General features: G+C 44.6%; 7 protein-coding genes across 7 annotated transcripts in view; all 7 read left to right on the top strand.

Annotated features, from left to right (window-relative positions):
• KLHL9 (kelch like family member 9) overlaps nt 1-466 on the top strand; it is a 4389-nt gene extending 3923 nt beyond the window's left edge. The window contains exon 1 of the mRNA XM_041763905.1: nt 1-466. This exon is cut by the window's left edge and continues 3923 nt beyond it. The gene's annotated coding sequence lies outside the window, so the exon portion shown is untranslated.
• Nucleotides 467-20641: 20175 nt separating this feature from the next.
• On the top strand, nt 20642-21257 carry LOC121494194 (interferon alpha-1/2). Its single transcript, XM_041760395.1, has one exon. It carries the CDS (start codon nt 20642-20644, stop codon nt 21203-21205), a length of 564 nt encoding a protein of 187 aa, XP_041616329.1. The 3' UTR covers nt 21206-21257.
• A 5836-nt stretch (nt 21258-27093) lies between these two features.
• LOC121496252 (interferon alpha-1/2-like) lies at nt 27094-27657 on the top strand. The gene has a single exon (XM_041764637.1). The coding sequence runs from the start codon at nt 27094-27096 to the stop codon at nt 27655-27657; it is 564 nt and encodes a 187-aa protein (XP_041620571.1).
• A 23274-nt stretch (nt 27658-50931) lies between these two features.
• LOC121495211 (interferon alpha-1/2-like) lies at nt 50932-51285 on the top strand. The gene has a single exon (XM_041762469.1). The coding sequence runs from the start codon at nt 50932-50934 to the stop codon at nt 51283-51285; it is 354 nt and encodes a 117-aa protein (XP_041618403.1).
• A 2973-nt stretch (nt 51286-54258) lies between these two features.
• LOC121495364 (interferon alpha-1/2-like) lies at nt 54259-55232 on the top strand. The gene has a single exon (XM_041762731.1). The coding sequence runs from the start codon at nt 54379-54381 to the stop codon at nt 55063-55065; it is 687 nt and encodes a 228-aa protein (XP_041618665.1). The 5' UTR covers nt 54259-54378; the 3' UTR covers nt 55066-55232.
• Nucleotides 55233-57752: 2520 nt separating this feature from the next.
• On the top strand, nt 57753-58975 carry LOC121495363 (interferon alpha-1/2-like). Its single transcript, XM_041762730.1, has one exon. It carries the CDS (start codon nt 58090-58092, stop codon nt 58774-58776), a length of 687 nt encoding a protein of 228 aa, XP_041618664.1. The 5' UTR covers nt 57753-58089; the 3' UTR covers nt 58777-58975.
• A 7943-nt stretch (nt 58976-66918) lies between these two features.
• Nucleotides 66919-68704, top strand: LOC121495366 (interferon alpha-1/2-like). Its single transcript, XM_041762733.1, has one exon. It carries the CDS (start codon nt 67589-67591, stop codon nt 68150-68152), a length of 564 nt encoding a protein of 187 aa, XP_041618667.1. The 5' UTR covers nt 66919-67588; the 3' UTR covers nt 68153-68704.
• The last annotated feature ends 2337 nt before the right edge of the window (nt 68705-71041 follow it).

Below are 71041 nucleotides of genomic sequence, written 5' to 3'. Positions count from 1 at the left end.
TATATATAAATCAGGAACAATCTTCTCTTTATTGACAATCTCATAATAAAACTCAGGAACCAGGACAAAATGAATTGGCTTCCAGTGGTCTGAACTTTACTGCCCATACAAGTGTTGATTCATTTTAATGCTTTTTATGATTTCTGCCTTGGCAGAAAATTTCATACTTTCTATGTTTTTTTTTAATGACTAATTTTTTTATTACTAAAAATAGCACATTTGAGTACACTTAGAAAATAGAAAAAGTAGAAATTGATGTTAACTTTGTGCATTGAATAAGCAAGAAATGGCATCCCAATCATTTCTTTATTAATGAGGTTAAATATTTGTGTTTTTTGAGTATCTCTGTTTCCTCTTTGATTGGATGTTCATGTCCTTTACCCTTGTGATACCTATTGGACTTGCTTTGTTTTTTTCATACCAAGTTATAGGATCTCTTTATATAATAAATATAATTTAACTGGCATTTGCTTGCATTGATTTCTTTTTCTCAATCTATTACAGTTTTACAAAGGCAGTTAATTTTTGAGATAAAATTTGTCCATCTTTTTGCATCTTGACCTTTCAGGGGTAATTCTGCTATGGTTTCTTTATTTTTTACATAGTTTTGATATATAACTCTTGGTGTTAATTTTGACCTGCTGAGGTGATACTGCCCCGTTTGCCTTCTATTCTGCATAAGCTTTTCTCTTTACCTTGTTGAAAGAAGGTATTGTGGTTTTTAAAAAGATTTTTATTATTTGAGAGAGAGAGCGCACAAGTGGGGGTGCAGAGGAAGAAGCAGACTCCCTACTTAGCGGGGACCCGGACACGGGACTGGATCCCATGGGGACTGAATCTCAGGACCTGAAGATCATGACCTGAACCAAAGGCAGATGCTTAACTGAGTCACCCAAGTGCCCTGAAAAAAGGTTTTTGCCTTCTATTAGTTGACTCTTTTGCTTTGTAACTAGCTAAATATTACTTCACCAGATAAGCTGACTACTCCACCTATACCCCCTACCTCCAGCCTGACACACTCCACCTCATCCTTTTAGAATTTTCTGCAGTTGACAGCTGTCTTGGTAGTCATACAATAGCTGACTGATGGTAGGCTAATACTACTAATTACATCTGGAATTCCTTGCTTATAGATAAATTTTCAGTGGCTTTGAAATGATTGGAAAAAGATCTTATTTTCAAAAGCTGATAATTTTTTACTGGAAAATTAATTAGATAATTAAGACTGGAAAAAAAGGATAAACTGCCAGCACAGTAGACGTTAGAAACTTATAGTGTTTCTTATTTTTCTAAGTTTCAAAATTACTGTTTGTGAGTTTCTCTGATTATAGAAGTAATTTATGTGTATTATAGAAAGTACAGGAAAATAAAAGTGGAAAGTTTAAATTATCAATGATTTCCATATGCCAAGGGTAACTTTTGTTAATATTGGGTATATTATACATATACATGTGTAGAGACATTTGTCAAATATTTTTCAAATATGCTAGACCCTAACCTAAAATATGGATGATAAAAGGAAATCCAACTTTCAAAGACACACACTGCTATCACTAGAACTTTTTCTCCAGGTTTTATAAAATGTGTATATATTATAAAATAATGTACTTCTCCCTAATTATCAAATACATATGCATTAAGAAAAACATTCTATTTTTACTTAAATCCATACTTATTTTTTCCGCTTTTGCCAACAGTAGAATTCTTGTAATTTACCTGTAAAGCAAACACATTCAATCATGTTCAAATTTTTCTGGTTTGTAATTAAATTACCTGGTTTTGATTATAAAGACAAAATTAGCTCCCACAGAACATCTCATTCAAAACTACAGAAACAGGGACACCTGAGTGGCTCAGAGGTTAAGCGTCTGTCTTTGGCTCAGGGCATGATCCTGGGGTCCTGGGATCGAGTCCCACATCAGGCTCCCTGCATGGAGCCTGCTTTCCCCTCTGCCTGTGTCTCTGCCCCACCCCCCCCCCATGTGTCTCTCACGAATAAATAAATAAAATATTTAAAAAAAAAAAAACTACAGAAACATAGCATTAAGAGAAAAAAAAATGTCCTATCTCAACCAGTTATTAACTGAAAGACCTTGGGGTAAGTAAGCTTTCAAAGCTAAAGTTTACCCTTTTGTCTATGGCATTAAGATGGGAGTTAATAATTGTGGGTTCTGTATCAGAATTATAAGTAGAAAATGTTACAAAGTGATTAGCATAAGGCATGCACAGAGAAGCATTAAGTAAATGGTAATTGGTACTAATAAAGTTGGCATTTTGCGTCATAATTTTTTACTTTCGTTTTAATTATTTTTATAGGTTATTTTAGAAGTATTAAAATTTCCACTTAGGAATGTACCTTCCTTTTTTTCTATTTCCCTATGAGTGTACATTTAAATATCTACCCCAAGTTTTCACTATTATAAATTAAGATTTAGTGTTCCTACATAAAATTTTGTCCATGTCTGAATGTGATAAATTCTAAAGAAGTTAAATCTGAGTCAAACAGTGTAGGCTCTTGAAAAATATTTCCAAGGGTGTGCCACTATGCATTTCGAGCAGAATGTATTTGGTGATTATTTCAAAGGGTATCTTTACAGTTCCAGTTTTGGGTTTATATATTTTAAATCACAACACTGAAATTTTTGTTTATTGAGCATGTACATTCTTCACCTGTGAATCATTTGTTCATATCTTTAGCTTCATATGTGCTATTTGCCACAAAGACTTTTTTTTCTCAATTTATAGTATTTTTATTGAGGCAAGGCTACTCAACTTTTTAAGTTGAGATATAATTGACATGTATTAGTTGAAGTTCATAACATAATAATTTGATATATGTATATGCTGTGAAATGATCACCACAATCAGCGTAATTAGTATCACCATACATAGATATAACTTTTTTTTTGGAACGAGAACTTTTTAAGATTTACTCTCTTAGCAACTTTCAAATATACGATATTATTAACTATAGCCACATGCTGTACATTACATCCTGACTCATTTATAACTAGAAGTTTGTGCCTTTTGACTATCTTCACACATTCCATTTAATGCAGTCAAATATGTCATCTTTTTTGCATTTTGAACTTTTGGTGATAATTTTCCTGTTTGTTTACATAGTACAGATGTCACATTTCTCTCCCTTTATCCTATTGCTTTATTGCTGCTAAAGCTTGCTCTGGAAGCATTTACTGCTTATCTCTTCAAATAGCTTTTCTTCTTTATGATTTCAATCTGAAATTTACAAAAATTTACAAAAATTGCTTTTATGTTAATATTAGTCTCTATTTACAGTAAGTATTTTCCCATCTTTTTTCCTTGAGTATATATCTTAACATGCAAGGCTTTTTGGGTAATGTACTGAAATTGCTTTTTCCTTTGTCATTTTAAAATATCTTTTTGTGTATTTTTTCCCACCATGATACAGTAGGATTATCCCAGTATTTTATATTATTGTTATGAATATCACTTTTAACTAGATTTCTGACATAAAATCTGAAGTATGTTCTCAAATTATTATCCAATTGTCCCATCACCACTTTTTGAATAATTTTTACTTTCTCACTGAATTTTTATGCTTTTTAAAATCATATAATAAAATCTTATATGGGTCATTTAGAGTCTCTTTCTTCAGTTCCAATGATCTTTTCTTCACATTGTCTTTGGTATATGGATTGCTGTTTCGAATGAAATTTTGTTTTCACATCTGTCATCATATCTGTCATCATAACTAACATCAATTCTTAAGTTTTGAATGAAACATTAGTGTCATTGATTTGTAACAGGTTTTGGGGGTGGATTCTCTTGTGTTTTCACCTTAGAAATCATATTATCTTCATAGTATAAAAACCTTGTTTCATACTATTTGTATCATAACTTAAAACATTCATTAATACTTTCAGCAAAATTATAGTAGTGACACAAGTCATTGTGTCTTTTAAGTAATTTTAATAGAAGTGATTGCAGTTTTCTAATTTTTTTCTTAAAGAGAGATATTCTTTTGTTCATTAAAGGTGATTGTACATAGTGCAGAACTGGTGAAGTGTTCCTTAACCAAATGCATGAATAATACGTACATTCCTCAATTTTCTTGTTAACAAGTCTCTGAGCAACCACTTTCTAGGGCTGATATTATCCTGCCATCTACTGGTTGAAATTAAAATCCTCATTTTTAAATAGATTCCAGAAAATGTATCTCCTTATAAACAACAAAAAGACACACAAAAAAACCCCAGTAATGATAAAAACCACAAGAAATTTTTGTAGTATCAAGTCTTCACATCATACTCAATTACCTAATTAAATACATAAAATCTATGGTAATTCTTGGTGTACATAGTGGGTCAGACAATCAAAGAGAATGTATTTTTTGACATCACATAAAAATACACTTTTAAATTGCTTAGACAAAAATTATCAATTATTTTATTGATAAATTCATACAGTTGCCAAATATCAAATGTCTGCAATTTTTTTTTTAAAAAAGGATTTTAATTATGTACTTTATAGAGAGAGTGTGCTAGCAAAGGCACTGCACATGGCGGGAGGAGCAGAGGGGTAGGGGAAGGGAGCAGGAAAGAATCCAAAGGAGACTCCTGCTCTGGGCTCCCATGGCCCTGAGATCATGACCTGAGCTGAAATCAAGAGTTGGAAACTTAACCCACTGAACCATGCATGCATCCCAAAAGTCTGCAACATTTTATCTAAGCATCCATACCACTACTGCATGCCATTGGCAGGGACAGGGGGGACATTCCCCATTTCTTTTTAATTATTTTAGCAAAGAATTTCATCATGAAGACACTTATAAATCTTTTCAATAGCAGAAATAATGTAATATGCAATATATCCAGGTATAAGTAAATCTGATAAACTTGTAATATCCTAAGAGCTTTTAATATTGGCTTGCCCATATGGATCCTAGGATCACATCACTGCTCTAGCCATACACTTTCATTCAGCCTGGACAGAAATATGCATACACAAGCACACACACGTGCGATACACAATAACTTTTGAACTAGCTGATTCAAATTCTTTAGCATACCATCTATGGGCTTAAGGAAAGTCTGCTTCTTGGCTATGGGAACAGCAAGAGTGGTATAACTACCCATTTTTGAATTCTCCAAATCTGTCTCAGAGTAAAATAATCTCATACATAAAGCATTCTTTTCCTATGATGGATATGACTGAAAACAGGTAACTTCTTACTGAGGCCTCCTGAAGGCTATCAAGGGTATGCATATTTCCATATTTCTTTTCTAGATATAGCTTCAGGATCAAAGTTATATTTCATGCACTTTTAGAACAAGATGAGTATAAAACTGATGACAGCAGCCAAGGTCAGATGTATCATTGTGTACAGCCGCTTCAGTCTAAGTCCATAGAGTATTCTGGCCCTTTATTGGTCCATCTTCCAGAAAGCTGTTACTGTATAGTACAGGTTTATCATCTTTGGCCTCATTTCACCTAAGAACCAGTCAGCACCGTCAGTTTATGAGTAGGTCAACGGGCAGGTCTAATTTTTACTGACTCAAACAATTTTATCTTAGTTGGAAAGCATAGTTTATCACTTAGAAGTGAAGGAAACATTCTTCCATCCAGGAACTTCAAATTCATGGTAAATAGTTAAGCAAAAACATATGCAATATAAAATCCTAAAGTCAGTAATAAGATTTATTTCCTCATACTAGGCAAAATGTTTACTACAGCTTATTAATTTCTCCATCCTTCTCTAGATGAGAGAAAATCACGGATTTCACAAAACCTTCCATATATCATGTATTCAGATATACTTGAAGATGTCATATAAGTTCAAAGACTGGGAAAAGAGTTTTATAACCTTCAAGGAAGCTGTCCCTTTTTTTAAAAAAAAAGATTTTATTTATTTATTCATTCATGACATACATAGAGAGAGGAGGCAGAGACATAGAGGGAGAAGCAGGCTCCATGCCGGGAGCCCGATGTGGGACTCGGTCCCGGGACTCCAGGATCACACCCTGGGCCAAAGGCAGGCACTGAACCACTGAGCCACCCAGGGATCCCCCAGCTGTCCCTTTAAAAAAATTTTTTTTTATTGGAGTTCAATTTGCCAACATATAGCATAACACCCAGTAAGGCAGCTCTCCCTTAATGAGCTCACTCATGCCCTGAATTGTCTTGCTTTATCCTACAACGGGAAATAGGTTATAGATTCCACTGACACTGTCTACTTCATTCACTTCTTGGGTTTCAGTAGATTCTATATTCACCCTCACCACTTATCTGGTAGCTAGTCAGCCATGTGCAACAGGTTCATAGCTACCATTTGGGAATACCTCTATGTGTAGACCAAACTCAAGATCCCTCTCAACTTAGCTCCCAAACCCAATATCTAGAAATGGATTAGGATCCTCTGCTGGACACTTCAAGATAGTGAAATCTCCCAGTGAACATCCTGATTATGTGGAGTATCTATTGGATGCAGAAACAATAGGATTAGCCATCTTATTATAGCTATGAACCAGTCTTGAACTATAAACAAGTCACTAGCTGGATGTTTTATTTTTAAAAATAATAAAACAACTGATCATTCTGGTCCATAATTGTACTTCCCTGGGGTAGTTACTACATTTCAGTGATGTCACAGGACAAGCCATTCTAGTTGAAGACGTGTACAGTTTTTGAATACTTAATCATAGAAACGTTCAGGGTGCCATTAGGGAGATGACTAGAGATAGTGGTATCAGGCACAAGAAACATGCAGAACCTGCTACTCCTAAGCTCCGTGCCTGCATAGAGTGATTGGTTTTCCTCTAGTCTACTTTACTTTATAACCCCTCTTCTGTCTTTCAGGAGACCAGGAGCACAGAGAAAAATCTCAGCAATAGTCTAACTCCATAACAGCCTCGTCCATCCCCTAGGAATGATTTCTCCCCCTAGACTTAACCTAAACCACAGTCCCAATAATTCTATTCTTCTACCCAAATTGGGCATTTGACCTGCAATATCCTTAATATCAAGGATATAGTACTGAGAAACACTGTTCTATAACATTATAGATTAACATCTATTTGATAAATTTCTGATTATTCTCTTCTTGAAGACTCTGAGCCACATGGCCTTTTGACACAACAGAACAGCAACCCAATTTCCATCCCTAATGCAAAGCTTCATATAGTGGGTTTTTTACATTCCACATCATCCTGGCATTATAATTTCCAAGGAAACAGGATTCTCCTCAATCCTGTTGATAAAGGAATGTGGCCAACAACACACAACCCTCTCAGCTTTCGAGTGGTTGTTGCTTTCTTACCAATGACTACCCCAGCTCCATTGTGTTCCTAGAACCTCTAGGATGAACACGAGCTCAAGCACTGTAGTCCAGAGCTGATATTCTTTTCCCTGATTTCCTTAGAATCATGTGTTTTCCAAGTTTAAACACTATAAGAATCCCTTCCTACCCCTCCCTACTGAACTTTGTCATGATTCTTTATGGGGAATGGTCTAACAGCAAAGGTTAAGAAATCTGACTTAGTTTGACAATTGATCTGCTGCTGTTGGTCTACACCTGCTGGGCTTCTTTATATTCCAGGAAAGGAAGGAGTATGAGAGTAACCAGAACAGGCACAATCTTCAGTCCCATCTATGCTGTTCGTGGTTAGAAGATAATTCAGTGCTAAATTTTTTTTGGGGGGGTGAGGAAGATAGCAGATGACCCCTTTTATTTTATACATACAAATAATGTTTTAAACTGTTTTTAAAATATCTGAAAGGGGGCAGCCTGAGTGGCTCAGCGGTTTAGCGCCGCCTTCAGCCCAGGGCGTGATCCTGGAGACCCAGGATTGAATCCCATGTCAGGCTCCCTGCATGGAGCCTGCTTCTCCCTCCGCCTGTGTTTCTGCCTCTCTCTCTCTCTCTCTCTCTCTCTCTGTGTCTCATTAATAAATAAATAAAATCTTTTAAAAAAATTTTTAAAAAATATCTGAAAGGTTTTAGAAGAAGAAAATCTCTTCTTCAACTAATGTGAAAAGAAAAAGTGAGGATGGGGGTAAACCCATAACAAAAAAGGCTTATCTATTACTTTCCCATTGCTATCATGTAAGTATTTTAAATATTGAAACATCAGCAATGTGATCACATCTTATACCCTAATCCCTTGAAATAAAAAGAGAACTACTTGAAACATTGATTTTGAAGACCTCCTGGGAGATTAAAAGCAGCTTTGAAAGGCTTGGCTTATAATATGAGCAGAAACACATAGCCTTCAAGGTGAGTATAACAAAATCACTGCAGAATATGAAAAATCACAGGGAGATCTGTGACAGGCTATGGCCACAGCAGTATCTCCCATTCCACAGGTGTCTTGAGGACTTTGCCATTTCTCAAAAAGATGAATCTAATATAACTCCCCTTAAATATGGGAAGACTTGGAAATTGCTTATAAAAAATTTGTTAGAAATCATGTGTGACTTCCAAGATCATGTTAGAGTTTATCACTTTTAACACTACTGATACTCGAGGTCAGATAACTCTTTGTCGTGGGGCCCTGTCCTCTGCACTATGGGATGTTTAGCAGCATCCTTGGCTTATCACTAGATGCCAATAGCATCCCTCATCAGTTGTGACACCCAAAAATGTCTCCAGACATTGCCCAAAGTCTCCAGGGGGACAAAATCATTCTCACTGAGAACCACTGGGTTAGATAATAAAAAGTGATACAGCTCTGTCACTGGGCCACTCACTTTTGAGCCCTCAGTCCCCACATAAACAGTGCAAGTGTCCTGGGTTCAGCAGTCTGTCAGAAAAAGCAGGCCTCAAGGAGAAGTTATGGTGAGATGCTCCTGTTCTCAGTGCCAGGTGAGATGTATAAGCATCAGACATATAAGTGAGAGTGCCTACCAACTGTCAAGTCACCTCCAGCCATCTAGTGGGGTGTGTTCCAAGCTGAGGCCCCAGATGTTGTGAGGCAGAGATCAGCCATTCCTTCAAATCTCTGACTCACAGAGCCTGTGAAAATAAGACAATTGTTATTTAGGATAATACATTTTAGAGTAAATTGTTTCAAAATTGTAATAATGGGGATATTTTGTATTGGGAGTGTAGTGATGTAAATAGTAAGTAAATAACAAACCCTATTTATCAGATCATACTAAGTAGGAGACTGTAAAATCTTTTAATACTTAAAAGAGGTCTAAGGTCACACCTTATAGATTTTCAAACAAACACAAGGCCTCTAAGAATCATAAGGTAGTGCCTCATGGATTTTTGTCATTAAATAAGAGGACTCTATGAGACCAAACTGTTGTCTCACAGAAGCCTTGAGGGTAGCCCAAAGTGAAAAAGGGTGTATTTGAAGAGACTTGTGGGTGTGTCTCCTATCCAATGACAATCATTATAAATTGATATACAGCTAACCAACTAAATGTGTAGAGTAATATATCAATTTAGGTTGAAAATAAGAGATAACACAAAATAAAGAGGCTTTGGAGCCTCAAAATTTTCCAGAAAGGAAAAAGGTTGAGAAGCCTACGCAGTAGAAATAGGGCACTTGTGTGGCTCAATCGGGTAAGTGTCTGCCTTTGGATCAGGTCATGATCTCAGGGTCCTGGGATTGAGTCCCACATTGGGCTCCCTGCTCAGCAGGAAGTCAGTTTTCCCTCTCCCTCTGCCCCTCCCCCTATTTATGCTCTCTCTCTTTCTTTCTCTTCCTCTCAAATAAATGAGTAAAATATATTTTTTTAAAAGTAGCCTATGCCAGGAGCCATTTCTTGTGGAAAAGGAAGGATAACTTAAAAGGGAGAAGTGCAGAGAGGAGAAAAATCAGCCCTGGAGAGTAACTCTCAGAGAGTTAGCCTGAGCTCCTATCTGAAAACCCACACCACCTGCCCTAATGGGCATCAGGTTTACAATAGACCAGCGAGAGCTGTGTGCTCTCTGCTTTCCCCCAGTTTGAATGGGGGTGTCGGTAATGTTACCTTATTTCTGTCTTAGACGTTGTATGTTAGACAGTAAAGGGACAAATCACCTCTCTGTTTGGATTGTAGATCTTCACACTGAGGAGAATGACACTCGTGAAGCTGTGCTGCCGCAGTTGTCTTACTCATGATTATTTCAGCTGTGAGTGATAGAGGCACGATGAAAGAGAACGAACAACAACAACAAAAAAACATTATTGACCTAAGTAATTGGGGGTGGAGAAGCTGCCTTAGCGCTCACATAAGCCTACCAGCTCAGTCTCCCACTCCTGCGTTCCCCAGGTAATCTTACTACTGGCCAACTTTCTTTTTACTGGGTGCCTCCCAGGACTAAAGGAGGGTAGGGAGCCTAGGCAGGGAAGAGGAGGAGGTAGAGCTTTTGGCACATGAAGGAACTGTGAGAGCACTGAGTGCAGGGTCAGTCTTTGCTGAGAGAGGCATGGGCCTGTGGGGAGAAAATTACTCCCAAGACCAAACCACCCAGCCCAGGACCTATCAGAGCAGAATACGGAAAGGACTTGCCATTCACAACAGAAACCAGATTCAGGAGGATGCACTTGTGAGCTGGAGGGAGTCAGACAAAGGGGCTTTGGAGAGGATCTGGAGGCAGAGGGCCATCTTGGGCCTGTGGGACCCTGAGGTCCACTGGCTGCCATGGGAGGGGCCTGGGTCCTTGAGGGGTCCTCAAAATGTTATGCTAGGCATCACACTCCATCCTCTCTGCAGATATGGTCTCAACCTCCCAAATAGTTCCAAACATCGCCTCTATGAATATGACTTTCACATGAGTCTTTACCTAGTCATATCGCCAAACGTTAGACCCATATTTCTACCTGCTACCCTAGAACATCTCTAAAAATATAGTCTCTTATTATTGTTACATAATCCGCTAAAAATTACTCACTACATTTTAAAACAGACCCAGACAAAAAAGTATTTTAGTGAATATTTACAAAATTAAGGCCATTTAGAAGTAGATAAGACTCAATTTTGGAAGGCTGGGGCCAAGTCTCCTTTACAACTTCCTTGGCTTTCTTATGAGCCTATTCACACAGAAAAAGCACTTAGTGATTTCTACTTCTGAATTTCCTGTCTGGCCGTGTCCTGGGCATGGCAGCTATATACTTTATTTCTCAGATAAGACTGATATTTTGCAATTAGTTCTCCATAGGCAGGCAGGAGTCATCATTGCCCAGAGGGGTCTTTCCTTCCCCATCTCCTGCACCAAACTGGTAACCAGATCTTTCACCTTTTGATCAAGTCCAGTGAGGACTTTCAGCCATTCATGCTGAAGATGCTGCAGATCTGTTGGATCATCTCATGAAGAGAGAGGTGGCCTAAGCTGTTTGGAACTGGCTGCCATCCAACTGCTTCTAAGAAGAAGTAAAAATATTCTTGGTCCTTCAGGCAGGAGAAAAAAGAAGATCCTCCCCCATTTACTGCAGGTCTGTGAATGTCTCCTGCTTTGGCAGGCCACAGTTCTGGGCCAGGTGACATCTAAGGGTACAGAACTAGAGAGCATCAGACTCGGTGTCATCGGTGAGGAGGTTGGCAGGCCCCAGGTGAGTGGGGGGAGGGATGCAAATGTCTGGCTATGGGGGACTTTGCCTAGCTGCTCTGAGTACCTTCTTGCAAATGAGATTCTTACATAGGGTAAGACTGATACTTCCATACTTATCCCAATTTTGTTTCCACTTTTTGTCAAGTTCTCTTCTATTTATGGGCCTCAGACAACGTCATGACTTTAACACTTCTTTTTACTATGACACTGGAAATTAAACACACTCAAGGAAGATGATGGAAGTCTCAGACCAATGAGATGTGTTCATCTAAGCGAGACCCAAGGTGGAAGTAAAAATCTGAGTCTTAGGCTTTATCTCTTTCTCATTTTTTAAAACATTTTATTTATTTATTCATTCATGAGAGACACATACAGAAAGAGAGAGGCAGAGACAGGCAGGGGGGAAGCAGGCTCTCCATAGGGACCCCAATGCGGGAATCAATCCCAGGACCCCGGGGATCACACCTTGAGCCCAAGGCAGATGCTCAACCACTGAGCATCTTTTTCATTTCTAATAAGAGTTCTCAGTGGTTTGATCCTGGGTACCATTTTTACACTTCAAGTGCACTGAAATACAACTTGCCTCAACTCTTAGCATTTCCTTTTTAAAGGGATAAACATTAAATTTGACATTTTCCACATTTCTTTCTGGGAGCCATGGCTCATATATTCTGACACACACTAGAGATGATAGTGGCAGAAAACCCAACACCAAGGGTTAAATCATAGAATTCTCTTTATTCTGTTCCCCGAAACATGCTGACTGCACACATGTGGAAGACAATGTGTTTGGAAATGTGGATTCAAGGAAGGTAAGACAGGGATGATGACTACCTTCCAGGGAGCAGGAAAGCATGTAGTAGAGATGTGGTTAGGATCAAGGGAGCACCAGCATTGTCAATGTAGCAAAGGGCAAGTGCTTAGAGATGATGAAGAGGAGGGCATGGAGGGCAACAGGAAGCTCCACTTTCTAAAGAAATCTGTGGCTCCTGAACATAAATGACACCAGACTTTCATTTCTTCCTCAAAAAAATTGAGACAGTGTTAGTAATGGACACACAGAAAATTGTAAAGATTAAATGGAATAAAGTTTGCAAATTACAGACTCATAATGCAGAATCACAGTAAATGAGAGTAAACCTGACCTTAGTAAATGATAGCTGCCTGAAAGATTAATACGAGAAATAATACTCTGTAGAGTCCACATTCAGCCAAGCCAAGACAGGCTTTCAGTGCAGCACCCTTAACACTCTTAGAGATGTGTATGTCCAGCTTCCTGTCCCCAAATAAACTCCAGAAGGGGACATTGTTCCAGGACTGTGAAGGAGCAGAGCCCAATGTTCCCTCAGATATCAGTCCCTGGAACACACAGGAGACAGATCTCACAGCACACTTGAAGCTCTTTGTAGAGAACCAGCACCTTGAAAGTTATCTGACAGAAATGGCTGCTCTGTGACTAGTATAAAAGGAGTAAGAGTCCCTTCTCTCATGCTCAGGTACATTCAGACCTCTTCTGGGGATATTTTTTAAGATACCGTGTAGGAAAAAAAAATAGGAAAAAATTTAAAAATTAAAAAAAAAACAGGAAAAGAGTTTTTTAAAAATGAAGGACAGGGTGATGAGATATGGAACATTCCTAGATTTTCAACCATTGAATATCACAACACTAATTCAAAAGCTATTTCCTGTGTTAGTAATAGGTTATAGTGAGTGAGTATGCCGCTCTAGCACCAAATTTACAAAGGCACCAAATCTAAGTAATCAAGATAAATAACTTAATGCAATATTTTAAACTCTAAATTAATTCAAAACCTCCAGGATGTACAAAATATCAAAATGTTAAATAAAGAGAATTGACCTGTACTTGGAAGTTCCTGAGAGTCTTCAAAGGAAGAAACAGAGTATATATGGAATTTCAACAAATCCCATTCAGTCTATGAATATCTTACTAAAGAAAATGGAAAGATCCAATGTGCTGAATGTTCTCAACTGCTTGTAAACAACACTAACTTTTCTCCTTAACAATGTAGTCAAGTTGGAATCCGGGGAAAGATGTTTCACTAACCAGAAGGTTAAAAAAAACTACTTAAGATTGTCACAGAGACAGATACAAAAATATTGTCAAACACACAGTTCTATGAACTGAAAAGAAATAATCTTGACTATATTATTGAATTTGTTTTCATCAAAGGTAGAAAAGTGAAGTTATATTCAATTATTATTTTGCTGTGAATAAAATGTAATTTCCACTCCACTGAAAAAGTTGACTACAAAATTATGTAGGAGTTTGAGTATTTTCCATATGAGAAGTTTTGCTGTTTCGTGTGTAAAGTTTGGATTTGACATGTGACATGTGAAATCTGTGGTGTGGGCGCAGGTGACTGGGATGTGCAATGAGTGTCCAGGGTTCTAATCTGCAGGTGGCCCTCGTGTGGCCCTGCTGCCACCACGGACACCCCCCACCCGTCCCACCTGCAGATATGCCTAGAAGTGAGGAGGGTACATGTTGGGTGCTCCGCATCCTTCCAGCGACCATGAGGACTAGGCTGGCTGGTGACCAGCTCTGCCCACTGCATCCTCACTGCAGTCCAGGCGAGTCCTGACGTCCCTTTATCCCATAGCCACATGGTCCCATTTCCCTAGTGTTTCATCGTCCCGTTGCCCAGTACTCCATCATCCCATCATCCCATGTTCCCTTCATCCTCTCACTAGATCACCATGTGGTCCTGTCATCCCATCAACCTGTTGCCCCGTCTCCCCATCCCTTCATCGTCCCATCTTCTTGATGTACCATCGCTCCATTGTCCCACAGTCCAGTCGTTCTGACATCCCACAGCTCCACCTTCCTGTCGCATCATTGTCCCATCATCCCATCGTCCTGTCATCCCATCCCCACTGTCCTGTGTCACTCCATTATCCCTTCGCCCCATCATCACATCGCCTAATGCCCCATCGTCCTATCGTCCTATCATCCTGTCCCACCATTGCCCCGTAGTCCCATCATACTATCAGCCACACAAGGCCCCATTGTCCAATCGCCCCCTTGCTGTCCCATCATCTCAGTGTCCACTCAACCCATTTACCTGTCGACCAGTAGCTCTGTCAAGTGTCCCCGTCACGCTGTCGCCCCTTTGCCCCATTGTCCCGTAGCCACGTGTGCCATCGCCCCAGTGTCACATCGTCCTGTCAACCGACCTCCAAAAGCCCCATCGCTCCATCACTCCATCACCTCGTTTCTCATTGCCGCATCTTCCCATCACTGCATGGTCCAGTCATCTGTCCCTTCATCTCCCGCTTGTCCCATCACCCCATAGCCTGATCGCCCCATCGCTGCACCATCCCCTCACTTGTCATCCTGTGGCCCCCAGGGCCTAACCTTTTCATCATACTGTCATCCTGTCTTCTGAAAGCCCCATCGTCCTAACCTCCCCCCCCCGCCCTCCCGAGCCCTCGCGGCCCCGCCGGCGGGCGCACCCCGACCCTGAAGCTGCAAACCCGCCCGCCCACGCGCGACACGAGGCTCAAATCCCTTCGGGAAACCGCGTCTTGCGGCCCGTCCTCTGGCTGCACTTCCTTGGCCAAAGGGGCGCCAGGACCCAGGCCAAGCCCGCAAGCGCAGGCTGCAGGACGCCCTCGGGCCACGGGGTCCCCCCCAAGCGCCGCCCGACCGCCCGTCCGGCGCGGACGGGGCGGCAGGACGGGTTTGCGGGGACCCGGGCCGCGGCCCCGAGCCGCCCCCCCAGGCCGCCCCGCGCAGCCTGGGCCCCTCACAGCGGCCGGAGACGCCCCCCGCGCCCCCGCGGCCGCAGGGACAACCACCGCCGGCCTGCGGGGCCCCATCCCTGGGCGGCAGGAGGAGGCTGCTGCTGCCGCCCTGGGGCTCCCCCGCGGGACCCCTGCCTGGGAGCCGGAGCCCCGCCCGAGGCGCGCACACCCTCAGGCCCACCGCTCAGCCCAACGGGCCCGCACGCGCGCCTCCGGGGTGCACCTGCTTCGGAGCTTCTTGGGGACCAGAGAACACCCCGAATCCAGAGGACCCGAAGCACCCGTTGGCACCTGCAGCTGCTGCAGCACATCCTCAGCCTCTTGGGCGCAGAGCGCAGCCAGGCTGGGGGGAGCAAGGCCGCCTCCAGCACCTCCTCTCCAGCCTTGATCGCAGCCGGGAGCCCCGGGGGCCCAGGAAAGAAGATGGTCGGGCCTGTGTGTGTTCGGGACTGGTTGTGGGGAAGGGATTCCAGAGCATCCATCTCTGTCAGGAGGGCAACCAACACGGCCGCTGTGCCTGAGCATTAGATAAGAAATATCTGAACCAAAATCACAGACTTTTAAAAGAATGTATTGTTCAGGGACGCCTAGGTGGCTCAGTGGTTGAGCGTCTGCCTTCGGCTCAGGGCATGATCCTGGGGTCCAGAGATTGGGTCCCGCATGGGGCTCCCTGCATGGAGCCTGCTTCTCTCTCTGCCTGTGTCTCTGCCTCTCTCTGAGTGTCTCTCATGAATATATAAGATCTTTAAAAAAAAAAAAAAAAGAATGTATTGTTCAGAATGATTTTACAAAAATATGTTTAGAGAGAAAATGATCTGCTTTCTTATAAGGTTTTATGATGTAATTTTTTAAGGTCTAAGTTTGAGGGCGTTTTGGCCATTTCCAGAATATAAAGTCCATTTTTTTTTTAATTTTTTATTTATTTATGATAGTCACAGAGAGAGAGAGAGAGAGGCAGAGACACAGGCGGAGGGAGAAGCAGGCTCCATTCACCGGGAGCCTGATGTGGGATTCGATCCCGGGTCTCCAGGATCGCGCCCTGGGCCAAAGGCAGGCGCCAAACCGCTGCGCCACCCAGGGATCCCAAAAGTCCATTTTTTTTATGGAAAAGTACTTGAGGATAGTGATTTTGTTAAAGACGTGTCAGTTCTACATCTGTCTATGTCTCTGACTCTCTCTGTGTGTTTCTCATGAATAAATTAAAAAATAAAATATTTTTAAAAAGGGGAGGGGGACCGCTGGGTGGCTCAGTGGTTAAGTATCTGCCTTTGGCTCAGGTTGTGATCCTGGGGTCCTGGGATTGAGTCCCGCATAGGGCTTCCCACAGGGAGCCTGCTTCTTTCTCTGCCAAAGTCTCTGCTTCTCTGTGTGTGTGTCTCTCATGAATAAATTTAAAAAAAATCTTTATAAAAAGAAAGACATGTGTTTATTAAGTTAATGCCAGCTGCTGTAACTGATCTACACCAAGCTAGGAGAGTGTGATGGGGAATTTCTGCTTAGATGACTCTTCCAGTTGGCTCTTCCTCAAACAGTGATTCAGGGACACCAGGATCTTCTCTTCCATGACATTGCATATTTGACACTGGACTCCAAATGTGTCTGTGATGCTTGAGTCTATCCCAATCAGTTGCAAAGGGAAAAAGGTGGTAATTTCCGGGCCCAAGACTATACTATGAAGGAGAATAACATTTCCACTGACATTTGTGTGGTTTGAATTTATTCTCATGGACTGCCTCAGTGTAAAGACAGGTCCACTGGGAAATAGACTCTGCTCGGGTGGCTAATGCAAGAGGAGAGAAGTTCAATGAAAAAAGAGCAGTCTTTATTGTTACATTATTTATACTAATGCTTTTTGAAAAGGAAAAATAGCCAATATGTTGACAACACACACTTCATTGAAAAGTCCAATACAACAGACTCACAGCCTGATTACACAATTAAATCAGGGGGTGAGTCAACGGATGTCATTTTTTAGAGTTCATAGCATCACTGATCATTTGAAAGAAGCATTCAAGTTGATTCCCAAAGGCATAGACTGACATGGGAAACTGGCCACAAGGGTGGAGACGAGGTTTTGGAATACTTTGTAAAATTCAAAGTTATTTGCTCATGAAGTGAAGGAGGTGAGCACAGTGTGAGGTGTTTCCTTGGAGGTACTTGAAGCTCACTAAAATACGGGAGGAGAATGAGTCTTCTGATGGCCAAGCTTGTGATTCTCATCCTGGTACTCTAAATACTGGAAATACAAACTTGATGGAAATTTTCTCACACAGAAATTTTTTTCTTTTGTATTTAAATGCCCCACAGGCTATTCTATTATAAATTCCCTTGTAGAACCATGAGGAATTTATAAAGGACCTTCAGATCTGTTGTCCTCCCAAATCACATAAATCATATCTCTGAGTATCTGTTGGTACTACTCTTTCTCTAATAATGATTGTGCTTGTTTTCCTCATGAATATTGATTGTGCATTGGAAATTATGTGGACCATACTGGATGCCTAGAAAAATAAGTTGGGTAAGATGAATACCTTCCCCTTAGGTATTTTACAGATCCCCAGAGGGAGACATTCTAAGGAGAAAATAGGGCAGGTCAGGGCTCTATCCCTTTGGGCTGCTTTTTAAAAATAGCATATCCTGGATAACTTGTAAAGAGCAGAAATTCATTGGTCACAGTTCCAGGGTTTGGAAATCCAATATGAAGATGTCTCTTATAAGGGCCTCAATCTCACCATAAGGGTTACATCCTTGTAATCTCATCACCTCCAAAGGCCCCATCACTTAATACCATCACTTCAAGGTTAGGACTTCAATAGATAATATCCAACCATTCAGAACATAGTAGGTCATTAAAGGCTCCATGTCTGCCTTCTAGAAGAGTGGATACAGCCAAGCTTAGTAACAAGGAAGAGTGAGTAGGTAGGTTAGCAAGCAAGAGCAAGCAGGGCCAAGGACTGAGAATACACACCTTCATGTTTTGGCCTGAGGTAACACTGCTTATTACCTGTCACACTGTAGATATCGGAGTGCAATGGAGTCTTCTCTCCCCCAGAGATGGATTGAGATAAGAGCAGGCCATCGATGGGGGTTCATCGTTGTCTCTGAGTTGTCTCCAGAGCATCTCAGGAAGACAGTCGTTGGGTGTCACTTGAGTAAAGACCCACCACGACTTGTGGATCAATAGCCTGGTTGCCCTGAGCTGTGTGAATCAAGGAGAGTCTGAGTTTAGATGTGTGGCTCTGTGTAGGACACCAGGCTAGGTATTTTCCTGTGGTGGCCAGGCTGTGGGCAAGGTTGAGATGAGGCCATCCTGGGGGGTTTCCTCTAGTGCTGGGCAAAGGCTGACAACTGTGCTCTTGCAGCCTGAACCCCAACGCCCTGAGCACCTGAAAGCAACCAGAGTCCCAGTGGTTTCAGCAATAATCCCAGTAGGTGTGGTCGATACCAGTTAAGAGTAGAGTGGATATTTTGGCCAGTGTCTTGCACAGGCCTAACAAATATGGCTGTGATGAAGCAAACTAGTTTGGTGATTCGTGAACACCTTCTGGTAGGAGCAGGAAATCAGAAAGCCCACTGTAGTGCACATGATGTATTGAGCCAGGACGCTGGGCCTCGTGCCGAGGATGTTAGAGTGAGTAACACAGAATCCATGACTAAGAGCTAGAGTATCAAAGATGGCTACCTACTTTCCATGTGAAGAGTAAGAGTAGAGGATTTAGCCAAGGTAACTTTCTATGCAAAATGACAAGAGTTCAGGATAGGAACTGAGAGGAAGTTCTTCACAAGATAATAATCGATATTTACACATTTTTGAATTTAGGACAAGCACCTATCTTTCTTTTTTTTTTTTTTTTTCTGAAGATAACTGTTCTGGTTTCCAATCTCCGAAAGTCCTTTGGTAAATTTGAAATTATATGCAAAAATATAAAGGGAGAGTCAGAGGCACCTGGGTGGCTCAGTTGGTTGAGTGTCCCACTTTTGCTTTCAGCTCAGGTCATCATCTTAGGGTGATGGTATCAAGCTTCGCATTGGGCTCCAGGCTCAGTGGAGAGTCAGCTTGTGATTCTGTCCATATCCTTCTGCCCCTCTTCCTGCTCTCTCATTGTCTCTCTCAAATATATAAATAATTTTTTAAAAAAGAAAGATTCAAAGATTCAAAAGAAAGAATATGTTCTCCTACCTGCCTATTTTCGCTACCAATGGTGCAAAAATTAGTTATTGGAGAGTGAACACATCTTATATATTACAATGGTTTCTTGCTCTTCAAATCATCCCTGTTGATTCAACAAAGTTTAATTCCTTAATATTTATTTTCTCATTATCTTATATCTTACTGGTTTTTCTTGAGTATCTTATGGGAAGTATTGACATTGGAGTATACAAATCTAGAGCAATAAAATTTACATCATATACAAGGCTCACCAGAGGACTCTCCCCCATCATTTGCTGGATTTCAAAGCTATATTCTGAGAAATGATCATCAAATATGCAGTAGGCACCATTGGTCCATTTTGGTTGCCCGAGTATGGACCGGACTTCAGAATTAAATGCAGGTATTTTATATTTGATCATTTAATTATACTAAAGTTATTCAACACATGAATAATTATGAAAAGAAAAGAAATAAATGCTAAAAGAAATAAATGCCGAGAATATGTGGATGAATATCTATCAAGAAGTGAAATTAAAAATTACTTTCTGTTACAAAGCAAAAGTAAAGTGAAGACTTCAAAATACATGTCAGAAAAATACTCTAAATTTTCACTTACTTTGAGTACAAATAGTGTTTTTAAGTATATTATACCAGATATATTATTATTGTATATTTGCATAACTTTGAATAAGTATAATTTAAATACAATCTTATTTATATAAGTATATTAAATTTAAACCGAAAACTAGACTTAAAAGTGAAATAAAATGTTAAAAACGTTGAAATGTACATTTAGCTTAAAATTTTTGTCAGTGTTAATCTGGGATTGGAAAAAGTACAGTTTGGCACTATCTCATTATATAAAGTACAGACAAAGAGAAGACACAAATAGGTATAGAGTATACTTGTGTCATTAAATTTTTATGAGGGATTTGAAAACAAAAAATACCTAAAATCACTCTGGGGGCAGGGATAGGGAATGCAATAATGAAATAAAACAGTTCAGGAACACTCCTCTAAAGCCATTTGGAAAATGCAAATTTAAAAACAAAAACAAATTAGGAAGAAAGAGGAACTTTCAGAAAAAGGAAAGTAATGTGTTATATTTAAGAGTTGGCCCAAGTGAAGATGCTCAGAGAAGCTGCAGCCGCGGTTCCCACACTGCCCAGGGCAGCCAGGCCCACAGCCCCTGCAGGATCCCCGATGGCCCTGCCCTGCTCCCTCTCGCTGGCCCTGGTGCTGCTCAGCTGCCACTCCCTGTGCTGTCTGGCTTGCGACCTGCCCGACGCCCACGGCCTGCGCAACTGGAGGGTCCTGACGCTCCTGGGACAGATGAGGAGACTCTCCGCCGGCTCTTGTGACCACGACACCAAGGACTTTGCCTTCCCCAAGGAGCTGTTTGATGGCCAGCGGCTCCAGGAGGCGCAGGCCCTCTCTGTGGTCCACGTGATGACCCAGAAGTTCTTCCACCTCTTCTGCCCGGACACGTCCTCCGCTCCTTGGAACATGACTCTCCTGGAGGAACTGTGCTCGGGGCTCTCGGAGCAGCTGGATGACCTGGAGGCCTGTCCCCTGCAGGAGGCAGGGCTGGCCGAGACCCCCCTCATGCATGAGGACTCCACCCTGAGGTCCTACTTCCAAAGGATCTCCCTCTACCTGCAAGACAAGAACCACAGCCCGTGTGCCTGGGAGATGGTCCGAGCAGAAATCGGGAGATCCTTCTTCTCCTCGACAATCTTGCAAGAAAGAATCAGGAGGAGGAAATGAGACCCGCCCGGGTCCGCACGGAAATGACATTCCCTGACTGATCGGAGCACACTTGCACGTGTCCTGCCGCCTCAGAGAAGCTCACGCCTGCCGTCACGGTGACACGAAGACAATCGGGGTGTCCAACGTGTTCAGTATGGGGCAGCACCATCAAGTGAAGTCGACAAACACCGTTTACTTTCAGATAACCTTGCCCATCTCTCTATTTACTAATTTTCGTTTATTTATTTATTTATTTATTTATTTATCCCTATTTATACTTAACTGGGTTCTCTTTGTATACTAGTAGGTGTACCGTCACTCTGTGATTCAGGGGGACTGGGGATGCTTTCTATTTATTCAGTGTTTGATTCTTATGGTCATTAAACTGTTCTCTGCAAACATTCTTGGATTTGTGGTTTCTTTCGAGAGGGATGGAGTCGGAATAGAATCTGACGAAAAAATGGATCGTACGACTCTTCTCCTCATGATTCTGTTACTCTCATGAGAAGTCAAGCCATAGTCCTCCTCGATGCCAGTGCATATGTGCCTGTCAGGATGAGGGCGCACACAACCGATCCCATCTCCTACCCAGTTTCTCTAAGTTCTGTTGAGAAAAAACAAACCTGCACACAACCAGCAGAGTGAAGGAATGGCAGTAATAGCAAAGGGTACAAGGAGAAGAAGAAGGGACATAGGAACTCTGTAAGAAGAAAAGGAAGCAGGCATATCCGGAAACATGATCAACAGCACTAGATAATACCTTCCCTATTAGACTGGTGCATGTCCCGGTGCCAATATCCTTAAGAAAATGCCTACTGGGGTCTGCCAGTTACAAGCTGGTCCGTTCCCTTGAAGCCTAGCAATGGAAGCGGTCCCATGGGAACAGAGTCCCGAAGGAGAAGTGGTCTCCAAATGGATTCCCTTGTGGATCCTGTGTGGCCATGTGACTTCTAAGGACAAGCCACTCACTGAAGCACACAGTCTGTGGACGTTCCCTACTTTTTGAAACTCTCCTCTGAAAGGCCTTGTTGTCTTCTTTTGCTCCTGATGACGGACCATTATGGACAGGAGGGCACGTCCCCGTTACAACCAGGGGACAGTGGCTGTAGGAACAAGCAAAGACAAAGCAGGAGGATGGGACTTGGTGGGCTGTCCCATGCTCTACAGCAGAAGACTGCCCCCTACAGCCAGCAATGCACTGAGGTAGTGACCAGGCCTGGACACCTGGCTTGTGTTCTCTGCATCAGCCTGCCCCTGCTGGATGATTTATCTCCAGAGTTAAAAACAGGTTTTTCTCAGAAGGAATGGATTCAGAGAGTGTAGAAAGCCAAATTCCTCAGCTTTTCTATGTTTCTCTCTCCCTCTTTTGGAAAATACAGTGTTCCAAAGAGCAGCGAGGTAGGCAATGTGTTTCGCATCCTGTCTGCGCATAGATTCTCAACCTCTCAAATGGTTCTGACAATTTAATCAAGTTAAGTAAAAAAGTATATAAGATTGTCTCAGAGACTGAAGAAAATGTCAAATCAGATCTCTCACCTGAAAAGAAAGGAGGTCATCTTGCATGGATCTCTGCGGTGGTTTCCATCCATGGTAGAAAGGTTATGTTCTATTCATTGTTGTTTTGAGGTAAATAGTGTCGTTTCCATGTCATTGAAAAAGTTGCTTACAATATTATGTTTTGAATATTTTCCTAAGGAAGAGTTTTGCTATTCTGTGTTTAACCTTTGCTCTTAACATGTTCTTGACATTTGTGGAGTGGGCGCAGGTGACTGGGCCTTGGGCCAGCAGTCCAGGGTCCTGGTCTGCAGGTGGCCCTCCTGTGGCCCTGCCTGCAGCCCTCCCCGCCCCCGCAGATCTGCCTGGAAGTCAGGAAGGCGCCTGCTGGGCGCTCCCCATCCTCCAAGCGACCCTGGGGACCAGGCTGGCTGGTGACTGGCACTGCCCACCGCGCCCTCACTGCGCTGCAGGGGAGTCCTGTCGTCCTGTCCTCCCATCCCCCCTTCGCCACGTCGCGTGGTGGCGCATCGTCCCCTCATCTCATCTCTCATTGTCCCATCGTGCCCTTATCTGGGCGCCTCATTGCTCCGTGTTCCCGTCACCCCAACTCCCACCAGTCACCCCATCAGTCATCTCCCCAACGTCCCAAGGTTGTGATCCTGTCCTCCCAACGCCTCACTGTCCCAAAGCCCCATCACCCCTTCTTCCAGTGGGTCCCTGGGCATTATGCCCAACCGCCCCTCCAGTCGCCTCCGTCTTCAAGTCTCCCTGTGACTGTCGCCCCGCCCTCCCGTCCCAACCCCCCCCCCTCCACGCCCTCCCGAGCCCTCGCGGCCGCGCCGGCGGGCGCACCCCGACCCCGAAGCTGCAAACCCGCCCGCACGCGCGCGGCCCGAGGCTCAAATCCCTTCGGGAAACCGCGTCTTGCGGCCCGTCCTCTGGCAAAGGGGCGCCAGGACCCAGGCCAAGCCCGCAAGCGCAGGCTGCAGGACGCCCTCGGGCCACGGGGTCCCCCCAAGCGCCGCCCGACCGCCCGCTCGGCGCGGACGGGGCGGCAGGACGGGTTTGCGGGGACCCGGGCCGCGGCCCCGAGCCGCCCCCCCAGGCCGCCCCGCGCAGCCTGGGCCCCTCACAGCGGCCGGAGACGCCCCCCGCGCCCCCGCGGCCGCAGGGACAACCACCGCCGGCCTGCGGGGCCCCATCCCTGGGCGGCAGGAGGAGGCTGCTGCTGCCGCCCTGGGGCTCCCCCGCGGGACCCCTGCCTGGGAGCCGGAGCCCCGCCCGAGGCGCGCACACCCTCAGGCCCACCGCTCAGCCCAACGGGCCCGCACGCGCGCCTCCGGGGTGCACCTGCTTCGGAGCTTCTTGGGGACCAGAGAACACCCCGAATCCAGAGGACCCGAAGCACCCGTTTGCACCTGCAGCTGCTGCAGCACATCCTCAGCCTCTTGGGCGCAGAGCGCAGCCAGGCTGGGGGGAGCAAGGCCGCCTCCAGCACCTCCTCTCCAGCCTTGATCGCAGCCGGGAGCCCCGGGGGCCCAGGAAGGAAGATGGTCGGGCCTGTGTGTGTTCGGGACTGGTTGTGGGGAAGGGACTCCAGAGCATCCATCTCTGTCAGGAGGGCAACCAACACGGCCGCTGTGCCTGGGGGGCCATGGGAGCGGAACTGCAGAGGCGCCTGCTCCTCCTTCAGGACCCTCTAGGAAAGCCCGCAGGCAAAGCACGGAGGTCCTCAGGCTGTCAATGACTGACCTACTTTGCTGAGCCCCCTAAGCACTTCGTGGTTAGGTGACAGAAGTATGAGCTTTAAATTTATTCCAGTTTTTACTTTTGCTCATTAAGTGTTTCTATAGGACAATTCTTCTATTTGGTTCTTAGTGAAAAGCGGAACCAAGTCTAATTATATACCCTGATGAAAAAATGGATTTTACAACGCATTCATTTTTATGTTGTTCACATTATAAATAAAAAATAGACTTTCTCTAAACCAGTAGATGTGTTGTGGTCAGAAGAGCGGTGGACATAACAAATCCAAATCTTTGTATCATTGAACTTTGTAGAAAAACCAAGCTCCAAGCAATAATCTCACTCAATTGATACCCGTTGTTTTAAATAGTATAATGACAAAAGGGAAAAATGAAATCTCTCAGCAGACGCTGGGAGCAGACATGTTGGGAATCAAAACAGAAGCAATAAATACCTCCCACAGTTAATGGTAGACATCCAAGTGCAACTATTCCTTAGAAAATGGATATATGAGTCAGTTATTTACAAGCCATTCCATCCCATTAAACCCATGAATGGAAATGATGACAAAGGAAGAGAGCGTAGAATAAAAAAGAAGTTAGGGATCCCTGGGTGGCACAGCGGTTTGGCGCCTGCCTTTGGCCCAGGGCGCGATCCTGGAGACCCAGGATCGAATCCCACGTCAGGCTCCTGGTGCATGGAGCCTGCTTCTCCCTCTGCCTGTGTCTCTGCCTCTCTCTCTCTCTCTCTCTCTGTGGCTATCATAAATAAATAAAAATTAAAAAAAAAAAGAATAAAAAAGAAGTTAAAATGGATTCTGTGGGCCTACCTGGGTGGCTCAGTGTTTGATCATCTGCCTTTGATTAGGTTCTGATCCTGGGGTCCTGGAATCCAGTCTTCATCAAGCTCCCCACAGGGAGGCTGCTTCTCCCTCTGCCTATGTCTCTGCCTCTCTCTCTCTCTCTGCCTTTCATGAATAAAAAAACTCTTAAAAGCTTTTGGTTCTGTGTGTGTGTGTGTGTGTGTGTGTGTGTGTGTGTTTTACTAACAGTTTTGCTTCCAAGTACAAAGCTACTAACTGAAACCAAGACTTATGTGAAACTTCTTCACTTTTTGGAAACTCTCCTAGAAGAGGCCGTTTTCTCTTCTTTTTTTCTTACTATTTTGGACATGAGGGAACGTCCCTGTTACAATGCTGGAATAGTGGTTGTAGCAAAAAGGAAATAGAAAGTTGGATCATATTATTCTGTGGCCTGTCCAATTATTTTCATTGGAAGATTGCCTCCGACAGCCAGAGATGGACTAAGACAGCGACCAAGTCTGGAGAACTTGCTTGTTTGTGTTCTCTGCATCAGCTTCTCCCTGCTGGATGATTTTTCTCTGGAGAAAAAACAAACAAACAAATCCCCAAAACAAATAAACTGCTCTTATCTAGAAAGAACTGACTCTGTTACTGTAATAAGTCACTATCCCTACCTTGTATATCATTTTTGGAAATTATACTTTTATATGTTGGCAAATCGAAGTTCAATTAAAAAAGAGAAAATTATACTTTTTATGATAACATTTTTTATTTTATCACTCAATATGCATGGACATGGAATTTGTGGAAGATAAGCCATATATCTGCAAGAAGAGCGTGACACACCTAGGAATAATATGCCCAGTGATATGAAGAATTTCTCTCCACCTTTCCTGGATCAGAAAGGCATGGTGGAAGGGGTGGCCTTTACAAACTTTGGACCTCCCATTGTCTGTTTGTGGATGTTGCTTCTGTCTGAGCCTGGAGGTGATGTGGGCATCAGGAATTCAGAACAAATTGATTATATATATTTTTTTCAGAACAAATAGATTATATATTATTATTTGATTTTACAAAATACATTCAACACATCAGTAATTATATACAGTGCAAAACAGAAAAAAATAGTTTTGAAAATATCTTGATGAGTATGGAGTCCAGGTGAAGAAATGACTTTCTCAGCCGAGGCAACATGAAATGGCCTTACTGGAGAAACACATGTCAAGGAAGTAATTCAACTCTTCGATTCCTATCAACAGTTTGGAATCATTCGAAAGTCTGAGAGACTCTGTGTTTATTGTATTGTCTTTGTAGAAATGGTTCACCTGCATATGTGCTTTCCGTATCACAAATCATGTACCTATCAGTATTCGATAGGTCACTCTTCAACGATGGCCATCCCATTCCACGTCGGAAGCCTAACAATTGGCCTTCATGTTTACCAGCGTTAAACATCCTTAACCCTGCATTGCAGTAACATGAGAAGGGTGAACTGACATGTGGTTCAGTTTGTACAGAGTTCAGATAGGAGCATAGTACATACACTGTATTATATACACACCGATCCGGATTACTAACTTTTCTGGATGATGCATGAAAAAACAATCTAGAAGAATTGGGAGGCAAGGGCAATCATGAGAACCACATACATGTAGGTGGAAACAGTGCTCTAGAGCAAGTAGAAAGTGCATAAGGGAAACCAAAAAGAGAAGTAGAAAGTGAGGGAAATGTTCAGAACTTGAAAACAGCGTCTGTTGCCTACTTAAGCCCCACACACGAGGGAAGATGCTCAGAGAAGCTGGAGCCGCGGGTCCCACACTTGCCCAGCGCAGCCAGGCCCACAGCCCCTGCAGGATCCCCGATGGCCCTGCCCTGCTCCCTCTCGCTGGCCCTGGTGCTGCTCAGCTGCCACTCCCTGTGCTGTCTGGCTTGTGACCTGCCCGACACCCACAACCTGCGCAACTGGAGGGTCCTGACGCTCCTGGGACAGATGAGGAGACTCTCCGCCGGCTCTTGTGACCACGACACCAATGACTTTGCCTTCCCCAAGGAGCTGTTTGATGGCCAGCGGCTCCAGGAGGCGCAGGCCCTCTCTGTGGTCCACGGGATGACCCAGAAGGTCTTCCAACTCTTCTGCACGAACACGTGCTCTGCTCCTTGGAACATGACTCTCCTGGAGGAACTGTGCTTGGGGCTCTCGGAGCAGCTGGATGACCTGGAGGCCTGTCCCCTACAGGAGGCGGGGCTGGCCGAGACCCCCCTCATGCCTGAGGACTCCACCCTGAGGACCTACTTCCAGAGGATCTCCCTCTACCTGCAAGACAAGAACCACAGCCCGTGTGCCTGGGAGATGGTCCAAGCAGAAATTGGGAGATCCTTGTTCTCATCCACAATCCTGCAAGAAAGAATAAGGAGGAAGGAATGAGACTGGGTTCAACATGGAATTGATTCCCTCTGACAAATAATATCACACTTACCCTGTTCTGCTGTTGAAAGACTCATTTCTGCTGGAACGGTGACTTGAACACAATGAATATGTCAAGTGTTTTCAGAAATATTAAGGACATGTCAACTGTACCAATACTAGTAGACAGATGACCATGGTCTTGTCTGTTTATATATTTAAATATTTATGTAATTATTTATAAGATTTATATCTTCTCATATCATATATGCATCTTTATGTGGCAGCAATATAATAAAATATATTCTATATTTAATGAGTTATCATTTTCTTTATTGAATTTTTATTACAGGAAGTGTTTTGAAAGGCTATCACAAAGTTTAGTTTTACTACCTGATTGAAAACTGGCTGGTGGAGTGCTTGGACCCCTCATGTTACGTTAACATCAGAAGTGTTGACTGACTTCCTCTACGACAAATTATCTATTTCCTTTAGAATATAGGACATGATAAATACAGTTCCTGGTGTCTATATCTTTGATTGCTGTAGGGATAGAAAACTAAAAGCATTCCTCATAGTTAGTCTCACAGTGAAGAAGTGAAAGAAGTGAATTCTCTTACTGATTCTAAAACAGAGAATGTCAGGAAACGTACATAAACCTGTGGACTCTCTTGGTACACATGGAAGCACAAAGGCCCAGTGTCAGGGGAGAGGTGAGCTTGCATTAGGCAAGAAACACTATGGCTGAGGTCTGTATCTAGCAGGGGAAAGCCCGAAACAGAGGTAGCCATGGGGGGAGACAGTGTAGTGTGAGAAGAAGACATGAATGTAGTTCTGAGGATCTTCATCCATCAAAGGGAGGCTGGAGAAGAGCCACAAAGGAGACAGTGGAATCATGGCCACACAGTGTACTGACAAGAGAGAATGGTGCTGAATTATTTCTAAGGAAATAAATGTGCTTAGAAGAACAAAGTGCATTCATGGAAGTTGTAGGTTGAATCTGCCCACTATGTCAGAAAAGTTGAAGTCACTGCTGTCTTTCCTGAGAGTAGATTTGGTGGGTGAATAAGCAGAAATTAGTGCCTCTGAAGTACAGAAGAATATACTGTAGATCTGAGAGTAACGGTGTTAGTATTTCTGTGCTTACTTTGCCCTTTTATGCCATATGTCTTTTCTGAGTGAATTCATGGAACTGATGTTCTGGTAAATCACCTCCATGTGTTCCATATTGTATTTATTTAGAATCAAGACTTAACTACATACAATGCTTATCCTGTCTTGGTCATTTCTAACTTGTAAATCAGCAAACTGTTCATCTTTAAGAATTCACGAGGCAGAAATAGATAACTCATCAATCCTTCATCACTTTATCTTGTACCACCCAAAATAATGTTACTAAAAATACTGCCTTTATTTAGGTTACTTAATTCATCATTGTGACCCTGGTTTACTACAGTGCATGATACCATAGTTCTTTTTCCTAGAGAGTTTGATATAAGAATTCTTTTATGTTACTTGCTGGTAATTGTTCCTAATGTTATGAATCACAATTTTGGTGGATCCCCAAATGAGAAAATTCTCATGGCCAGAAAGACTGAAGACTTTCTTCAATAATGAGAGTGGGAAGTTGGGTTAAGCATTCTCTTTCTTTCTCAAAGTAAAGCAAGGGAGAAAAATGAAGTCAGCTAAAAATACAACATGAATCATAGAAATCCATAGAGCAAGAGCGAGTTCTGTATAATTCAGAACTACTCACAGATTTAACACTTATAACAGAATATTGTGAATATTAACTGAACTCATGGACTTCAAAGGTGCCTACATCGCATCTTTGTTGGGCTGGCTAGACTGGGGACCTCAAAAGGGCCGACCCCAGGCCAGCAACCTCCCAATAAGGCCGTCTTGCCCCCTTACCCTAACTTAGCACACAAAGACCCCTAACCCTTGCCCTAATCAGAATGCCGCCCTGCCCCCATCTTCCCACTGAAAACTCTTTATAGACCCTCCTGCAGTTTGCTTGGGTGCGACTTCCCCGGCAGAGGCCAGAGACTTCCCTGCTCTCTCCCTCCCCTTCGGGCCCATGGAACCCGTCGAACCCATCCGGAGAGCACATCCCATTAAAAGCCTGTTTGGACCAACTTTTGCCTGGCCTCTCTATTCCATTTCACTACCCATCGGATTAAACCTGACAATCTTCCACAGAGTAACCACTTAAAATGTGGTACATATTGTCTTTTCTTCAGGTGGCTATATATGAGAATGTCATTTATCTTTTTCTACAAAATTCTTGGGAACTGTGGCCTACCTCCAGTAACTAACCTCCAAAGGAGGCTACCTCAAAAACCAGAGCTCTGTCATGAATTCTAGAGAAGCCTGAGCAATACATTCCTCCTTGCAAAGAATGTTCTTATTTATATTCAGTGATGACATGGTGGCTTGTATGAATATCCGAGAGTCAAAAATACATATCTAGGAGGAAATGCAAAGGAACATGGTATTTCTTTAACCTTCTGGCACCTGCCCCTGCCCTCCCCTCCACATTCCAGAACACATTCCCCTGTACTAACAGTTTCCTTCCTCTCCAAGGCAGAAGTCCCTACAACACCCTGGGCATTCACCATCTTGACCTCCTAGCCTGCTCACACAATGGCTGTTTGGTTGTATTATTGGTTAAAGGTTTCTCTAAAGAGCAACTCATCATAAAGTAAAAAGAAAAACAAAACAAAACAAATGAAATATCTAGGTTTTGCCGCAACACAGGTAACAGAGGCTTTGTTCTGATATCCATCAGATGTGATGCAATAGCAGCTGTGGCTGAAAGGAAACAGAAAGCAGGGTCAGATTGAAGGGTTGGTAAATGGAGTTGCCTAGGGAAGACCGCCCCCTGGCACCATGTATGACCAGGGCCCTCCAGGAAGGCTGGAGGCGGGCTTGGGTTCTCTGCAGAAGAAATGGGATCTCTTTCTGAGGATGTCCCTTCAAGATAAAAAGGCTACTTGTAGGCAACAAGAAATTTTAATGCTGGCAAAACCTGTTTCCTTACTCTAAGACAAAGATTAAATCTTGTCCTGAAAATTTCTATAGTCACATTTGATTATTGAGTTATTGATTTTTTAAAAAGATTTTATTTATTTATTCATGAGAGACACATAGAGAAAGGCAGAGACATAGGCAGAGGGAGAAGCAGGCTCCCAGTGAGGAGTCTGGTGCGGGAATCCAGCCCAGGACCCTTAGATCATGACCTGAGCCAAAGGCAGATGCTCAACCACTGTGCCACCCATGTGCCCCTGAGTTATTGATTCCGAAATCTTGGAAAGTGTTGGGGAACCTAGTTTCAGGGCCAGAGGCAGGGGCAAGGGGAGTGAGCACAACAATGCCATCTTTCCATCCCCAGGAGCCTTTGGTCCACTTACCAGGTTGTGGGGGAGGCAGGGCTCAGCACTCGGGTGCTCAAGGATGGCCTGGGGGAGATCACCGTGCAGCACCAGCTGGAAGCAGCCAAGATTAGCCAGCTTCAGGAGCCAGAGCACCCTCGGCCTCCCACCACCCTCCCTGCCTGCTGATTCCTGTGCTGTGGAGCTCAAGGCCCCCAGATGTCCAGTCCCACACAGAAACACACTACATACAGGAAACCCAGCTTGTGGAGGCCGAGAAAAATCAAGGCCATTCCACCTCAAGTTTAGCATTAGCACAAGTACAGCCGTCTTAGGCCCCTGTGAATAAGAGCTGAACTTTACAGGAAAAACTGCAGAATGTCCTCGGCAGGGAATCCCCTATCAGATCTTAAGAAACTCCCCCACCCTTTCCCCCATATTGGAAAAAAAAAAAATTCCTCCACCCCTTCTGAAAATCCCCTAGACCAGCCCCATAAAAAACCCAGCTGTAACCCACTTCGGGGTCCAAGCCCCTGCTCTGCTGTTGGAGTATACTTGGACCCAAGCTCGAGCTTGTAAATAAATCCTCGTGTACTTGCATCGGTGTCGGCTCCTTGGCGGTTTCTCGGATTCGCGATCTTGGGCACAACACAGCTCACACATTTACACCCAAGGAATCCAGGGGCTCATCTGTGCCAGGGGAGCAGCTATGTTCTGATTACACAAGGGACAAGATGCCCATTGACTCAAAACAGCGCAGCTGCATGTCTGGAAACATGAAGGTGTTGAGGGTCAGCAACAACTTCAGAACCTGGAACAGGAGAGCTGTGAGAGTGTCCACTGGCCCAGCCACATGTCCTGGGCAGGTGGAACGATAGGAACGGGCAGCGCTGAGTCAACTGTCTCTCCCCCTCCTTCCCGAGTCTGAGAAGATGCAAGTGGTCTCTGGGAGCACAGAGTTCTCCTACACATGCATGGCCAATAGCAGTGTCCCCAGCACGGGTGACACTGACATGACAGCATCGTCTAGGGTATTGGAGGGGAGAAGGGCTATTCCAGGGCCAGCTGCAAACTTCTGTTTCTAAAGTGTACTGCTTTAGGAGTATTTATAAGGGATTTTGTCAACTTTCCCTTAAACTTAAAGTCAGTCATCCAGGTGACTCATCCCACACCCTCTGTCACCATACAAAACAGGAGCAACAGACCTTTAACACCTGAGGTGGAATCTGGAATCCTGATCCCATCACCCTCCCTGCCTTCCAGATTTTATTTTATGCACTGTCCTGATTCTTAATTCCCCTGTCCATTATGTCCTTCATTTCTTTCAACAGAGACAAGCCATTATCTCAAAACTACTTAATGTTTGATCTTGTATCTCTGGCACCTTCAGAGTAATTCACCCCTCCTGGTTGCTATTTCTCTGTAACCAGCTGTATAAATAAATAAGTGTGACCCAAACAGGGTCATTGAGAAGATGGAGTGAATGATTTCAAAGACCAGAATAGTTAGCATGTAATCAGCTTGGTTGTTACCATCCAACAGCATCACAGTCCTTATTCTTATGCAGATGAAGGGCACAATCTTTCACCTCCTCCAGGTCCCTTTGCCCTCAGGTTAGATTTCCCAAGGCAATCTTTCCATGGCCTGAGTGCACTGATCACCTAGGCCTAGCACTCAGGCAAGGGGAGTATGTGCTCTCCTTGCAGGGGGTGAGCTGCTGGGGTTCTGGGAGCCAGGCTGTCATGAGCTGCTTGGTGAGACTCTCTCATCTCTTCTCAGAGCTGATCACACCTGGAGTAAATGAAAGAAAAATCAGGTGGCTGGTCTGGCAAAGCTAGGGGCCGCCCCTGGACCCAGGGGTTGGTCTTGTTGGAGCCTCTACCCCCTACCCCCACCCCCCATCCCACCTTCCCTTGCCTTGGGGTAACTCAGCCCCCACTTCCTTCTCCCTTCTCCCAGAGCAGCTGCTCCCTGGCAGGGTGGGGAGGGGGGGTGCACTGAATTTTACTAACTCACACTTTGTCCTTTTGTCAGCAGAAAGGCCTCTTCTTTCACTTTCGTGACATTCAGACTCAATGTTATTAAACTTTTTGTTTGTCTGCCCACCCACAACTGGCATGTGTTGCCTTCTAGGAAAGCTGAAATGAGAAGCAAAAAACTGATGTCCTGAAAATGATAAGAGAAAACCAGTCCAGCCCCTGGACCTTTCTTTCACTTCCCTTTGTATGATCCTCAAGGTGACATAGAACATGACACAGAAGGAGCAGGTCGGAGTATGTCCAGTGAATCACTGTGTGAAATGAACTTATTTAAATCCTTTTTCTTGTTGTTACTTAAAATGAAAATGAAACACCATGACTGAGTATAGGCAGGAAGGCTGTTTCTCCCTGCCATAATAGCCTGGGCCTCACCTGCTGCATTCTGAGCATCAGACAGATGAGCAGATTCAGAAGCTTAGTAGAAATACACAGACTGAATGAACCACTAAAGTCACTCTTTACTATGCCAGAAGTTTCTACGGAGAGACACAAATCAGTGAATCCCCTCTGCCCAGCTCAAAATTGTGAGCCTAACAAGTGTTCAGTAGATAAAAGTAAATGAACAATCTGGGCACCTGGGTGGCTTAGTAGTTGTGTCTGCCTTCGGCTCAGGTCATGATCCGAGGGTCTTGGGATCAAGTCTGGCATTAGCTCCCCACAGGGAGCCTGCTTCTTCCTCTGCCTGTGTCTCTGGTTCTCTCTCTGTGTCTCCCATGAATAAACAAAAAACTTAAAAGTTAAATAAGTAAAAAAATCTTTATAAAAGAAATACTAAATGTAAATCCTGGTTTTCCAAACCAAATGGAAAAATGGATGGTAATATTTATCTGCTTATTGATTCATTCAATTCATGTCACATGTAAATTGGGAATCAATGGGGCAAAATGCAGAATTACCTTCAAGAAACACAGCTGAATAATCTTCTTTTTTTTTTCTTTAAGATTAATTTATTTACTCATGAGACACACAGAGAGGCAGAGACACAGGCAGAGGAAGAAGCAGGCTCCTTGCCAGGAGCCTGATGTGGGACTCGACCCCCGATACAGGGATCATGCTCTGAGCCGATGGCAGACGCCCAACCGCCCAGCCACCCAGGTGTCCCCACAGCTGAGTAATCTAACACAGCAACTTTTGTGTTGAAACTTTCAGTCTCACAAAGAAAGAGACATAAGTATTTCAAGAAAAAAAGAGAATAAATATTTTTAAAATTCCAATTATATTGCCAGCACCTAGGCGGCTCAGTCAGTTTAGCGGCCAACTCTTGGTGTCAGGTCAGCTCATGATCTCAATGTCCCGCAGTCTGCTCTGAACTCTGAGTTCTCTCTCCCTCTCCCTCTGCTACTCCTGCTCTCTGTCCATGTCTAAAATAAATATTTTTTCAAATGAAAAAAATAAATTCCACCTATATTTAAAATGCAAAAAGAAGCAAAGGAAACTCATATTGTTACATAGAAGCTTTAAATACAAATAAGTAGGGCTGTTGTGCCCAAGATTGGGAATCCGGGAAACCACCAAGGAGCCGACACCGGTGCAAACACACGGGGGTTTATTTACAAGCTCGAGCTCGGGTCCAAGTGGACCCGACACAGCAGAGCAGGGACTTGGACCCCGAGACTAAGAGGCCGAGCAGTTTTATAGGGGTCAGTGGCCAATGGGATACGCAGAAAGTTGCACAGTCCTGTGCGTCCACACGCAGGTGGCCGATTGAATACATCTTACCCTATAGTATCCCTTTGAGCGGGCCTATTACTTTGGTCAGAATCGGCGCGCAGTTCTGTGGGGCACAAGGCGGGGTTACATTGTTAGGAGCCCATTTCGGATTAGGGTGTGCCCAGCCGCTTGACTAGGGTGGGGCAGCGCCTTAAGCAATGAGCAAGTCCTGTGGGGGTGATACAGGAGGTGGCCGGTGTAGCACAAAATGGAGTTAGTCCCGCTCTGCTTGTCCAGGGGCAGGGGACTTTTGTTAAATTTCCTGGGTCCCACAGAGCAGCCCGGGTGGCTCAGCGGTTTAGCGCTGCCTTCAGCCCAGGGCCTGATCCTGGGGACCTGGGATGGAGTCCCACATCTGACTCCCTGCATGGAGCCTGCTTCTCCCTCTGCCTGTGTCTCTGCCTCTCTCTCTCTCTGTGTCTCTCATGAAAAAAATGAATAAAATCTTTAAAAATAAATAAATACAAATAAGTGGAGGGTGGGAGGGTAGATATCCTCTCTAGGGCACCTGGGAGACAGGGAATTGCAGTGGTCTTGCTGGCAGTTGGGCATTGGGTCTAGGATGAACAGCAAATGCCCTGGGTGGTATTCATTTGAAATTATTTATTGCATATCTGGGAGTGAGGGCATGGGAGATGATGTGGTCACTTCTAAGGCAGTGGACAATGAGACAAGGACCTACATGTGCTCCTGAAGACCCTCAACATTGTAAGGTCAGGTAAAGGATATCCAGGGATCAAGACAAAGAGACTTTAGTATAACATCTCTTATACAGCAACACCAAACCCATCCAAATTCAGGTTTTAGAAAACACTGCTGGCCAAGCATGGTGTTTGACAAATGCCACCATCTTCAAGGAGACAAGACGGTGTGTAACAGTTGTGAGGAACGTGATGACAAAGATGATCACACTGTTAATGTCTGTCATGAGGGGAGGGTGCCTGCTGTGCCTAGCACAAATGGGGAATTGGAAAGGGAACCTATTCTCTATCTGAGACTGTATTAGTCAGTTCTCCAGAGAAACAGAACCAGTATTGTGCATACACATATAGATTTATTTTGAGGGAGTGGCTCATGAGTTTGTGGAGACAGGCAAGTCCAATATCTGGGGAGAGGCCCACAGGCTGGAGAACCCGGGAAGAGCTGCAATCTGAGTCCAAACCTGTCTGCTGCCACAAGTTTCACTTCCTCCAGGAAGGTCAGGCTTTTTCTACTAAGGTCTTCAGTGGATTGGATGGGGCTCCCCCACATTATGGAGGGCAATCTGGTTTGTTCAGAATCTACTAATATAAGTGTCAATCTCGTCTAAAAAATAGCTTCAGGGCAGCGCCAGTGGCTCAGATGTTTAGCACCGCCTTCAGCCCAGGGCCTGCTCCTGGAGACCCAGGATCAAGTCCCACGGCGGGCTCCCTGCATGGAGTCGGCTTCTCCCTCTGACTGTGTCTCTGCCTCTGTGTGTGTGTGTGTGTGTGTGTGTGTGTGTGTCTCATGAATAAATAAATAAAACCTTTTAAAATAGATAAATAAAAATAAAAAATAGCTTCAGAGAAACATCTAGAATGTTTGGCCAATTATCTGAGTAATACACTCAAGTTGACACATAAAGTTAACCATCCCAAAGGCTTCCCTCAGATACTCAGCAGCCTCTTTGCTTATTGTGGACAGTGATTGTCCCACCATGTGGTCAAGAGCTCAGGCTGGGAAGACAGAAGACCTACCTTCCCAACTATCTCTATGACCTTCATCTCCATGTGCTCTGTTTCCTTCTTCATGAAATGAGCACAATGGAAGGATTCTTTCTGGCCCATTCTGTTAACTGGCATGTGCCCCAGTGACTGACCTAGTAGGTGCCTGAGAAACAGCTGTTTGGTGAATGCATGTTGGGGAGCAGTGCTCATCTCTCAGCCTATGTCCAGAATAGAGGGAAGTATGGGAGCTGGTGAAAGTGGTCCCCCACTAAGAGATTCAAGGTCATGAGGACTTCCCCTTTCTCATCTCAACCTAGAGCCCCAAGAGTCCAGCTGCATTTTCGGGATATGTGACATTTCTTGTCTCTTACCATTTCTGGAGGCTGAGTGTGAAGTTTCTGGCCCTATGCTCCTGTGCAATCCCAACTACTCCACCCCATGACCATACAATGTTCTAGACAATGAAGGAGCACAGGGAAGGACTGTTAGGCCTCTGTCCTGGGTCATGGTCTTTGGTTTTTTCACTTTTAAAGTCCCCTGTATTTCTTGTTCTATTTCTGTGTTAGTATTTTTTAAAAAAACATTTTATTTATCTGAGAGAGAGAGTGAGAGAGAGAGCAGGATCAAGCGGAGGGGTGGAAGGAGAGGGACAAGCAAATTTCCCACTAGGCAGGGAGCCCTAAGCTTGGCTCAATCCTGGACCCTGAAATTCTGACCCTAGCTGAAGTCAGACTCTTAACCACTGAGCCACCAGGTGCCCGTATTCTTGGGTTGATACTAACAAGATCTTAAAATTGAGATACCTTCACAAACACAAATGAAAGAAGCTGAGATGCTGGTGTGTGTAGAATGCCACTGTCTCCATTCCTCCCTAATCCTGATCACCTTCAGGAGGTCAAAGCTGGCTGTCCTTATGAACTGAAGCTGGCCCTTTTTTCCTCTAAGCCTGAGCTCCTGGCGAACCTTGAACTTACGCTAATGTGGCTGAGGTAGAAGATATAAATCTCCTTTCAGAAGAAAATTATATTCTGGAAATAGATATCTCTACTCACAATAGAGACTACTATTTCAGAGGAAGTGATAACTGAGAATCAATTAATTTTCTCCAGTTTTATGGAAACATTTCTTTGAGAGAAATTTTGTAGGGAGTGGGGATGCTAGAAGACTGTTTGGCTGACCTGAGGAAACATGCTCCTGGAGGCAGAGTGAGGGGCCGTGTGAGGGAAAGCCTGATGGATCCAAGGCTGTGTCATGGGATATGCCTGAAGTCATGCACGAGGCCACAGTCCAGGGCTTCACATAGCTGAAAAATTGGAGTGGGGCTCCCTCGCTTAGAGTCTTGGAAGACTAGGGAGAGAGCATACTGAACCACTGGAATCCAAAGGGTAGGTTACCTTAGGAGAAGTGTTGAGATCCTGAGAGAGAGTGAGATCAGGGTAGGAGGGTGCCAGGTGATGAGGTGTGGTCCAAAGACAACGTGGGCTCTGGATTGGAAATAGGATCTGTATCTGTCTTTCCAGTGCAGAAAGGAAAAGGTCAATTTTTAAAGGTGAAAGATAGACTTGACAATGTGGGATCCAATGACATAGCAGGCTGTGTTTGAAGAAAAGCATCCAATGGTTATATGGTGAAAAAAGGGAAAGTGGGTAGTAGAGTCCAATCAGAGAGTGGGGGCCACATGTCTGACCTCATAATACTCTTTTTATCCCACTCCATGGCTTGATTTCACATCTATTTATGATTTGCCTTCTAATGTCAACTCCAGGCTGCACTGGAGACCTGGCATTCCACACTCAACCTTGGAAGGGCCATGCCTGAAATAATAGGATGGATGAATCAGTTTTTCTGAAGACAAAATAGGTCTGATGCCCCCTTAACACCTTTGCTCTGGGCTCCCCAAACAGAATATAAGACCCTGGGTCACATCAGGGTGAAAGTAGCATCTTGTAGGAACTTCAGTAGAATGTTCCATTGGCATAACCTCTTTCAAGATTAGGTTCTGAATGCCCAGGGATGAGGATGCAAAGTCAAAATTCAATGACAATTACAGTAAGCTTCACTTATGGACAGGGCTCTGTCATTTTAATACGGTTTCAGACACAAGGTCCCAAGTGATCATTACAACCACCACACCAGACTTGCAGGCCAGTACTCTCTCCAAAGAGGAGTATGAAGCTTGGGAAAGTTACCAATCTGGAGTATGTCCAAAGGTAGGACCCACACATTTTGTCTCCAAAACCAATATTCCTTCCACTACATCTCACACAACCCACCGACTAGGCAAGATCCATGGCCCAATTCAATCATTCGTCTATTCCAATGGATGAGCAAAATAGTGATCAGGATAGGGCCTTGTTCCCTTCCTAAGGGGCTGGTCTACCAGGTCATTAATTTCTGAGAAGCACTGGTTCTAGGAACAGATCTCAGTGATTATAGACCAGAGCCCTTGCTTAATAAACATATGAAGGTTAATCCTGGGAGACCCTCGCATTCAACATTATTTTTTAAGGCTCCAGCTTTTTCTTCCTGCCTCTATGTTGATGCTGAAAGACAAGGAAAAGTGATATGTAAGACAAAGGCAGCAGCCAGTCAATATTAGTGAATAACGTGAGTTTCTACACTGATCTGAGGCCCCTCTTCTTCCAAAGTCATTCATTTTTAAATGAATTGTTGAGATCCTGAGAGAGAGTGAGATCAGGGTAGGAGGGTGCCAGGTGATGTGGTGTGGTCCAAAGACAACGTGGGGTCTGGATAACAATATCTTCTACTAAGCCTTCTCTGAAAAACTCAAGGAATGGTTTTCTGCAAATGTTCCTTTTAGTATATTTCAAGCATGAGCCCTCTGTCTAGGAAAGGCACAGAATGTCAAGTCTTTGGGATCATGTATGCCTCCATTTGATAGGATTTTACTCTGAGGACAGAGTGAGTAACATCTGATGGGAGAGTTTCAGGGACTCAGCAGTGCTCTCCTCTCTTTCATAGGCTCACTGACACAATGAAGGGGCTTGGCCCGGAGACTCCTGAGACGGGAAGTTGCCCGATGAACAAAGGTTGAGAGACTTCTTCTCCATGGATGACTTAATGTGCCAATACAGGGACCCCCAATCAGCTGCTAGAAAGTAGCCTGGAATCTCCCACTGCACCCATTTATTGAAAACATCTTACCTCCCTTATTAATTTCTTTTGTTTTAAAGAGTTTTTTTTATTTATTCATAAGAGACAGACAGAGAGAAAGAGGCAGAGACACAGGCAGAGAGAGAAGGAAGCCCCATGCAGGTAGCCTGATGTGGTACTTGATCCCAGGACTCTAGGATCATGCCTTGGCCTGAAGACAGGGGCTCAACCACTGAGCCACCCAGGTGTCCCCCTTATTAATTTCTAATGCACACTTTATCTAAAATCGAATTACTTCTGACAACAAAATTTCTTTCAGATCCTTTGAAAATAATAAAAAATTATTATCTATAAGAATATATCATCAGAAAATAAGGAAGGATGGATGGATTCTTATAGTGGAAACATGGTAGAAGCCAGGGAAAGCCAAGAACAATAATATCTATGGCTGGAGAGTCAACAAATTCCCCAAGGGGCACTAAAGAGAACATAGAAAAAACATTTTTAATAAAATTAACCCCACCTTGAGGTTAGCTCCAAATGTCTTCACTTCGTGGTTGTTTATCCTGTTAAATCACCCACCTCAATTCTGTTTCCTCACGTTCTACTGGAGTTTCTGAATTAAATGCCTTTCTGTAACCAGAGCTCTTCTACACATTTCTTCCTTCCTTGTTCTCTGCTCACATCTCTCCCATGTTCTCCATTACCAACCCCCACACACTCCCCATCATCTGGGAACAGCTCTGTCTTTCTAAGAAATGAGAGCTAGCACCCTTTAATTGTATGATTACATGATCTCTGGATTTCTACGTTTAGTGCTCTGGCTGTGAACCTAAGCTTCATCACTGAATGAATAGGAGAACTTTTTTTTTTTTTTTAAGTTTGCCTAAGTTCTCTGCCAGATTAATTACATCAGACACTTTGGGGGGAGGCAGGGATGGGCATTCATATTTTAGAATAATTTTATTTTGAGTTAATTTTCAAACTTATACAAAAGTTGAAAGAATAGTAGAAAAAAATCACATATACCCACTACTCAGAGAGCATCCCATGCCAGTTGTCCTCCCCAATTCCTTTATATTCAAAGATTTTAATTGAGGCTTATGTCTTTCACGCAGTCCCCATGTGTTTCTTTATTCTCTTAACTGAACATTTCTTCACTCTGAGGACCTTGATAATTTTGACAAATGTAGGGCAATGACACTGAAGAGAGAGAATGATGTTTTCAAATCTTCACCTCTAAGACAAAAGAACCATGAAAAACAGTAAAAATAATAAATTCAAGTATATAGGAACAGAGTTTGCCTTTTGCCTTGGGCTGCAGTAAATCTCAGTCGAGCATTGTTGTATAACCCAGTCATTCCACTGCAGGGTTTCAGTATTTCTGAGATTCATGTCCAGATTACAGATGTGTATGACTTTTCCCTGAGTTTGTGTCTTTCACCCCAGAAACAAGCCTGGATCTGCAAACATACCCTATGCAGCTCGCTCTGCATCCCCGGGAAAGATGCCCTTTTTACAGTGCTCTGGCTAAAATACTGTCAGAAAGGAGAGGATCCACTCAGGGGCTAATCCAGAGCAGGAAAGGATGTGTGGAAATCATAGTACAGCACCCCTTGGCATCCAGGCCCAATAAGGGAGAGTCCCTTACTGTCCTCACGGCACCATGGGGTCCTAGAGCCAGATGGAGCCTTTCCAGGCTAGGTTCCCACTGCCTTGGAGGCTATGGTTCTCTTGGTACTGGGCGCTGGCCAGCTGGGCTGGTCCTGGTAGTAGGCGGCCCCGGTGGGGTGATTGTGGTGAGTTCTGATGCCCCCCTTTTGGCTTTTGGGGCTCAGGGAGCCTTGCATGCTTGGTTTCACTGGGGTCCAGGAGAAGCATGCATCTCTGACTCCTTAGTTTCTCTGCTGTTGGCCCTGGTGATGCTCTGCTCCACTTCTCACACTTTACCTCTTAGTACATGGCATCTTACACTTTCCCAATCATTTCCCGTATTCACTTAAATTGGTAGCATGGGTATTTTTACCTTTTAATCCATAAGAGCCACTAGCTCAGTGTTGTCTACACAGGAGTCACTGAAATGTCTGTAATTCAGTCCGTCTCTGGTGCAGGGGCCAGAACTCTCATGAGTTTTGTGTATCACAATCCTCACAAATTTATGGTGAGAATTAACTAAGCAATCTCAATGAGCCATCTGAGATATGAGACATATCAAATATAGTTATAATTATCAGGAGAATTATTACATTTGTTGGTTACATTTTAGGCTCTGAGAAATAGTTACCAATTGATTATTTCACTTGACTATGCAAAATAATGAAAATATTTTGTCATTTGGTCTATGCATGAACATATTAGGAGGTAGAAGACAAATTAATGACAAGAGAGAGAATTTGTAATCAGTGAGGTATGAGACAGTCAGGGAACACCGATGTATTAGAAGCCTAGGCTTTCCAGAAAATAAGTGATAGTTCACTATATGCAGTTTGCACAGCTGTCTAATGTTGTGGATGAAGAGGTGGAGTTTGGAACCGAAGATCCTGGGTTTTTAAACCTGGATTTGCTATTGATTTATTAGATTGTTTTATTTATCTAACTCTTAGCAGGTGCTGTTTGGAGATAATACTATTAAAATCCACGTAGAAAGGATGAATGCGTCCCCTACCAGGGTAAAGTGATTTGTAGTTGCTATCATCATCAGCACCACCTTCAGTTTTGCTAAAGTCTATGGAATTTGGTAGGTCTTTGGGGATCATGCTCAGAGTAGCACTATAACATTTGATGAGTAAGCAATTAAGATTAATGTGCCATGAGAAAATGAAGTCAGCATCAAAAAATGTGTTCTTCATGAACACAAATGAACATGAAAAATTAATAATATTCTAATAAAACTTTACCATAACCACAATATTTGGGGATCTTCTTATCAGGGTGTTCTGGACTGAATGTTTGTGTGTATCCAAAATTCACATTGAAACCCCACCCCTCAGTGTAATGGTATTAGGAGGGGGAGTCCTTGGGAGATAATTGGGATTGCATGAGGGTGTAGGGAGGAGGTCCATGAATGGGATAAATGTCTTTATGAGAGTCACAAGAGAGGTTGCTTCCTCTGTCTGCTCTCTACCAGGCATGGATACAAAGAGAAGTTGGCCATCTGCAACCTAGAAGAGGCCTCTCACCAGAACTCAACCATGCTGGCACCCTGATCTTAGACTTCCAGCCTCCGGGATCCTGACAAATAATACATCTCTGTTGTTTGTAAGACACAATCTATTGTACCATGTCATAGCAGCCTGCATTAAGACTCAGGGCATCATTCACTTAGCACTTGAGATATACTAGTCTTGGTTATACCTAAATATGTCAAGTTCACATCATACTAATGCAGGATAGTTGTAAAAAAGGCGGACAGGGGTAAGGGGGAAGTTTCCTAAGAGGAAACTACCCTTACAAGGAAAAAGATCTCATCCTGTAATTCTAGCTTTACTCAGTGTCCCAGCTTTAACTCCTACTGGGAGGACTTGCAACTTGTATGTGACAGAAAGGAAGGGAATGGCTTTGGTTGTCTTAACCCAGACCCAGGAGTCAGCTCAACAACCAGTGGGATATTTAAGTTAAGGCTTAATCTGGTGGCCTGGGGCTGGCCCGCATGCTTTGGGGCAGTGGCTGCTGCTGCTCTCTTGATCCAGGAGGCTGAAGGCTAGGCAAGACTAGCCTGGAGGGAGTCCTCCACCCTTTCCACATGAACAGCTAGTGACCTGATAGGCAGGTGAGCCTGTAGACAAAAACCTGATTGGGTGGCAGGAGCATGGAGGGTCAATCAGATTAAAGAGCCCGCCAACAATCTCCTAACAACCCTCAGACTTAGAAACTCCAGTGGTAACCTCTTGGTCCCCTCCCTCCTCAGGAGCTTTGTACTATTGCTCAATAAACTTTGCTTTGCTGCCTGCCACTCCTCTGGCATCTGGTCTACCTCTTCATTCTTTGAAGCAGCGTGACTAAGAATCTTTGACACTATAAGAAAAGAAATCCTGAAACAGCACATGACAGAGATGAAACTGTCATGTATAATTATTCTCAACCCGCACCTTAAAAGATCTTATAACAGTGCTCACAGGGAAAAATGCAGATGCTGAATTCAAGAAAGAAGGGAAATTATGGCCCCATCTAAAGGCTTGATAATAGTGAGAAAGGAAACAAGGACACTGTCAGAAAGAAGATGCTGGTGTTTGGCTCCCCACAGAGGTTTGTCCCAAATTCAATTTTATTTAATAAAAAAAAAGATTTCATTTATTTATTCATAAGAGAGAGAGAGAGAGAGAGGCAGAGACACAGGCAGAGGGAGAAACAGGCTCCATGCAGGGAGCCCGACATGGGACTTGATCCCGGGTCTCCTGCATCAGGCCCTGGGCTGAAGGCAGTGCTAAACTGCTGAGCCACCGGGGGCTGCCTCCAAATTCAGTTTTAAAATAAATTCTAGTCTTCAGGTTTGAAACAATGTTGGAGGCCATACCACTTGTTCCCTAACCATGGCCTGCTCTAAATATTTGCATCACCCAGTCCTTTCATCACTAACCGGTAAGAATGACGATAGTGAAATTAGCCACTTGCTGGATTTCATGTACCAGTGAATGCAAGTGATTTTCAGTATCTCCAGGATCAAAATAATTTTCCGTAGTTCCTCAGTTTTCCTGTCAAGTTGTTAATGAAGAAAGAAAAACTTACTTGATGCCAGGGCCAAAAGTATTTATTTTCTTATTATCCTTGAAAATGCAGAAGGAGGACATATTTCTTTTCAATGTAATCTGCTCATGGAATAATCTTCTGAAAGCAGTAGGCCATCCTGCCTGGGTTCTCCGGAAATCCACATACGCTGTAGAGCCGAGGTCGGTGTGTCAGATCAGTCAGACAGGAGCTGATGAGGAAAGACAGGATGTACTGCTGAATCCAGACTCATTAAATGTTTAAACTTTTTCAATCTGACACTTTACCATATGCCAATCTGAAGATCTATTTCCTAGTACAATACATTTCTGTATGTTGACAACTATGATAAATATTTCTGCGTATGAAGACGTATTCAGTATGTGACTGTGGTTGGTTTCCAGGTAAAAATATCTCCCAATTTGCTATCTGATTTTACTAATTCATGGGATGAATATTAACTCCTATCCCCCAATTACACAAAAGTCCTTATCGACATGACTGGGAAAATTCTGTTTTTCCTATGAAGAACACTTGTACTTCTTAACTATTCAGAAGATGTTCCATTTCAATTTTCTTAAAAAGTTTTCCAAGTTCATTTACATTTTGCGATCGCCAGGGTTTTCAGCCTCAGCACTGATGAACTTGCTTGCATAGAATTGATCTGCCCGAGACAAGGAGTTTGGCTCCTCTGCATTCCCACTTTGGCATTATACCTTCCCTCACTTATGAAAGACCATCCCTCTTCCTCACCCCAAGCCTCAGATGGTGCACTGCCCCTGGGTGCAAGACCTCTGCGACACCCGACAGAGGGATGATTCCACAAGGCTTAGCTTTGGGAGAGATTCCTTTGATGCCAAGTAGAGAAGGCTCCAGTCAGATGCTTAGTACTGATCGGTGACCTCTGCTCTCCAATCCGGACCCACATTTCCCTTCTCTCTTCAAAGGCAGGGAACATCACGTGTGTTGAATTTCCACCTTCTCTGTCCTCAGCCCCACAAGCACCTGCAGGCATCAACTTGCTCCTGTATTTCTGTTCAAACCCAAATGGTTTGAAGCTCTCTTTCCCTTGGGTTCCTGCTTCATATCCAGGTCTCCCCACACTCCCTGCCATGTGGCGGCAGCCTCCGGCTCTCCTGAAACTGCTCAGCCACGGTTTCCTATACACTAGGTCTTCCTGAGCTCAGACATGCCTGTGGGTCCCCTTGGCTGACATTTCACACACGTCTGCCCCTCTTGAGCACAACATCCATTTTCAAGTCTGACCTCCAGCTCATATCTATGTCCTACTATCTCCTGCTTTTCTGCTCCTTCCTCTTTCATTTGGGGGAGCCCCTCTCTCAAGTTGGGAGAATTTGGTGTTCCTCCAAATCTATGCTAGGTGCCACCCGCCATCCTGTCTACACATACAGACTCAACCTCCCAAATAGTTCTGAATGTCATCTTTATGATGATGAGTTCCAAGTGTATGTATTTATCCAGAACTGTATAACCAACATTAGTCATTATGTCCAAACCCCTATTTTTATCCGCTATCCTAGGATATCTCGACTTCATATGCTCAAAATTGATCATCATGCATTTATTGTCTAACTCCTAGATCTTTGGGATGCCAGCTTAGTAGCTGTTTCTTCTAGAAGCTTTCCCTGACCCTTCCATGTTCTTACATGCCCCCAGTGTCCTGTCCTTACCCTGTCTTGGCCACCAGCAGTACTTTACTAGAACGCTCAATTGCCCAGACACCCCTAGACTGGAAGCTCTGTGACAACAGGTAATAGGTCCACTTTGTCCATTGTATCTGGCACCCAACACGGTACTGACAAATAAGAGATATATTCATTGCTTATGTGTTGAAATGTAAGTTCCATGATTGTGTAACATCCTTCACTTTATTTTCTAGTTCATGCAATTGCTGAAATCGAATCCAACGTTCATGAGACATGATTTCTCCCAGAAAGTAAGTCAAAAGGACCAGCTCCCACTGCTCTAATCTGTCAGAGGGTCTGGTGCATCTCCTACATTGTTCCTGAAAGGATTCCTACATCATTACTTACTCATGAAAGTCAGTCTTCTCTGACACAATGCTCTACTAAAGAAAATAAATATTTTTATTTACTAACACAGACACAAACACAAGTGAATTACTCAAAGATATTTAATCTGATTAAGCCCCTAGGGTCCTGTCATTCAATTAGGTTTTTGTCATCCACCTACTAGGTAGTTCTTCCTGTGGCACAGGGTGGAGGGTGCCTTCCAGAGTTTCTGTAAAGTCCTTTAAAGAATGGTTTCCTCTGGGATGCCTGGGTGGCTCAGCAGTTGAGCATCTGCCTTCAGCTCAGAGTGTGATCCCAGGCCCAGGGATCGAGTCCCACACTGGGCTCCCTGAGAGGAGCCTGCTTCTCCCTCTATGTCTCTGCCTCTCTCTTTGTGTCTTTCATGAATAAATAAATAGAATCTTAAAAAAAAAAAAAAGAGTAGTCTCCTCTTCGGGCAGGGCCCCTTGTCCCTGCCTGCCTTTCTACCAATTATCCTTCATTAACAACACTAACTCACGCCTAGTTCCTGTGTCAGTAATAGGGTAAAGTGAGTACTTTCCTCCAGCACAGAATTTTAGGTGGTACTAATGTGGGAAACAAAGACAAAAGAAAATTTAAACTTCCTTACTCCCTACAGCCCACTGACAGACAAGTCCTTGAGATAGGCAGAGGGACATTCCTCTAGGGACTCAGCTGCCTCCATTTTAATACACTGCTCAGGGCAAAAGGCAAGCATACCTCAACCCCAGGATCCTGTAAATCTACTTTAACAGAAAAAAATTCCATTGGAAACTTCCTTTACCTCTACTCACCCAAGATACATGTTGGCAATCATCCTCCAAGCATATGACTCACCGATACATATCTGAAGGGTCTCGGGACTGAGTTTTTACTAAACAGTAATACCATGGATTTCACAGCACATGTCAAATCAAAACGTTACACATGGAGCGTGGAAAGCTTGTTTCCAAAATGCCTGGGAAGCTTAAGCTATCCCTAACCTTCTCCCAACTTGAAACTCCTCACAAGGGCAGGGCAGCTCTTTCTGCCCACAGGTCCTGTCCAGTGCTTTAATAAAACCACCTTTTTGCACCAAAGACGTCTCAAGAATTCTTTCTTGGCCATCAGCTTCGAACCCTAACATCTTTCCAACATCAATAACAAATGCAAGTAATTTATGTAAAGAATACCTTTAATTAATATTAAACCATATAAATTAGTGCTTTCAAAACATTCATGATGCACTAATAGCAGAAATTTAAGTAAAGAAAAGAAAGGACCCCCCTTGAAAGTTCCTGTGAGTTTTCAAGGGGGAGCAGGGCACATATGACATTTTGGTAAATTCTGTTCAAATTCTTACCCAAGAAAATGGAAAGATCTGACCTAAATGTCCTCGATGCTTGTGCACAACACTACCGTTTCCCGTTAAGAGTACAGTCAAGAGGAGATCCTAGGAAAGACATTTCACTAACCAAAGTTACACAAAAAATATCTAAGATATTCACAGAGACCCAAATTGTCAAGAATACGGATCTTTCAACTGAAAAGGAGGAGGTCATCTTCCACAGATCGCTCAGCCAGGCGTGTCGTTCCATCTCAGAACCTGAGATCACAACCTGAGCAAAAATCAAGAGTCGGATGCTCAACGACTGAGCCACTCAGGCGCACCTAGGGTGAGTCTTCTCTTGATGACCAGGCCTGGTACCCTCACCTCGATATTCGAAAAACTGAGAACACAAACTTGAAGGGAATTTCCTCCCACACAAACTGATTTTGTTTTTTATTCTTAAATGCCCTCTAGGGTATTCTATTAACTTCCCTTGTAGAATCACGGAATTTATAAAGGATCTTCAGGTCTATTGCCTGGCACATCCCACAAATCCTGTATCTTTAGTCTATATTGGTATTGTCCATTCTCCTATAATTACTCTACTTGTTCTCCCCATGAATATTAGTTGAGCTCTGGAAGTGATGGGGAATGGACCAGTTGCCTAGAAAAACAAGTTGGGTGAGATGTTTTCTCTCCCCTTAAGGTCTTTTACAGACTTCTGCCGGGAGGTATTTTAAGGAGAAGATAAGGTAGCTCAGGGCTCAGTCCTTTCCTTCTGCTAAAAAAAAAAAAAAAAAAAAAAAAGGCAAAGTACATGCTAGGTAGCTTGTAGAGAGAAAATCCTAGATTGGGGTGACTCTTATGAATGCCCCAATTCCAACATGATGGCTACCTGCTTGTGCTCTGTCACCTTCCAAAGGGCCATCCAAACATTCAGACCACAGCAGGTCATTAAAGGCTCCATGCCTGTCTTCTAGAAGAGTGGATACAGCCAAGCTTAGTAACAAGGAAGAGTGAGTAGGTAGGTTAGCAAGCAAGAGCAAGCAGGGCCAAGGACTGAGAATACACACCTTCATGTTTTGGCCTGAGGTAACACTGCTTATTACCTGCCACACTGTAGATATCGGAGTGCAATGGAGCCCTCTCTCCTCCAGAGATGGATGGAGATAAGAGCGGGCGATGGGGGTTCATTGTTGTCTCTGAGTTGTCTCCAGAGCATCTCAGGAAGACAGTCGTTGGGTGTCACTTGAGTAAAGACCCACCACGACTTGTGGATCAATAGCCTGGTTGCCCTGAGCTGTGTGAATCAAGGAGAGTCTGAGTTTAGATGTGTGGCTCTGTGTAGGACACCAGGCTAGGTATATTCCTGTGGTGGCCAGGCTGTGGGCAAGGTTGAGATGAGGCCATCCTGGGGGGTTTCCTCTAGTGCTGGGCAAAGGCTGACAACTGTGCTCTTGCAGCCTGAACCCCAACGCCCTGAGCACCTGAAAGCAACCAGAGTCCCAGTGGTTTCAGCAATAATCCCAGTAGGTGTGGTCGATACCAGTTAAGAGTAGAGTGGATATTTTGGCCACTGTCTTGCACAGGCCTAACAAATATGGCTGTGATGAAGCAAACTAGTTCGGTGTTTTGTGAACACCTTCTGGTAGGAGCAGGAAATCAGAGCCCGTGTAGTGAACATGATGTATTGAGCCAGGACACTGGGCCTCGTGCTGAGGATGAAGAGTTGACATAGGAAAACTAAAGAGACCCCAGGAAATCCATTTTTTTTGTTGCTTTTCTTTCTCCCATTCCTGCTACAACTTGCACTCCACCCTGTGCATGCCTTACGGTGTGTCCTCCTTGTAAGGGACCAGGAGTTAGTGATTTTCTTCTGAGTCTTCAAGCATACTAGGTAATATCTTGGGAATGAGTACACATAATGAGCATGCCGGCCATCATGTGCTTCTTCCCAACCACTGGTGCTAGATATCTGGATGCCAAGACTTCCTGGCCCCAGAGATTAAGTGGTTAGGACCTTGTCCTTGTTTGACCAGTTCCTGGATGCCTGAGAGATCATGTGCACCAGACTACAATCATCAATAAAAACTCCAGACCCCAATCACAGATGAGACTCTCTCATCTTTCCTTTCTGAGTCTCCTAGACACTCCATGTGCCACTCTGACAGTGACACTCTGTCACTGCTCTATTCAAGAAATCCTGCTCTCCTTCCTGCTGGCTCACGTTTCTATCCTGTGTAGCCAGGGACTCTCCTTGCTAGTCCTCCCAGACTTCTTCGGTGTCCTCAGACCTGGCCTGTCCAAGTAATCTTGGTGAACACAAAGGGACCCTCAGAGGAACAACAGTACCCTGAAATTGAGTCTGTGCAGCACAATTCCACCTTTGAGGTCCGGTAAGTTCCTTCTTTGGGAAACAAAGTTGGTTTCGTGCCAACATAATTTCTGTCTCTGTGCTTTTCTGTGTGACTGGTCTTGTCTCCTGGGAGGATGGAAACCTGGAGGGATCAACATAGGGACTTGGTCTCACTTCCTATTCTCTTTGTGCTCTGAGTTATTTCTGCTGGCTCTGAAATGTTAACTTTCACTTTAACTGCAAACCAACTATCCTCATTCCAGTTTCTAGACCGTTTCAATGTGGTTAGTTGTCATGACAAATGGAGTCATTTGGCTCCGAAGTAAAGAGACACCCCTTCCTGCCAAAAGATGTTCTTAGAGACTAAGAACCTTGAGGAGGTGCCTGAAGTTCTTCCTGGAGACAGGTAGTAGTCCCATAGGAAAGTCTTATACCCCCCCATGATAAATAATTAATAATCAATCATCTCTGGGGGATAATGATGGTTTGCCCAGGAACACACACGTATGGATTGATTGTCCAGTGCTCCCAGACCGCATGAGGGTTGTAGACTGCTGTTGGATGAAACCAAGACACTCCAGAAGGGAAAGGTGACCAACTGGTGACTCATCTCTGGGACATTCTCTCCATAAACAGCATATTCCATTTACCCCATGCTTTCCCATTAGAATACGTGTTGGGTTTCTAACTCTCTCTTTTCCACTACTGGATGGATGTCCCCTAGTGGCAATTCCAGGATGCTGGAATGGCTTTTAAGAGATGGATGGCCAGTCCTGCAAAGGACCAAAGCTCCAGAATAAAGTGTGGTCCTGCCACTGCTAGTACACCAAATTTTCCGTTTATGGGGATGGGGCACTAGGTAGGCTAGTCACTGGTCCGTGGGGGTTGGCTCCCTGAATGAGACACAGGGCAGGCTGGTCTCTGCTGTGTACAAGTCTCCTTAGTGGATGGAAGAGGAGATAGGTGGCAAGCTGGATCTTGTGATGACCCAGAAGGTCTTCCACCTCTTCTGCCCGGACATGTCCTCTGCTCCTTGGAACATGCCTCTCCTGGAGGAACTGTGCTCGGGGCTCTCGGAGCAGCTGGATGACCTGGAGGCCTGTCCCCTGCAGGAGGCGGGGCTGGCCGAGACCCCCCTCATGCATGAGGACTTCACCCTGAGGACCTACTTCCAGAGGATCTCCCTCTACCTGCAAGACAAGAACCACAGCCCGTGTGCCTGGGAGATGGTCCGAGCAGAAATCGGGAGATCCTTCTTCTCCTCGACAATCTTGCAAGAAAGAATCAGGAGGAGGAAATGAGACCCGCCTGGGTCCCCACGGAAATGAATCTCCTGACTGATCAGAGCACACTTTACCCTGGTTTGTCATGTCAAAGACTCTCATTTCTGTAGTAATGGTAACATGAAGGAAATCAATCTGTCAAGTGTTTTCAGGAGTATTAAGTGACATCATGTCAACTCTACAAGGCCTAGTTGATTCAATTGACCATGAAGATCTATCTATTTAACTATTTATAATATTTAAATTATTTTTGTTTGTATAATATTGGCTACACCTTCACAATACTATACAAAATATTGTATAATATTTTGTTTGTGTAATATTAGCTGTACCTTCACTTTGTGGTTAAGAGAAAAGATATATACTTTATACTTACTTAATTTTTAATTTTTTGTTCATTAAATTCTTCTATGAAAAATTCTTATATTTGTTTCTTATTTAAAGAGAAAGCATGTCTAATTATAACCTAATGGAAGAATGGATTGTACAATTCACTCACTATTATTTTTTAAAAAAGCTTTTTATTCTTTTTTATTTTTATTTATTTGAGAGAGAGATAGCAAGAGAGAGCACAAGTGGGGCAGTGGGGCAGAGGATCAAGCCGGGAGCCTGACCAAGGCCTCAATCCTTAGACCCTGGGACTATGACCTGAGCTAAAAGCAGACACTTTCTGACTGAGCCACCCAGGACCTCTTCATTATTATCTTATTTACATCCTAAATAAAAAAAAATAGAATCCTTAAAGTCAGTTTATATGTAGTTTTCAGGATAAATCTGGACATAAATCCAATCTTTTGTCTGTATCTTTGAGTTAAGTAGGATAACCAACCTCGAAACAATAATCCTATTTCGTTAGTATCAGTTATGTTAAGTGTTATAATATGAAAAGGGAAAAAATGGAATCTCTCAGTGGAAACTGGAAGCAGAAATGATAGGAAATAAAATGAAAAGCACTAGATATTTCCCACATTTGACTGGTAACATCCAAGTGTAAATACTCTTAAGAAAATGGACATTTGAGTCTGCCATTTACAAGCCATTCCATTAACTTAAAGGCCAGAAATGGAAGTGGTCACACGTAGAGAGTACAGAATGAGAATAGGACTTAAAATTGATTCCCTTGTGGGTTCTGTCTGGCAATTTTACTTCCAAGTACAAAGCAACTAACTGAAACCAAGAGTTTGCGACAGTTCTATGCTTTTTGGAAACTCTCTTAGGAGAAGCCTTGTTCTCTCCTTTTTCTCCTGATGACTATTTTTGGACATGAGGGAATGTCCCTGTTGCAATGATGGAACAGTGGCTGTAGCAAAAAGGAAATAGAAAGCAGGATGATTTAACTCTGTGGCCTGTCCAATTATTTACAACAGAAGACTGTCTCCTACAGCCAGTGACGGACTAAGATAGTGACCAGGCCTGGACACCTGGCTTGTGTTCTCTGCATCAGGCTGCTCCTGCTGGATGATTTTTCTCCAGAGGAAAAAAAGGGTTTTTCTCAGAAAGAACTTATTCCAGTAGTGTAATAAGCCAATTTCCTTAGCTTTTATATATATTCTTGGAAAACATAGTTTTCCAAAGAACAATTATGCGGGGAGTCTGGTTGGCCAGTTTGGGTAAGTATCCAAGTCAGCTTCAGCTCAGATCCTCATCTCAGGCTGGTAGGATGGAGCCCCACATCAAGCTCCCCACTAGCACAGAGTCTGCTTAGGATTCTTTCTCCCTTGGGTGCCTGGGTGTCTCATTCCATTAGGCGTCTGTCTTTGGCTGAGGTCATGATGCCAGCATCCTGGGATGGAGCCCCTCAATGGGCTCCTGCTCAGTGGGGCATCTGCTACTCTCTCTTCTCCCCTGCTCATGCTTTCTTTCTCTCCCTGTCTCTCTCTTTCTCCAAAAATAAAGAATCTTCTAAGAGCAGTTAATTTCACAGGAAAATTGAGTACGAGATAGAGATTTCTCTGATATCCTTGGTTCTGTATTTGCATAGTGTTCCTGAAAATCAACTTTCCCCTACCAGAGGGAACAATAGTTATAGTGCCTCCAAGCCCTGAAGGCTGTGATCTAGTCTTCAATATTACAATGGTCTGTGCATCTCTAATGCTCAACCTTGGAGCGGTCCAACAAAAAATTTCTTCCTTATTATTTGTTATCTCTCTTTGGGTTTTCTTGAGTATCACACAAGAAACATGGATGTTGAATTTGTGGAAGAGACCTGAAATGTCTGCAAGATGAGGGTGACAAACCTGTAATAACAGGCCCCTGTGATTGGAGGACTTTGTCTCCATTCTTTCCTAGATTTCCAAGTCACACTTGGAAGGTGGCCTTTCCTGACTTGTGAGCTGTCATTGGCTGTCTTGTGGATATTGCTTCTGTCTCAGCCTTCATATGATGTAGGCTTATGGAATTAAATACAAATAGATTATATACTATTATTTAAATTTACAAACTGTATTCAGCACATCAGTAATTATATATAGTGTGAAACAGAAAAATATTTTTGAAAATACCTTGATGAGTATCTAGTAGCAGGTGAAGTAAGAAATTACATTCTTACTGAGGCAAGAGTAAAATTCAGTACACTAAAAACAAATGTCAACTAAATAAATTTAAAGTTTCAAACCTATTAGCAATTTGGAATCATTTTAAATATATAAGTACATTGAACTCATTATTATGTCTTCGTAGAAATTATTAATTTGTATATGTGCGTTATGTATTATATTACAAATTCTATAAGTAAATATAGGTTTCTATTCAACTTTAGGTATACAATTACACACCAAAACCTTTAAACTTTAAATTTAAGTTAAAAATTTTTAGTCTATCTTAACCCTGCCTGCGTTGAGTTAACAATAAAAAGAGCAAGATTTACACTTTGTTTTGTATGTACAATGTTCAAATGGAAGCATAGCACATTCGCTGTACTCTAGAGACAGCGCATCCGGGTTCCGAACTTTTCTGAATGATGAGTGAAAAGCCAATCCAGAAGACTCTGGAGGCAAGGGCAGTCATGACAAGCACGCCCACGTAGTTGGGAAACAGTGCTCTAGAGCCAGTCGAAAGTGTGTCATAAAGGAAAGCAAAAAGAGAAGTAGAAAGTGAGGGAGACGTTCAGAAATGGAAAACGCGTCTGTTGCCTACTTAAGCCCCACACACGAGGGAAGATGCTCAGAGAAGCTGGAGCCGCGGTTCCCACACTTGCCCAGCGCAGCCAGGCCCACAGCCCCTGCAGGATCCCCGATGGCCCTGCCCTGCTCCTTCTCGCTGGCCCTGGTGCTGCTCAGCTGCCACTCCCTGTGCTGTCTGGCTTGCGACCTGCCCGACGCCCACGGCCTGCGCAACTGGAGGGTCCTGACGCTCCTGGGACAGATGAGGAGACTCTCCGCCGGCTCTTGTGACCACGACACCAATGACTTTGCCTTCCCCAAGGAGCTGTTTGATGGCCAGCGGCTCCAGGAGGCGCAGGCCCTCTCTGTGGTCCACGTGATGACCCAGAAGGTCTTCCACCTCTTCTGCCCGGACACGTCCTCCGCTCCTTGGAACATGACTCTCCTGGAGGAACTGTGCTCGGGGCTCTCGCAGCAGCTGGATGACCTGGAGGCCTGTCCCCTGCAGGAGGCGGGGCTGGCCGAGACCCCCCTCATGCATGAGGACTCCACCCTGAGGTCCTACTTCCAAAGGATCTCCCTCTACCTGCAAGACAAGAACCACAGCCCGTGTGCCTGGGAGATGGTCCGAGCAGAAATCGGGAGATCCTTCTTCTCCTCGACAATCTTGCAAGAAAGAATCAGGAGGAGGAAATGAGACCCGCCCGGGTCCGCACGGAAATGACATTCCCTGACTGATCGGAGCACACTTGCACGAGTCCTGCCGCCTCAGAGAAGCTCACGCCTGCCGTCACGGTGACACGAAGGCAATCGGGGTGTCCAACGTGTTCAGGACGGGGCAGCACCATCAAGTGAAGTCGACAAACACCGTTTACTTTCAGATAACCTTGCCCATCTCTCTATTTACTACTTTTCGTTTATTTATTATTTATTTATTTATTTATTTATTTATTTATTTATTTATTTCTTCCTATTTATACCTTAACTGGGTTCTCTTTGTATACTAGTAGGTGTACCGTCACTCTGTGATTCAGGGGGACTGGGGATGCTTTCTATTTATTCAGTGTTTGATTCTCTTGGTCATTAAACTGTTCTCTGCAAACATTCTTGGATTTGTGGTTTCTTTCGAGAGGGATGGAGTCGGAATAGAATCTGATGAAAAAATGGATCGTACGACTCTTCTCCTCATGATTCTGTTACTCTCATGAGAAGTCAAGCCATAGTCCTCCTCGATGCCAGTGCATATGTGCCTGTCAGGATGAGGGCGCACACAACCGATCCCATCTCCTACCCAGTTTCTCTGAGTTCTGTCGAGAAAAAACAAACCTCCAAACAACCAGCAGAGTGAAGGAATGGCAGGAATAGCAAAGGGTACAAGAAGAAGAAGAAGAAGGGACATAGGAACTCTGTAAGCAGAAAAGGAAGCAGGCATATCCGGAAATACGATCAACAGCACTAGATAATACCTTCCCTATTAGACTGGTGCATGTCCCGGTGCCAATATCCTTAAGAAAATGCCTACTGGGGTCTGCCAGTTACAAGCCGGTCCGTTCCCTTGAAGCCTAGCAATGGAAGCGGTCCCATGGGAACAGAGTCCCGAAGGAGAAGTGGTCTCCAAATGGATTCCCTTGTGGATCCTGTGTGGCCATGTGACTTCTAAGGACAAGCCACTCACTGAAGCACACAGTCTGTGGACCTTCCCTCCTTTTTGGAAACTCTCCTCCGAGAGGCCTTGTTGTCTTCTTTTGCCCCTGATGACGGACCATTATGGACAGGAGGGCACGTCCCCGTTACAACCAGGGGACAGTGGCTGTAGGAACAAGCAAAGACAAAGCAGGAGGATTGGACTCGGTGGTCTGTCCGATGCTCTGCAGCAGAAGACTGCCCCCTACAGCCAGCAATGCACTGAGGTAGTGACCAGGCCTGGACACCTGGCTTGTGTTCTCTGCATCAGCCTGCCCCTGCTGGATGATTCATCTCCAGAGCTAAATGCAGGTCTTTCTCTGAAGGAATGGATTCAGAGAGTGTAGAAAGCCAATTTCCTCAGCTTTTCTCTTTCTCTCTTTCTCTCTCTCTGTCTCTCTCTCTCTCTCTCTCTCTCTGTCTCTCTCTCTCTCTCTATCTCTCTGTCTCTCCTCTCTCTCTCCCCCTCTGGAAAATACAGTGTTCCAAAGAGCAGCGAGGTAGGCAATGTGGTTGACAAGGTCGGGTAAGCAGCCAGATCTTGGTTTCCGCTGAGATCCTCATCTCAGGGTGGTTGGATGGAACCCTACATCAGGCTCCCCACAAGCGCAGAGACTGCAGAGGATTCCTTGTCCCTGGGGCACCTGGGTGGCTCATTCCGTGAGGCATCTGTCTTTGGCTGGATCGCCAATCCCAGGGTGCTTGGATGGAGCCTGTCATCGGGCTCCTTCTCAGTTGGGTGTCTGCTGCTCCCTCTCCTCCCCTGCTCATGCTGCTCTCTATATTGCTCTCACTCTCTCTCTTTCTCTAAAAAGCAAGATATCTTTTACGAGTAGTGAGCTGCACAGAACAATAAATACGAGATAGACTTTTCCAACATCCGTGGTCTGTATCTGCATAGTGTCCCTGAAAATGAACCTTCAGCCACCAGAGGGAATCCCTGTGACAAGGCTTCCAAGGTTCTGAGCTCTGTGAACTAGTCTTAGGTAGTCCGGTGGTCTGGAGGCTCTCCAAAGCTCAGCCTGGGAGGGCCCCAGCCAAAGCTTCTTCCGTCCTGTTTGTTGTCTCTCCTTGGGCTTTCTTGAGTACCACACAAGAAGCATGGCCGTTGAATTAGTGGAAGAGCCCTGAAATGTGTGCAGAGGAGGGCGACACACCCAGGAATGACAGGCCCCTGTGAGCAGAGGACTTTGTCTCCATCCGTTCCTGGATCTCAAAGTCACTGGGAGAGGTGGCCCTGGCTGAGCTGGGAGCTGCCTTTGGCGCGTTGTGGATGTGGCTTCTGTGTGAGCCTGGAGGTGATGTGGGCTCTCAGCATTTCAGAACAAAGAGATTCTACGTGATCGTTTGACGTTACGAAAGACAGTCAACGCATCAGTAACTGTACACAGTGCGAAACAGAACAAAAGGAGTTTTGAAAACACCTTGATGAGTACGGAGTCGCAGGTGAGGCAAGAGACCACTTTGTCAGCCGAGGCAACCTGAAACGGCCTTACTGGAGAAGCACATGTCAAGGAAGCAATTCAACTCTTGGATTCCTATCAGCACTTTGGCATCGTTCTAAATTGTGAGAGACTCTGCGTTCATTCTCTTGTCTTTGTAGACATGGTTCACCTGCATATGTGCTTTCCGTATCAGAAATCATGTACCTATCAGTACTCGATAGGTCACTCTTCAACGTTGGCCATCCCATTCCACGTCGGAAGCCTAACAATTGGCCTTCATGTTTACCAGCGCTAGACATCCTTAACCCTGCGTCGCCTTCACACGAGAAGGGTGAACCGACACGGGGTTGTGTATGTACAAAGTTCACATAGGAGCATGGGACATACACTGGACTCTAGAGACAGCGCATCCGGGTTCCGAACTTTTCTGGATGATGCGTGAAAAGCCAATCAATGCGTGAGAAGACTCTGGAGGCAAGGGCAGTCATGACAAGCACGCCCACGTAGTTGGGAAACAGTGCTCTAGAGCCAGTCGAAAGTGTGTCATAAAGGAAAGCAAAAAGAGAAGTAGAAAGTGAGGGAGACGTTCAGAAATGGAAAACGCGTCTGTTGCCTACTTAAGCCCCACACACGAGGGAAGATGCTCAGAGAAGCTGGAGCCGCGGTTCCCACACTTGCCCAGCGCAGCCAGGCCCACAGCCCCTGCAGGATCCCCGATGGCCCTGCCCTGCTCCCTCTCGCTGGCCCTGGTGCTGCTCAGCTGCCACTCCCTGTGCTGTCTGGCTTGCGACCTGCCCGACGCCCACGGCCTGCGCAACTGGAGGGTCCTGACGCTCCTGGGACAGATGAGGAGACTCTCCGCCGGCTCTTGTGACCACGACACCAATGACTTTGCCTTCCCCAAGGAGCTGTTTGATGGCCAGCGGCTCCAGGAGGCGCAGGCCCTCTCTGTGGTCCACGTGATGACCCAGAAGGTCTTCCACCTCTTCTGCCCGGACACGTCCTCCGCTCCTTGGAACATGACTCTCCTGGAGGAACTGTGCTCGGGGCTCTCGCAGCAGCTGGATGACCTGGAGGCCTGTCCCCTGCAGGAGGCGGGGCTGGCCGAGACCCCCCTCATGCATGAGGACTCCACCCTGAGGTCCTACTTCCAAAGGATCTCCCTCTACCTGCAAGACAAGAACCACAGCCCGTGTGCCTGGGAGATGGTCCGAGCAGAAATCGGGAGATCCTTCTTCTCCTCGACAATCTTGCAAGAAAGAATCAGGAGGAGGAAATGAGACCCGCCCGGGTCCGCACGGAAATGACATTCCCTGACTGATCGGAGCACACTTGCACGAGTCCTGCCGCCTCAGAGAAGCTCACGCCTGCCGTCACGGTGACACGAAGGCAATCGGGGTGTCCAACGTGTTCAGGACGGGGCAGCACCATCAAGTGAAGTCGACAAACACCGTTTACTTTCAGATAACCTTGCCCATCTCTCTATTTACTACTTTTCGTTTATTATTTATTTATTTATTTATTTATTTATAACTATTTATAGATTAATTGGGTTCTCTTTGCATACTAGTAGGTATATGTCACTCTGTGATTCAGGGGGAGTGGAGATGCTTTCTATTTTTTCAGTTTTTTATTTTTTGTTCATTAAATTTTATATACAAAAACTCTTGTATTTTTTTTTAAAGAATTCTGAATATAACCTGATGAAAGAATGGATCGTACAACTCATTCATTTTTTGTTATTCACTGTATAAGTAAAGCCATAGACTTCACTGATGCCAGTTTGTATGTGATCTTCAAGGTAAAGGCGAACATAAAAGATCCAATCCCCTTCTGTATCTTTGAGTGTGTAGAAAAACCAACTTCCAAACAATGTTCAAAGGTATAATAATAAGAAGGGCAAATAGGAATTCTGTAAGCAGAAAAGGAAGCAGACATATCCAGAAGTAAAATCAAAAGCACTAGATATCTTCCATATCAGGCTGGTAGATTTCTCAGTGCAAATATTCTTCAGAAAATGGATATTTGAGTTTTCCATTTACAAGCCATTCCGTTAACTTAAAGCCCAGGAATAGAAGTACTCTCATGGGAAGAAAGCCTAGAATGAGAAAAGGACTTAAGATGGATTCCTCAAACCTCCCCTGGTTAGAGGAGAAAAGAGTGATACTGGAAACCAAGGTGGAATGGCCCTAAGGCAGTAGGATAAGAGTAAATGTTGGGTAAGCGTCTAGTTGGGGTGTCTGGGTGGCACAGTTGGTTAAATGTCTGACTCTTGATTTCAGATCAGGTCATGATCTCAGGGTTGTGGTATTTAGCCCCCCCAGTCAGGTTATGCACTCGATGCACAATCTGCTTGAGACTCTCCCTCTTCCTCTGCCACTGCATTTTCTCTTTCTCTCTAAAACAAATAAATCTTTTTCTTTAAAGAGTCTATTTTAAAGCCTAAAAAGGCTTCAAGGAATTGCCTCATTGCAGAAGGTGAATGGAAAGTGCCCAGGAGGCTGGGAAGTGCAGGGTGTAGTGACCTGGGTGAGAGTTAGTTTGACTGAATTAATCACCAGAAACCATACTGGAAGAGGAGGAAGGGTGAAGAACAGAAGCTAGTGACAGTTTTGAGAGATCTGCCTTCTGAAATGTAACAGGAAAATGCAATGGAAATGGAAAAATATGTGTATTTTTTAGCAGAATTTTTCCTTTTTTTGTAATATATGTGTCTCTGGATATATTCATGAATCCGATGTACTAACAAACCATGTTAATATTACATTTATTTTGCATCATGCCATATGTCATTACTTGCAATCATATTCTTTATTTGTTAGTATCTATTGTTTTGATCAGCACTGTGTGGAAGGTCAGTAAGCTGCTCTGTGGACTTTAACCATCCAGCACAGTGTGTGTGGGGGAGGCGGGGAGATGGACCTGGCCATAGGGGCAGCTGCTTTGGTGGAATCCACAAGCAGAAGCCACAGGGGAGCGGGTGGAAGGTGGTCAGAGAGGAGAAGAGCTGCTGATGTCCTTCTCTCACCTGGGAGTCACCTCAGTGTGGTCACTTCCATCATGGTCAGATGGCCTTTGTCTTCCTGTTGCCCCAGTGCATCCAAATGCGATGACAGCTTTCTAGGAAAGCTCAGTGGAGAAAGAAAAAAAAAAAAAAAAGAGGCATTGAAAGCAATGGAAACTAATGGTATAGGCCTTTCCTGTTTCCATTTTTACTTCGCTATTTCGGTACTGACCTCCAGATGAAATGGGAAGGAATCTGGATTTCTCAGCCATAAAACAGAATGAAATCTTGCCATTTGCAAGATGGAGCTAGAGAGGATTGTGCTAAGTGAAATAAGTCAGTCAGGGAAAGACAAGTAGACTATGATCCCACTCATTTGTGGAATTTCAGAAGCAAAACAAAGGAGCACAGTGGGTTCCTGGGGGAGGAAGAGGTAAACCAAGAAACAGATTCTTAACTATAGAGAAGGATGATGGTTACCAAAGGGGAGGGGGTAGGGGGGTGGGGGAAACAGGTGACTGGGATTGGGGAGGGCACTTGCCATGAGCAGCGGGTGATGCCTGCAACTGCTGAATCGCTATGCTGTGCACCTGAAGCTACCATCACAGCACATGGTAGCTAACTGGAATTTAAACAAAACCTTAAGGAAAAAAAGGAAAGAAATTCAGAAATGAAAGACAATCTTTGTCCTTTCCCAGAAAAATCTTAACTTAAAAGGAACATATACAGGTTTAAAACTCGGAAGCTAGTAAAGCAACAGTGGCTAGACTTCTTTAGCCTCCTCTGCCGGCCTCACTGCCCCCATTTTCAGAGTGAGACAGAGCATGAGGAATCAAAGAGCTCCTGGAAGAGGACTGACTCCACAGGGCAGGGACAGTCATTACTTCCTTCCACCCAAGCTCTCCAAGGCTGGAAACTCCACACAGAGTCCCCTGGGGCCTCAGAAACCGAGAGCATTAGAAGGACCCCACAGTCTAATGAACTGAACCCCACATAGAAATCAACATTTAGCAAAATAAAATTGCTCTCCTCTTTAAGGTAAAAGTGAAAACAACCACAAGGATAATTGACCCACAGCTGTGCCCCTGACACACACACGTAGTGCATGACATGTACCTTGTGTCCCTGAAAGCTATGGAAACACCGGACAAGTACCTGAGGGAATGAAAAGAACAGTCTTGGGTCTTGGGCAGTTGACTGTTTAAGGGACAAAAGCAATCCCTCCAAGAGAGGTTTGCCCAAAGCTGAAAGTGTGAGGAGCTGACCCCTGGAGGCCAAGTGGGGAGAGGGGAGCAAGGGAGGGAGGATGGAAGGGATGAGGAGGGCTAAGGTGGCACACATGTGGCTGTGGACATGCCACCACAGGGTAAGATGAAACCTGCGCTGGTTGGAGGGATGAGGTGCTGCCCCGGGAAGGTCATACAGACAAGTGGCTGAAGCTCCAACTGGAAGCCCCATGTGCACCTCAAAGCCTTAGGAAACCAGCCAGGAGTTAGGGGAAGGAACTGGTGAGACTTCAGCAGAAGGAGGTGGGGAGAGGGGGAAAGGCCAGTCGAGGCCCCCCGGCACAGCCCTGCCAGGGGGCCACCCGGGAAAGTCTTGTTTTGTGCACAGAATCTGAGCATATTTCTCCTCAGTCATTGTATCCTGAGCAATTCCTAGGAACGCTGGCCAATGACAGAGCTGTGGACAGGACAGACCTTCCCCGGGTGCTTGTCAGACAGGTGGAACGAGTCCTTTCTGAAGAGGACAGGTGCAGAGGGACGAGGCAACAGGCCGAGGTGCAGAAATGAAGAGTGAACACGGGACCCGGAGCAGAGGTGCAATGTTGTCGGAGCAATGACAAGCCGCACACGTGTGACGGTAACACGAACTTTTTTCTCATTCGAAAACTTTGACTCCGTTTATATAGAAACATCTCAAGTGTTGGGCAGATAAGACTCAATGAAAAAATGAAAACATAATAAGTGGGTGACGTCTTCCTATCTATTCGAACTCACGTAAAGCATAGGTAAAGAAAAGCAAACGAAGATGATAAGGCCCAAGAAGTGTACAGGAACATTCTACAAATGAAAAGTACTGTGTTCTCTTTAAGAGACTTGTATAGAAAGACCTTGAGAGGAACTGGTGGCCATGTCACCCCCTCACTGCTCACCCAGGCCCCCGGGAGCCCCAGGTCCCCCTGCGGACACCTGCTGGTTCCATGTGGCAACAGCTCCCCTCTGGGCTGTGACCTACGTCCCAGCCGGGTGGCTTCACAGGGAGACCTGCTGCCTCTGACACAGAGGAGGAAGCTGTGTCCCTTCTCCTGACGAGGGACATCTCCCCTGGGACATGGTGGGTGGCCACCAGTTCCAGGGGGTCCGGGCCACCTCTGTTCTCCAAGAGACCCTCCAGCACACCTTCATCCCTTCACTCCTTCCACCCCTGTGTGCTGCCTGGCCCCGGCCCTGCTGGCCACACTCCACTGGGGCTCCAGGGGGCACTGGAAGCCCTGACACCTGTGTGCTGCCTGCCTTGGGAGCCCAGAGTCTCCCCTGGGGTTGAGGGCCTTGAAGAGGCGCTTCCACGATTCCCTCTCCATCTGACAGAGAGAAACAGAGCGACTGTCCTGGGCAGGTGTCTGAGTCCAAATCATGAGATACTTCTCTTCCTACTAAAATGAAGAAAGTAGGAAAGGGAAAATTGAAAAAGGAAGAAAGTGGGAAAGGGACCTGGAAATGATCTTCTTTACTACAGCACCAGGTCACATGCCCATGTGTTCAGTCTTTCTAAGGACTCTCTTTCTGCTTCAGTCATAGAATGCACTGAGCTAAATGACTCAGTCTGAGGTTACAGTGCTTCTGGGGAAATGAGTCTGTGTAAGGGCATCCCTCCCTTGGAGACAGTTACAGGAGGTCGTTCTCATGTTCACATATCCCAGGATCCTCGGGGGTCTTGTTCAACACGTAACCAGTTAGAAACTTAGTCCTGACCTCACAGCAGCAACAACGACAAAATGCAAGACAATTGGAAAACAACAGCCCTTCTTAGATCCATTCCCAGTTGAGCTCACAGGGCCAGCCTCACCCTGGGAACTGGAGGAAGAGGAGGGTACAGAGAACCACACCTTACCAGGAGCAGGTACTGGTAGGAACACAATCTGGAACTGAAGCTTGTTTCGGGCTCTGTGTCCTCCACCTTGAAAGTTACAAGCTCCGGGGCTCCAGACCTAGTGAGGCCCACAGGTTTGTGAGCTTTGCCTTCAGAATCCCCACTAGGCTCCCCCTCTGTACATCAGAGAAAAATCTGATGGCTTTTCCAGCAGCGGGAGGGGAGAAGTAATCACTCGGAAATACTCCTAGTCTCCACTTCTCCTTACCAAAGGCCTTTCCTCAGGGAAACCTTCCAGAGCCTAACTGACCTGGGGCAAGGGCTATCAGGATCCCAAGCCACTGTAACTCTCCTGTCTTCCCAGCAGGGTGGCAGAAAAGCTGAGGAGCTCTTGGGAATGACACAGCCAGGAGCACAGGCTCACTTAAAGCGTGACCCTGAAATCTGGGTTTGTAGAGCACCCTGTTTCCCCATACCTATCAGCACATCAACAGGATTCCCATATAATACTGGGATTACAACTGAAAAGGACAGCCAGTGTCTGACACTCCTCAAGAAGTCTCTAGGGGACACAGAAGCAGGGACACCAGAGGAATGTAGCCTCTGACAGCTTGGCTGCAACAAACCTAACGGCCAATTTTCTGTGGTTCCTTTTACCCACATACATCCTGTTTATCTATCCACAAACACTTACACATCATACATTGGGTGAAAACTACAGTTAGAAGAGATTGAATGTGCATCAGAACTAGACTCGGATATACTAGAAATTTAGGGATTATCAGACCCAGAATTTAAAATAAATGTGACCAATGTACTCAGGGGTCAATGTATTCATATATGCATTTTTCACATAATCTATGCTAGAGTACCTACCATTTCTCAGATTTCATTAAAAAATGAAATAAAATAATTTTGTTCATATAATACATTCACTTTATAGTATGTTCAGATATAACAAAGTATGTCCACCTTTGCCTTTTATCAAATTATTTTCTTGGTTAATCTATGAAATTCTTCCTCAGATGACTTTTTGATTTCATTATTCTAAAGAGAAGAAGTAGCCTGAAGTTGCAACCCACCCTGAAGAATCCATGGGGAATTCAACACAGTCATTCACTTTTCCAACAGTGAACAGTCTATTTCCAAGTTAAGTTGTTATACTTCTGAAAATATGGAGGTGAAAAAGGAAATGCAAAGCCAGATTTGGAGCTTTCCATGTGGAAGATGCAAGAGATTTAAAAGCAGCCATCAAGCCTAATGAATTCCTTTTTTGTTTCATGGTAGAATGAGAGGTAGAGGCCAGGATTCCTTTCAGCAGGAGCTTGAATGAGGGAGGTCAGGAAGAGGGGAGAGCAGACTTCCCACTGGTAGAGGCCTACGTGAATCTGGGATCTCCAACTGCCTACTTCCTAGAAACATTAAATTGCAATGGTTGGTTGCATATTTGAACATCGAGGCACAGGACTGAATGTCCTTCCTTCTGAGTTGAGTATGAAATGAGAAGATGCCCTGAAGCTCAGGAGATCCTTCAACTTTTAAGGCTGAGAAAAAGAAGAAGAGCCTGCAAGGGGCACAGAGATAATGCTGCTGGTGTAGGTGGAACACAACCAGGGAAGATCGATCTTCAGAAAGGATGGAAGAAGAGAAGCTTGAGAATTTCCCAAGATGAGCCTTAAGGAGTAATTTATGACATGTGCTATAGGATTGTGCACTGCTTCTGGATTCTGCTACGAATCTAGTTGTTTCCTCCTGAGAAACACTCTTGAGCTCTCTGAAACTGTTTCCTCAAATGTAAAGTAGGATAGGAATATTCCAAGAGCTGTTGTGAAAATAGCAAAGTAGCACATTTAAAGGTACCTAGAATCTTCCATTGAGTGAGAGTTTAACAGATGATGACTGTTTTCTTCTTTTTTTCATAGAAATCAATAAGAGAATAATGAGCTTCTCCTAGTCTTCTCTCTATAAGCAACTAAAACTGCTGATGGTCTAAATACCCAAATGAGAACAGGTGGGTCATCATTTGTATGTTATTATATCCACAATAATGTATATATGCACTATATATAGGTACATATCGCCTATACATTCTGATACAGTACATTCCCCCTTCGTCCCCGTTTCCCTAGATCCCATCCTTTCCCTCCCGAATTACAGTTTCCCTCCCCCCCAGTGTAGAAACCCCCAGTGAGTTCTGCTCTCCTTGTTTACTTCTTAAGTGTGTCTCCTGCCCATTCACACAGCTGCTTCCTTTTCCGTTGCGGTTTCTCTCTGGCAATGGTATTTCCCATTACAAAGCCACCAAGTAAGAGCAAAAGTTGTTTGAAATTTCTAGGTTTTTTGGAAACTCTCATAGGAGAAGAATTGTTCTCTTCTTTCTCCTGGTGACTATTTTTGGACCAAAGGGAATGTCCCTGGTGCAGAAATGTAAGTGTAGCTGTAGCAAAAAGGAAACAGAAGCAGGAGACTGGTGTTCGGTGGCCCTGCACAATATTTACAAGGGATGAGTGCCCCCTCGTGGCTCCAGGAGACTAAACACAGTGAGTGAGGCTGGAAAGGGGGCTTATGTTCTTTGTATAAATCTGTCTGCTGGTTGGAGATTTTTCCTCCAGAGTAGAAAAAGCCTCTTTATCTGGAATTAACTGACTCTGCAAGTATAATAAGCCAATCGTAGTGGCTTTTATGACCTTTTACAAAAATACACTTTCTAAAAAGAGCAGTTATGTTCACAGCAAAAGTGAGCAGATTGCTACATGTTTCACATGCTTTCTGCTTCTGTATCTTCATAGTCTCTCCCATTATCATTACAATTGCTTCCAAGGTGTAACAAGTAGTTTTAGGGTTGTGAACAAATCTTTAATCTTTAGCATTACAAGGTTTGTGGTACTCTGAAGCTCAGCCTTTTAGGGGTCTAACAAAACCTTAGTCCTCAGTATTTATTGCCTCTCATTGGATTTTACTGGGCATCATTCATGAAGCATGGAATTTGTGGAAGATACACAAAATGTCTGCAAGAGAGAGTCACAAACCTAGGGCTAACAAGAATAATCTAGAATTGGAGGACTTGCTCTCCATCATTTCCTGGATCTGAAAGTCACACTGGCAGAGGTGTTTTGCATACTTGTGAGCTGCCATTGTCTATCTTGACGACATTGCTGATATTTGAGCCTCTTTGTGAGGTGGGATTTGGAAATTTAATACAAATAGGTTATATGGTATGATTGAATTCTGCAAACTTTATTCCACACATCAGTAATTCTATCTAGGGCTAAAGAGAAAAAATTATTTTGAAAATAACTTGATGAGTATCTGGTAGGAGGGGAAGTTAAAAATTATTTTCTCTTCAAAGCCACATTAATTCAACACATTAAAAACAAATGTTAAGTAAAGAAATTACTTTTTCAATTGCTGTTAGCAATTGGAAGTGATTCTAAATATTTAAGTACATTGACATCATTATTATGTCTTTCTAGAAATTGTTAATTTGCATATGTACTTTTTATATTTCAATTGGGTGAGTAAAAATTAGAAGTTGCTAATCAAATCTAGTTATCCAGTGAAGCATCAGTACCCCCAAATTTAACTTTCAGGATTAAATTTTTAGTCATTCTGCACCCTGAGTTGAATAAACAGCAAAATTTACACTTTCCTTTTTATGTATAAAGCAGGAGTATAAACACAACATAAATATATATACTGTATATCTGTGTTACTAAGTTTTCATGGAAGGTTCCATTACATAAATAATCAAAGTCTCTTAAGAAAAGAAGCAATAAGATAATAAATGGTTGAAAAACCCATGCTTTAACCCAAGTAGAAAGTGCATAAAGGAAAGGCAAAGCAGAAGTAGGAAGTAAGGGAAATGTTCAGAAATTGCAAACTCTTCTATTCCCTACTTAAGCCCCACACACGAGGGAAGATGCTCAGAGAAGCTGGAGCCGCGGTTCCCACACTTGCCCAGCGCAGCCAGGCCCACAGCCCCTGCAGGATCCCCGATGGCCCTGCCCTGCTCCTTCTCGCTGGCCCTGGTGCTGCTCAGCTGCCACTCCCTGTGCTGTCTGGCTTGTGACCTGCCCGACGCCCACGGCCTGTGCAACTGGAGGGTCCTGACGCTCCTGGGACAGATGAGGAGACTCTCCGCCGGCTCTTGTGACCACGACACCAATGACTTTGCCTTCCCCAAGGAGCTGTTTGATGGCCAGCGGCTCCAGGAGGCGCAGGCCCTCTCTGTGGTCCACGTGATGACCCAGAAGGTCTTCCACCTCTTCTGCCGGGACACGTCCTCCGCTCCTTGGAACATGACTCTCCTGGAGGAACTGTGCTCGGGGCTCTCGGAGCAGCTGGATGACCTGGAGGCCTGTCCCCTGCAGGAGGCGGGGCTGGCCGAGACCCCCCTCATGCATGAGGACTCCACCCTGAGGACCTACTTCCAAAGGATCTCCCTCTACCTGCAAGACAAGAACCACAGCCCGTGTGCCTGGGAGATGGTCCGAGCAGAAATCGGGAGATCCTTCTTCTACTCGACAATCTTGCAAGAAAGAATAAGGAGGAAGGAATGAGACCAGATTCAACACGGAAATGATTCCCTCTGACAAATGATATCACACTTACCCTGGTCTGCTGTGTCCAACTCATTTCTGCTGTAATGGTGACATGAACAAAATCAATTTGTCAAGAGTTTTCAAAAATATTAAGCAATCCATGTCAACTCTACAAGCACTAGTGGCTACAGATGACCGTGCTGATGTATATTTATGTATTTATATATTTATTTATATAAATTTTATAATATTTATATTTTTTCATATAATTTTTGCACCTTTATGTGGTGGCTATATAATAAAACATTCTTTGTATTTAATCAGTTTATCATTCTTTTTCTTTATTGAACTTTTCCTATGGCAAATGTTTTAAGACTACCATGAAGTCTAATTGTGCAACTTCATTGAAAATTGGATGGCAAAATGCATTTACCCATGGATTACATTAGCATCAGAAGTAATAACTGACTTTCTCTAAGACAAATTATCCATTGCCTTTAGAATATAGGACATGACACATACAGTTCCTGATGTCTATATCTTTGGTTTTGTGGGGATAGGAACCTAAAAAGAATCCTTATCGTTAGTGTTATAATGAAAAGGGAGAAAAGTGAATTCTCTCACCTGATTCTAGAATGCAGAATCTCAGGAAGTACACATAAAAGCTGTGGACCCCTCTTGAGGTGACCGGTACACATGGAAGCACAAACACCCAGTGTCAGGGGAGAGGTGAGCTTGTATTAGGCAAGAAACGCCATGGCTGAGGTCTGTATCTAGCAGGGGAAAGCCCGAAACAGAGGTGGCCATGTGGGGAGACAGTGTAGTGTGAGAAGAAGACATGAATGTAGTTCTGAGGATCAACCATCAAAGGGAGGGGGGGAAGAGCCACAAGGAGACAGTGGAATCATGGCCATAGAGTACATGGATAGCAAGACCGGATGGTGAGGAGTGTACTTAAGAAAATAAATGTGCTTAGAAGAACACAGTGGATTCATGGAAGTGGCAGGTTGAAACTGCCCACTACTTCAGAATAATTGAAGCCGTTACTGACCTTCCTGAGAGTCAGTTTGGTGGAACGAATAAGCAGAAACCACACTGGAGTAGGTGGGAGCATAAGTAAGAGAAGTTAGTGCCTGTGAAGTCAGGGAGTGTAAAGTCTTCAGCTCATGGTGAGCCTGCCCTCAGGCAGCGAGTCCAGGAGGGGGGGGGTGGGCAACACAGTCACTCCAGAGGAACAACGTTAGTACAGGTGACAACTACCTTGTCAGTGAGGTGTGGCTGGGGAAATACAACTCTCTGGAACTAGAATCTTCACACCTCCACGTCCCAGACGAGAAGCAGGCTACCTGCTGTGGACACTGGCACAGCCGGAGGTGCCAGATGACAGTGACAGTGACAGGATTACAGATGACAGTGTCCGGACTCGCGCGGCCCGGGGCCCCAGGGCGGCACAGCCGCATCAACCTGCATCAGTCGTTTCTCAAATGAGGACGAACATCGGAGAAACTCCTCCACTCATTACCATGAGCCTCTGTTGTGAATACAACAGTCACTAAAACCCAGTCCTGGTTCTAAAGGGCTTCTGCATCATACATGGTCCGGTCCGGTCAGTACCTAACAAGATACGAATTCCATAGGGCCGAAGGAGCCTGTCCCCCTGTGTAAGGAAAGGAGGGAGAAAACAGTCCACGAGCAAGGCCAGGGTTTGTTCCTCAGACAGAGAAGACCAATGTTCATATCCTAAAACGGATGTTTGCGCAGGTGCATGTGTCCGAGTCCTTGCAAACCTACACCACTTCAGTCTCCCGCACAGAGATGTTTCGCGTGGAAAGGGGGGTCGCCACGCGGTCGGACGCCTCGGGGCTTCACTGGGAAAACAAACTTCATTGCAAAACGATCGATGACGACGTCTTCTTAGATCACAGAAAATGTAAATGAAAACCACAATAGAGAAGTAAAAGCAGAGGGTAGAAAATGAAAACGTCTGTGTTCCGTCTTTGAAAGCCCTGCTCCGGCTGCCTGTCCAGACCAGGTCCGCGGGAGCCCGGGGCCTGGCCCCCGCGCCCCCTGCTGCCCGCCCTGCTGCCGCCCACCCGGGGCCCTGCCCGAGCCAGGGGAGCACGTCGTGCCTCTGGGCCAAACGAGGAGCCTGTCCCCTGTCCCCTTTCGTGTGCCCGCAGGACAGAGAAGCCTGCAGATCCCGGGGACGTGGCGGAGGGCGGCCGGCTCCCCGGGGCTCCCGCAGACCGCCCGCCTCCGCCGCCGCGCCCCGGGCCCTGGAGGCGCCCCCGGGACGGACCGCGCTCCGGCCTCCCCGCAGCTGGCAGCGCTGGGCTGGGCGCCTGTGGGCTGTGGGCTGTGGGCTGCAGGCGGGGGCGCGGGAGCGCAGGCCCCACCCGGCCCCAGGAGGCCCTCCTGGGACCTGCCTCTCTACCTGCGTCTCTACCTGGCAGGGAAGCAGCAGGGCGCAAAGCAGGAGATCCTTGTCTTCTGGGGCAAACTTGTAAGACAGGTTAGGACTAAGGATGGACATCCATGAAGGCAAGAGAAACAAAAGCAAAAATGAACTATTGGGACTTCATCAAGATAAGAAAGAAGCTTCTGCACAGCAAAAGAAACAGTCAACAAAACTGAAAGACAACCTACAGAATGGGAGAAGGTATTTGCAAATGACCTATCAGATAAAGGGCTAGTTTCCAAGATCTATAAAGAACTGATTAAACTCAACACCAAAGAAACAAACAATCCAATCATGAAATGGGCAAAAGACATGAAGAGAAATCTCACAGAGGAAGACATGGACATGGCCAACAAGCACATGAGAAAATGCTCCGCATCACTGGCCATCAGGGAAATACAAATCAAAACCACAATGAGATACCACCTCACACCACTGAGAATGGGGAA

Source organism: Vulpes lagopus, chromosome 7, assembly GCF_018345385.1.
Source record: "Vulpes lagopus strain Blue_001 chromosome 7, ASM1834538v1, whole genome shotgun sequence".
In the NCBI taxonomy this organism is placed as follows: Eukaryota; Metazoa; Chordata; class Mammalia; order Carnivora; family Canidae; genus Vulpes; species Vulpes lagopus.
Note: the sequence above shows the minus strand (reverse complement) of the source record. Positions and strands in the feature narration are given on the sequence as shown.

Excerpts from the sequence above, each read along its gene's own strand:
- LOC121495364 (XM_041762731.1), top strand. The coding sequence starts at position 54,379 with ATGGAAAACGCGTCTGTTGCCTACTTAAGCCCCACACACGAGGGAAGA.
- LOC121495363 (XM_041762730.1), top strand. The coding sequence starts at position 58,090 with ATGGAAAACGCGTCTGTTGCCTACTTAAGCCCCACACACGAGGGAAGA.
- LOC121496252 (XM_041764637.1), top strand. The coding sequence starts at position 27,094 with ATGGCCCTGCCCTGCTCCCTCTCGCTGGCCCTGGTGCTGCTCAGCTGC.
- LOC121495366 (XM_041762733.1), top strand. The coding sequence starts at position 67,589 with ATGGCCCTGCCCTGCTCCTTCTCGCTGGCCCTGGTGCTGCTCAGCTGC.
- LOC121494194 (XM_041760395.1), top strand. The coding sequence starts at position 20,642 with ATGGCCCTGCCCTGCTCCCTCTCGCTGGCCCTGGTGCTGCTCAGCTGC.
- LOC121495211 (XM_041762469.1), top strand. The coding sequence starts at position 50,932 with ATGGAAGAGGAGATAGGTGGCAAGCTGGATCTTGTGATGACCCAGAAG.